The following is a 72,089-nucleotide window of genomic DNA, read 5'->3' on the forward strand; positions in this document are numbered from 1 at the left end:
CAGGCGTTTATGGAGGTTAGCAAGCAGAGCATGGAGTCTCAGGCTGCCACTATCAAACGCCTTGAGACCACCGTAGGGCAACTGTCGGGCGCGCTGGACCAGCTACAGCAGCAGCAGAGCCAAATTCATCAAGTGCTAGCTCTGGCGAAGATGCCAAAGCAGACTAGACTGCCAGCTCTGGCTCGACAGCCAGAGCAGAAGAGATAGCCAGCTCTGGCTTGGCAGCCAGAGCAGAGGAGAAGGATGACAGAGCAGAGGAGAGCGCCGGAGTTGATAAGGCCAGAGCAGAAACTTCACAAATCAAGTACGCCATATCAACCACCGAAGCCCAGCCCGCCTCTGCCACCATCAATTGTTAATCCAACCCAACCATTGCCATAGAAAGAAGATCCAGGGAGTTTCATTATTAGTATTGGTTTGGGTCGAGCTGGAGAATTCACGGGCATGTTAGACTTGGGGGCGGCAGTCAATTTGATGCCATATGCTATTTTTCAGAAATTGTGCAGGAAGGAAGAGGAGCTTAAAAGCATGAAAATAAGACTTCAACTAGCTGATGGGGCATATTGTAGCACTCGTGGTATTTTAAAAGATGTTGAAGTCATGGTGAGAGGAATCACGGTGCTAGCCGATTTCGTGGTGCTCGAGGCAGGGCATGGCATTATAGGAAAGAATGGGCAACTTGTTCTACTTGGTCGGCCTTTTATGGCTACTACCCAGACGCGCATTGATGTGGGTTCTGGAACTTTGAGCATGGCCGGGTCTGGTAGATCGGTAACATTCTCCGTTTTTAATAAAAAGCCTATTATTTCTAACTCTTCAATGCATATATGTTCTCTTGTGGAGATTGCTGACCAGGAGGAAGAAGTAGAAATTGTCAGAGCTAACTGTCTTTCGCCATCTATGCCTATTCCGCCAGCGCTGATTACTCCATCTATGCAGATTCCGCCAGCGCTGACTATTCCAGCTCTGCCGCTGGAGGACAGAGCAGAAATTCTTCGAACAGCTCTGAACAGCGCCCCAGCTCAGAACAGCATGCGCCAGAATTCTGCTAAGGAGAAGCTGATGTGCACCAGCCCGGAAGAGGACAAATTTATACAAAATTTTCTTGATAATTTGCAGAATGAGGAGGCCATTGAAGATCAATTTTTGGCCAAGCTTCCACTCGACGTTAATGCCGTTCATGAGGTACCAACTACCGTGAAAGAGGATGCAACCATTGAGAAAGAACGGGCTGATGTGCTGCCGTGCAAAGATAATGTCGTGCTAAGAGTGCAGAGTGCACCACCTTTGGAAGAGAAGAAAGAGGAGAGATCTCGACATAACTCTTGGTTCGAGAGAATGATGAATGTGATGAGCTCTGCTTGCTCACTAAGAGGACCCGCAGCTGAACTGGAGGATGATGTGCTTTCATGAGGACTAAGTCAGCTGACGTTTCATAGCTATTTTGGTTAAGGGATCCTCTACGTCGGGCTGGCGACTTTAACTCTAGTGCTTGGTGGGAGGCAACCCACCGTTGGTTTGTTTTTAGTTTTTGTTTTTCTTGTTTTCCGTTGTTTGTGTCTTTCCTAAGTTTTGGTTGCTTGCGCGGATACTTTGATGTGGTGTTCATGTTTTGACTTCAGCGCTGCAGTTCTAACTATGTCGACAGTGCAGCCGCACCAGCGCATCTCTGCACTTTTCCGCGCTGCACTTCTCCGCGCTGCACCTTTCCACCGCTGCACTTTTCCGCGCTGCACTTCTCCGCGCTGTACTTTTCCGTGCTACACTTTTCCGCGCTGCTCTGCCAGCGTTGCCACTCTTCACTCTGCCACAAACCGCGAATTCCCCTCTTCACCACCTCGCACGATGCTTCAGTTTCTCCATGCCGATAATCAGGGACATTTTCTCAACTCTTCTTATTTCTTTTGTGTCCTGAGGACATGGCATGCTTTAAGTGTGGGGGGTGTTTTATTGTGATTATGCTTTCAATTGGGCGAGATTAGTCTTTGTATGCTTAGTTTTTGGTCTCGAATCTTGCTTATTTTTATGAATTTGTGGAAGAGTAGATGGTTTTCAATGCGAATTTCGGGTTTGTGAATGAATGGTGGTTATTCTTGTTTTACTCTTGATATATGTTTCTTGATTGTGCAAAGGATTTGAGTTTTGTTGCAACATGATTGTAAGTAAGTAAAACGTGATTTGTCTGGTAGATGCTAGAAGGAGTGTTGTCATTGTGATTACCTACGATCGTATCTTATCTGTGAAAATGTTGGACGAATTGCCAACTTCAAAATTGCCAGCTCTGAAACATCTGGCCTGTTCTGAAATGTGATAGCTCTGAGTCTCTGCTCCTCTAGTCTAACTATGAGCATGGGAAACCACGTGAAAAGACTTTGGATTACATCCAAATGGTTTTTATTTCACGAATTATGGCTCAACTGTCGAAAATCTTAAGCACACAAAGTGTGAAAAATGGTGATATTGATTATAAAGGCGATCACATTAGGGAATTCACTTCTAGCGGAGAATTGGGTCTGATCGAATTACTTGCATTACTCTTTTGTTGCTTCTTAAACTTTGAGTTACTTGCATGATTGAGAGATGTGTGTTGATTGTAAAATTTTGAATTGACTTTGTGAATGTTTGGATTGGAAATTAGCATTGTTGAAATCAATCTCTTCCTAGGATTCATACGGATTTTTCTTGAGGACAAGCAAAAGGCTAAGTGTGGGGGGGTTGATATATGCTTAATTGTTCTAATTTTAGGGGTTTGCATGTGCATATTTTAAGTTAAATCTTCTGGAAATTGGTGTGTTTTATGGTCTATTTTATGCTTTGCAGGAGATTTAGGTTTTCGAGATGAAGAGTGCAAATTTTGGAGAGTTTGGGCTAAGAATCGTGTTTTTGTGCATACTCTGGCATGTAAGAGAAGCAAAGTCCCGCTTGCCAAAGCAGCGAAATGGGAAGCCAGAGAAATCCGCGGAATGCCAAGAGCAGAGGAAGCGCCAGAGGAATCGAAGCGAGCGAGGAAGCGCCAGAGGAATCGAAGCGAGCGCGTAAGCGCCAGAGAAATCACTTCGCTGCTGGAATCATAAGTGCAGTGGAATCAAATGCCAGAGAAATCACCATTTCTCTGGAGTCAGAGAAATCACCATTTCTCTGGAGTCAGCGAAATCAAGAAGCCAGTGTAGCCAAGTAATCACCAGAGGAGTCAAGAGTCAGAGCAGTGGGGATAGAAGTCCATTAAAGCGGAATCAAGAAGCCAGAGAAATCACCGTTCCTCTGGCAATAGCCAGAGAAATCACCATTCCTCTGGCGAAAGCCAGAGCGGAAGCCATTCCGCTGGCGAGAGCCAGAGCGGAAGCCATTCCGCTGGCGTGAGACGCGATTTCCGCTAGGGTGGAGATTACTTCCAGAGCGCGCATCACAGCTGGAGAGTTGCCTTATCTTGCACGATTCTATTGCCTTTAGAATTCTACTTTGCATGGCAACTTCCATGGTGATCCCTAGGGATTTGAAGTCTATAAATAGAGTCATACTTTTCATTGTAAATATATCAATTCCTTGCCCTAATCTTTAGTTCCGCCAAGTTAGCTAAAGCTTAGGTTTATTGCTTTCATAGTTCTAGTTTCGATTTCTGTTCTAGTTAGTTTAGTTTATAGTTCTTTTAATTCATGTTTTAGATTAGTTCCCGTTTAGAGTTGTAATTACGTGACAGATTACTTCTCGAGACGATTTACGGTATTTCTTTAATCAAGTTTATTTATTTGCTTCTACTTATGCTTTCTTTAAATTCTGCAAATTTACTTATGCGATTTTATGATGCTTTCTTTAAATTATGCAATTTAGTTTCTGCCTAGTTAGATTAGAATAGAAGATTTTAATTAAAGTTATTTAAATTCAATTTGCCTAGTTAATTCCTTTACTTTAAGTTCATTTAATTCTTGCCTAGGGTTTAATAGTTTCATGCCTAGATAATTTTAAGATTAAGTTTTTAGTTAAGTTTAAATTACAAGCATTAGTTAATAACTCCTTTTTGCCTAGTTAAGTTTAAATTCATGTTAATTTACTTTCCATGTTTTAGTTAAAAAATCTTAAGTTTACAGCTTTCTTGTGACATAATTAAAAGCCCTTAAAGATCTTCCTTGAGAGATGACACTGGGTCAACTTATCACTGCTAGGATGTTCTTGTTCTATTGCAAGTCAAACTAGAGGTGTTCTAGGTTGAGTCAATCACTTAATTAATCAATTACTCTCGCTAGAGCAGCAACGATCGTAGATTAGTAAATTATCTATCTCCGTTAGGTCTCAAGAAAATCTACTAACTCCCAATAGCTCCTAAGAATAGCTCTCTATGATCCACCTATCTCCGCTAGGTCTCAAGGTTAAAATCATATCATACATTCCTGAATCCGTTAAACAGTTATCTCCGCTAGGTCTCAAACCTAATAGCTAAACATGCAAACTATTGGCCAAATAATTCACAAGAAATTAAGCGCCAGGAATTATGAATCATAAACTGAAAGGCACAAAGGTATTAACAAATAAATCACATAAATTCAATCAACTATTTACAAACCCTAGAATCAGCTAAAGGAAATAGCTAGACATAGCAAAATAAAACATAAACATAAACATAAATAAAAAGAAAGCAATTGTAAAAAAACTAAATTGTATAAAAACCGAATAAAAACTGAAGTAGCGGCTTGAATCTTCAATCTTGATCCAAGCCTTGAAAACTAGAAAGCAATGAAATTCTAACGCTAAAAAAAACTGAAATATGAATGCTAAGGTTCGGGGTATGTTCTCAATAGGTCAAAAGAGGACCTATTTATAAGCTTCAGATTTCCTTCGGATCACCATGGAAGTTGCCATGCAAAGTAGAATTCTAAAGGTAATAGAATCGTGTAAAATAAGGCAACTTTCCAGCTGGATGCGTACTCCGGAAAATACTCCTACTCTCGCTGAATTCACAACTCTCGCCAGAGAAATGGATGTCACCAAGGTAACGGGTCACGCCAGAGGAATGACGATTTCTCTGCTATCGCCAGAGGAATGGTATCGCCAGCGGAATGGGTTGCCAGCGGAATGGTGATCTCTCTGCTGTAGCCAGAGGATTCATGATTTCTCTGGCTTCTCGATTCCACTGTAATGGCTTCTCGCTTGGCTGCTCCGACTATTGACTCCTCTGGTGATGATTTCTCTGGTCAAGCATTCGGCTCCTCTGGCATTCGCGGATTTCGCTACACTGGACTTTGATTTCGCTGACTTCAGAGAAATGGTGATTTCACTGACTCCTCTGCTCTGATATGTTGATTTCTCTGGCGAGTGGTTTTTCTGCTCTGGCTTTCGACTTCGCTGATCTGGGCTTTGATTTCTCTGGTTTTCCAGAGGAATGATGATTTCTCTGCTCTGGAGACCAAAACACCTAGAAAACGCCAAAATCATCCAAAAATGCATTCTTCCATCTCGAAAGCCTAAATCTCCTGCAAAGCATAAAATACACCATAAACGCACCAAATTCCAGAAGATTATCTTAAAACACGCACATACAAACCCTTAAAAATAGAGTAAATTAAGCATAAATCAGGCGATTTGGATGCAAAGAAACAACTGCATTTTTGACAATAGGAGCTTTTGTTATAAAAGAGTTTTGCAGGTTGTGAAAGTCTCCTTTCTTGAGATGGATATGAATTTCAAGCGTCTTGGCAGCATGAACAATGTCTGGTCGGATTACATGGTGCTACGTAAGATTGGTGTTAAAGGCAGACCGGCTCCGCCTCCGGAGATGATCTCTGTCAGCTGGTGGCCCCCAGTGGCACCTTGGATTAAAGTAAATATAGACGGCTCGGCCCGGGGTGCGCCTGGGACTATTAGCTCTGGTGGTGTTTTCCGCGATCATTGGGGTTGGGTGAGAGGCTGTTTTCACTTCAAGCATGGCGTGGGTTTTGCGTTTGAAGCAGAATTGATGGCGGTCATATCCGCCATTCGCATTGCACATGTAAGAAATTGGAATCATCTCTGGGTGGAGTCCGATTCTTCTTATGTTGTGGCTCTGCTTAAAACGCGATCAACTAATGTACCCTGGCGGTTTTTTGCTTTATGGCAGCAAATCTTGGGTTTGCTGGATTCGATGTGCTTCAAGGTAACTCATATTTTCTGCGAGGGCAATCAAGTAGCTGATATTATGGCTAATCAGGATCGGGAGGTGGGGTGGTGGCCTCACGAAATTAATGAGATTCATAATGCTGCTAGGTTGGACATGTCAACAACCCACTCGCACGTTAGAATGGGTCGATGACAGATATGGAGGTTGGAGAGATGGGAAGGAGTACCCATCTTTGGGTGTTTTAGGCTCTGCGGATGAAGTTCATTGCGGTTTTTCTTTGAGAATTTCTATCGAACAGTTGGCGGATGCAGCGTGTAAGGGCAAGGTGGTTCTAGGCGTCTTCAGTTTGGGTAGCAATTTTAAAACTTTGCTTGGGAACAACGAGGAGTGGAGTGTTGGTGGTAGTGACTACAGATTTGTTGGGTGGTGGCAGCCGGAGCTTTGGCGTCAGGGGGTTTTCCGTGAGGGGGTGTTGCAGCGGGAGTTTGGTCGAACACCTGGAGGGCGGAGATATGAGGCTAGCTTGCTCTGGGCGTGGCGTGGTCGTTTCTGGTTGGGCAGGTCGCACAACCGGAAATTTCACGGTGTCGTAGCTTCCGGCGACGGCTTCACTCCGGCCGGAAATACTCGCTCTTCGGTTCTAGCTTGGATGGTAATCTCGGTGACGGAGTATAACCGGCCGTTGTTTTACCATTTTGGCTCTGAACCTGGTCTTGTGCCTTATTTGGTCGGTGCTTGGTGTGGTCGTTATTTGTTGAGCAGATCGCGCATCTGGTCTTTCCACGACGTTTTAGTTTCCGGCGACGGCATCAATCCGGCCGAAACTATCAGTTCTTTTTCTTCGATTTTTGTTTGGGTGGTAATCTCGGTGACGGAGTATAGCCGGCCGTTGTTTTACCATTTTCTCGGTTTTGTGGTAAGCTCACGGCGACGGCATCTAACCGGCTGTGCTGCTTTCTTTTGTTTGTCTGTTTTGTTCGAGCTAACGGCGACGGAGTCTAGCCGGCCGTATAGCTTTCTGGGTTACTTGGCGACGGCGTATAACCGGCCTTTGGCCCCTGTTTTGTCTTTTTGCGGAGTGAGAGCCGGGTTGGTTTGGGGACGATGGTTAGGCCGGAGTTTCGGAAACTTACCCCTCCGCTCTCTCTCCCTTTCTTTTTGCTTATTAGACAGGTACTCTTTTTCCTTTCTACGGTTTTTCGCTCTGGGTTTTCCGTAAAAAGGTTTTAACGAGGCTCGGCCCTTAGTTTGCTTTTCCTGTGCTTTCAGGGGTTTTAGGTTTTTTCTTTTTCTTTTCTAATAAAATCGCAATTTAATAATATTTTATCCAAATTATAATTTCATAAAAATGCGAAAAATATACTTTATCATTAAAATGAGAAAAAAGAAAAGGAATTACAAATTTAACATATTTCAAATTGTTGGCAGTTTTTTGGGATTAACATTTTTCCCCTAAAAAAGAGTTGGTAGTTTTTTGTTTTTTTGAATTAACATTTTTCGACAGTTTCATGGCATGGGTTGTGTAACTTTTTTTTTTCCAATTCCAATTATGTCCTTCAAATTGAATGAAATTACATTTACTTTGCTCTTTATATATATAAAGATATATTATTTTATAATCAAATTAAATTGAAGAAATAATTTACTTAATCAAACCAATTTATATTTTCAAATTAAATTAATTAGACCATGTATTTAATTAAATAAATTTGGTCAAATTAAATTGACAAAACAATTCAAATTGTATTAGTCTCAATCATTCCGCCAGTTAAATGTAGATTTTTAATTTGGAGAGCAAGAGCTTATTCTTGTATAAGTTTTATTTTGGTGAAATCTTATAAAAATACTCAATGTGAAATGAGGTGATTTATATGAACTCTTCACTCGATTGAGATTATTATAAATTTGATACATGATTAAAGATTTCTAATATATTTTAACATCATATCCTTTATTGTTCTTTATCTAAATTCTTCATTTATGCATTACTAATTTCATAATTTATCTATCTATCTATCTATCTATCTATCTATCTATCATAATAATAATAATAATAATAATAATAATAATAATAATAATAATAATAATAATAATAATAATAATTATTATTATTATTATTATTATTATTATTATTATTATTATTATTATTATTATAGTAATGGACGAACAGAAACAAATAAAGTTTGCAGAAATGAAAAATATATTTTTCTTCCCTGTGTAAATAAAATGTATTGTCACGACCGGTCCTAATTAAGGATAATTAAGCCGGGAAATTGTGGCTAATGGAGGGAGATTAGAAGCGGGGTAGAAAGGGGAATAGTCAAACAAGAAAGGATCGTATAGACTCAAATAACTAACAAGTTCGGATAACTCCGACTTATCCAAAATAACATAAAACTTCTGAGTACGCAGCGGAATAAGGTTCTGATTACATGTATGAAGACATGTAACCCTAGAGTTCATTAATACATAATAAGACAAAAGAGTCCCGCTCGTCACTTCATCACCATCGGCAGCTGCTCAACCTGCACATTTAGAAATATATGCAGGGCTGAGTACAAAATTACTCAGTGGGCACATATGCCTACTATGAAATATAACATGCTTCGTAAAGTTGTAAATTGTCATGCCATCATAAACAGTACAGCAAGGGAGTTTTTCTCTAAAAAGGCCCAAGCTTACTAAATTCATTTGTGATTCTTAAAGTTCGTCTGCAGACTAAGTTCTCTTGTAATCTATCATATCTGGAACTGTGTGCCGGAGAGGTGGCCACCTCTCACGGACACTTGACCGGCCAACCCGCTAGATGACTCACGGTCACTGGTGTACACTAGCCCTGGCAGGATAGCTATCAACTGCTCAAGACCCGAATTCGATTACATGATTAAAGTCACATCAGATAGATATCATACTGAAATTTAAACATTTTATGGCAAGACAATATTTGAAATAACTTCAATTAATTTAGTCATGAAATAACTTGCTTGAACGTAACATTTAAACTCATTTGATATATATGAAAGTAATGCCCACCTGATAGCAAAGCTTTGCTACAGATTAGTGACTCCTTGACGAGCTCTTATTCTTGCGCTCGACCTTTAATCCGAGAAAATAACGTAAGACTTTAAATCGAGGGAAAATTCTCAATTAAATGAGAATGCGTAATTAAACTATGCATGAATCTCGTATGCATGAACTATTATTCTGAGATAATAATCAGGGAATTTCTATTGTTAATCCAGGCTATCGGATTTAAACAAAAGCTAAGTCTCGTCTCATGAAGCCGGATAATTAACAAAAATTAATCCGTTCTCTTCGGGGTGTTCTAATCCGTCAATTAAATAAACCCCGCTCCTCGTAGTCAATAGAAAATAAATACTTCAACTTATTCGCTTTATAATCTCATAATTAATCGGGCTTAATAAATAAGAACAAGTAATGTTATAAAATTAAAAAAAAATAAAATAAAATAAAAAGGCTCAACATAAGGCACATAAGAATCACAATCAAACATCATCAAAACATGCTCTGCTTTTACACTGACTCAACTTCAAAATTTAATCTGTTCTGACTCCGACATCTCCTGGACTCGAGACTCATACCGAAAGAAAGATCTTCGAGTCTAGTTTCATATAAAAAAAATAGAGTCGAAAACTCCAAGTGGTTTGAGAGATATGACGTTTTTACCACGATCTACCATGTTCGGCAGTTTTGAACAATCGAAAACTTGTATTTTTGAAAAATAGTAAACGTTGTCAAACTGGGCTCAACTTTGGTGGATATCTAAATAACACAATAAGATTAATACCATAAAAATTTGGAAAGCTAGATCACCCAGGAAGCTACTGAAATAAATGACTCTTTTCTCTGTTCTCTGAAATTCTCAGTAGTAATGTGCAGTTTAGGTTTTACATTTTAAAGAAGTACCATACGAAGTTGGAATGGCTTGAAATTTTACCAGGGTACTCAAGACTCATGTAGGGACTTGCTATAAAATTTTCAAAGCTGTTAGACATCGACAAACCGTCGATCACAGTAGGTCAGTAGGCCTACGAAATTCATATTTATAAGTCCTTAAAAATAATTTATATAAATCAAGAATAATAGTTTAATCCCAAAAATATTCATTAAAAGTCCATCCTAATTTAAATAAAGAACGGACCTCATTTAAAATAAATAGTCCCAAACTTGTTACGCACATATACTAAATCTTTCACGAAACATCCTTTAAAATAAACTTTGATACATAGAAAATAATTCAACAACTTGAGCTCTTAAGGGGTTGTTTTACAACAGACACCAAATCTACCTCGGATCTCCAAATGAGGCTCCAAAAGACATTCTGGAAACTAGACATTTCAAGGATCATTCTCCAATTTGAATCGAATGAAAAACAATTCAAACGAGCAAGATATGCCCTCTCAAAGATGGGTATTTAACAAGCAAAAATCTGTAAATTTCATATTTCCAGATTACAACCAAGTCAGTGGGCTTTCTTTAAAAATTCATATCTCCCTTTACAAAACTCCACTGGGAACCCCAAAGGTCAATCTGGAAACTAGGGAGAGATCATAACACTCTCCAGTTGGATTTACTCTAAGAACCTTCATGGTTTAGAAGATATGACTATCTAAAGTTCAGTGCACAAAAAGAGTTCAAGTTTGGCAGATTCAGAACATAAATCGGAAAAACCACTTTAAGCTTCACCAAAAATTCTAAAACTGAACAAGTAAGTTCCCAACATGTCAGTGAATATTCAGTAGAAAGATAGGCTTGAGAATCAAATATTTAAGTCGGCCTTTTCCACCTCAAAGTCGTAGGTTTGTAAAATCTACTGGATGGTACATGGAATAAGAACTAGATTTCAAGAATTTATACCGGTTGTTTCCCTTACTCAAAAATAGTGAGGCCGATGTCAAAAGAAAGATACGGGAGTCTAGAGTGACATATTCAAGTTTCAAAGGTTTTCACCGAGTGAAACTTTACTTATGATCTCCTAAAGATTGTTTACCAAATATGTATTCCAGATGGGCAGTGATGTTTACAAATTCATAAATAAATCATGCGAGCTCTAAATATTCTGAAATTTTACCAAAATATAGAAAATGTATGAAATATGATACACAATTAATTTGGGAATTTGTGGGAACCGTTTGGATGGCTGGAATCGCCTTGCAAAACACTGCCGGAGCAGTGTGCTTATGGCAGATTCGCTGCCTTACCTCATGCACGGTTTTTCACCCAATAAACTCTAGCTTCGAGTGTTGGGGTACTACTGGACTGGAGCAGCTTGAAATCTTGGCAAAGTAGTTAAGCCAAGTCTTCCTTCTCTTTGTGATTGCTGGTGCGAAATGGAAGGAATGGATGAAGTGTTGGAGTTGATGGGGAGCAAAGGTAGTGGAGATGGTGGGGAGCATAGGGTAGTGGAGTTGATGGAGTGGGGAACAAAATTAATGGAAAGAAAAAGAGAAGAAAAAGAAAGGAAAAAAAATGTAGAGGAGAATTATTGATGTATTTTCTCTGTCTCGGTGATTCTGTAACTGTAAGATGGATCATGTGCTCGTATATGCTTGATACTGTTTATTTAAATAAATCTCGTATTTCGACATGTGATTTCTCACTAAAACCGATAAATTATAAAATGAATCTAAATTAAATCCGTAGATTTAATTCGTTCGTTGTTCTGATATCTAAATTAAATCCGCAGATTTAATTAACTTCCTGAGTCGGAAATAATTCACGATCTGAGTAAAAATAAAATCAAATTTCATCTCGCTTAAATAAATAACGTGACTTTGCTAAGTCAGTTATAACTCTGAAATAATATCATTAACTGCTTTAACAATATAAATTCAGGATCATAAGCTGAATTCATATTAGGATAAAAACCGTTTTCATTCACTGATGAACAAAAATAAACACTCATTACTGGATTTAAAATATATAAAAGAGCGGGTCACTACATACTACCCCTCTTAACAAAAATTTCGTCCCGAAATTTGCATATTTCTTCTAAAACAGTTCGGGGTATTTCTCCTTCATTTTGTCTTCAAGCTCCCACGTGGCTTCCTCTTGTCCGTGGTGTCTCCATAAGACTTTCACTGATGTGATTGCCTTATTCCTGAGTTGTTGTACTTTTCGATCTAGAATGACCTCTGGTCTCTCTTCATAGCTCAAGTCTGGGCAAATGATGATCTCTTCTTGGTGGATTATGTGCTTTGGATCGGAAACGTATTTTCTGAGTTGTGATACGTGGAAAACATTGTGAACGTTTCCAAAGCTTGGCGGTAACGCCAACCTATAGGCTACTGGGCCTATTCTCTCCAAAATCTCATAAGGTCCTACGAATCGGGGCCTAAGTTTTCCCTTGACACCAACCTAGTTATCCCCTTGGTAGGAGATACCTTTAGGAAGACCTTGTCTCCTATTTCAAAACATAACTCAGTTCGACGTGCATCAGCGTAAGATTTCTGTCTATCTTGTGCCTCTTTTATTCGCCCTCTGATCTGGCGGACTATCTCAACCATCTCATTGACCATGTCTGGTCCTAAAACTTTTCTCTCACCCACTTCATCCCAATAAAGCGGTGATCTACATTTTCTTCCATATAATGCCTCATATGGTGCCATATCGATAGTTGCCTGGTAACTGTTATTATAGGCAAATTCAATCAACGGCAGCACTGCTTCCCAACTTCCACCTCTGTCTAACACCACTGTTCTCAACATATCTTCAAGGGTCTGAATTGTCCTTTCAGACTGCCCATCTGTCTGCGGATGGAAGGCGGTGCTGAAATTTAGCCTCGTGCCTAACTCCTTCTGTAAGCTCATCCAAAATCTAGATGTGAACTTCGAGTCTCGATCTGATGTGATTGACACGGGTACACCGTGTAAGCGTACAATCTCTCGAACATACAACTGAGCTAGCTTGTCTGACCCGTGTGTGATCGGTATTGGTATAAAATGAGCACATTTTGTGAGTCGATCCACTATTACCCAAATAGCAGTGTTTCCTCTCTTTGTTTTGGGCAAACTGGTCACAAAATCCATTGCGATGTGCTCCCACTTCCATTCTGGAATTTCCAACGATTGTAGTTTTCCATATGGCCTTTGGTGTAAGGCCTTCACCTGTTGGCATGCCAGGCATTTCTCCACAAATGACGCTATGTCTCTCTTCATGCCTTCCCACTAAAAGTGTTTCTTTAGGTCCTGATACATCTTAGTACTCCCTGGGTGGGCAGTATAAGGGTATCGTGAGCCTCACTCATGATTTTATCCTTAAGCTCATCATCGTGGGGGATGCATATCCTTCTCTCAAAGAGGATAGCATTATCTGATGCTTCTTGATAATTCTTGACGCCTCCTTTCCTTACTGTTTCCCGTAGTTTTTCCATCTTCTCGTCTTTTCTTTGTGCTTCTACGATCGTCTTCCTCAAGTTAGGTACCGTTGCCACAACGCTTGCTATCGTCCCTGGTGGTTTAACCACTTCTATGCTCATTTTGCTAAATTTCCTTATGAGCACCGTCTCTCGAGTGATGAGAGCTCCCAATTTAGATTGAGTCTTACGACTCAATGCATCAGCCACTACGTTGGCCTTGCCTGGGTGGTAGTTAATACCACAGTCATAATCTTTCACTAGTTCGAGCCATCTCCTTTGTCTCATATTAAGGTCCTTTTGCTCGAAAAAATATTTCAGACTTTTGTGGTCTGTGAATATTTCACACCTAACTCCATATAGGTGGTGTCTCCAAATCTTCAGCGCATGCACCACTGCAGCTAACTCCAGATCATGAGTCGGGTAATTCAGTTCATGTGGCCTAAGCTATCGTGACGCATATGCTATCACTCTTCCTTCTTGCATCAGCACGCAACCAAGTCCATTTTTGGACTCGTCTGTGTAGATCACGTATTCCTTATCAGCTGTTGGGACGGCTAACACTGGTGCCGTAGTCAACTTTTCCTTGAGTTCTTGGAAGCTCTTCTCGCACTCCTCTGTCCAAGAAAATTTTATTCCCTTCCTGAGTAGTTGCGTCATTGGCCTTGCAATTTTGGAAAATTCTTCCATAAACCTCCGATAGTAACCTGCCAATCCTAAGAAACTTCTTATCTCAATAGGGTTAGTAGGCGATCTCCATTCACGCACCGCTTGCACTTTTTCAGGGTCCACTTTAATCCCTTCTGATGATACAATATGTCCTAAAAACGTGACTTCGCTGAGCCAAAACTCACACTTGCTGAATTTGGCATAAAGGCGCTCCGTCCTCAACGTTTCTAGGACAATTCTCAGATGTTCCTCATGGTCTTTCTCGTTCTTCGAGTAGATCAGGATGTCATCTATAAACACCAAGACAAATTTGTCTAAGTACGGATGAAACACTCGATTCATGAGGTCCATGAACACAGCTGGCGCATTGGTTAGTCCGAATGGCACAACTACAAATTCGTAGTGGCCATACCTAGTTCGAAATGCCGTCTTAGGTACGTCTTCTGGTCGAATCTTCAGCTGGTGATAACCAGATCGCAAATCAATCTTCGAGAACACGCTTGCTCCCTTGAGCTGGTCGAAGAGGTCATCTATCCTTGGTAAAGGATATTTGTTCTTCAGTGTCACTTTGTTCAGTTCCCTATAGTCTATACACATTCGCAATGTGCCATCCTTTTTCTTCACAAAAAGTACGGGTGCACCCCAAGGTGATACACTTGGCCTAATGAATCCAAGTTCTAAAAGTTCTTGCAGTTGTATCTTGAGTTCTTCCAACTCTTTAGGAGCCATTCGGTATGGTGCCTTCGAAATGGGAGCTGCCCCGGGCTCCAAATCAATGGTAAACTCAATTGGTCTGTCCGGTGGTGGCCCTGGCAGAATCTCTGGAAATACATCTGAAAAGTCCCGTACAATTGCTACATCTTCTATACTCTTTTCAGTACCCAGTTCTCCGTGCAAGTATACGAGGTAAGCTGAGTATCCCTTCTTCATCATTTTCGTTGCTTGCAGGGCGGAGATGATCATCTTTCTTCTTCCCATACTAATTCCGTGGAAATGTGACGGCTCCCTTCCTGGGGGTCGAAACGATATCCGTCTTTCGTTACAAAGGACGGTGGCATAGTTCTCGGCTAGCCAGTCCATTCCTAGGATTATGTCCACATCTCCCATCGGTATAACATAGGAGTTGTTCACTACAATCTTGTGTGACCCTATGTTCAGTTCTAGGTTCAAGCACACATGATCTACTGTCGTCATCCCTCCTATAGGTGATGATATACTCAACTCCTGGTCAGCTCTTTCCATTTTAAGTTTTAATGTATCAACACATGTACTTGAAATGAAAGTATGCGATGCGCCCGTATCAAATAGAAGTACAACAGGAGTATTGAGTAGCATGCCCATACCTGCCAGGTTTCCCTGGTTGTTCTCGGGCTGCTTCTGCCTCATAGCATAGGCTCTAGCATGACGAGGTTTTTCATGTTGTTTCTGTTGTCGCTGCTGTTGTTGGCGGGCCTGTTGCTGATACGGTTGTTGAGGTTGTGGTTGGTACAGTAGCTGTTGGTGCTGTTGTGGCTGCTGATACTGTGGTTGTTGTCTTGGGTATGGTTGGGGCAAAGCTTGGATTGCTCGCAGATGCGGAGCCTGGATAGGTGGGTTCGGCCTTGAACTCGTTCCGTTTTGCTTATTCGGGCACCGGTTTGCATAGTGCCCCTTCTGGTTACAGATATAGCAACTATCATTGCCGGCCTTACAGATTCCCACATGATTTTTTGTTACATTTGGGGCAATGTGGGGCCCTCTGTTGGTTATTTTCCATCTGTTTCGGTGCACTCTGGCCTCCATAGCCCTGTGACTGGAAGACCCGTCCCTGCCATGGCCTATTCTCGCCTTGGTTCGGGTTACTGTTGTCCCATCTCCTTTTTCCTTTGAAATTCGGATTATAACTTTGATCATGTGGAGGTGCTGGCGCAGGTACAGTTGCAGGTCTTTCTCCAGGCATGGCTGCCTCAATGTCTAACGCTCGGCTGAGCGACTCAGTGTAAGACAATCCTCCGTGGCTTGCCAAAGCCATCCTAATCTCGTGCCTCAGACCGGCACAAAACTTTTCAGCCATCTTCTCATCTGTGTCAACTTGTTCCGGCGCATATCTAGACATATCGCAGAACATCCTATCGTATTGAGTTACCGACATCTTCCCTTGTTTCAGATTGTAAAATTCAGCCTCCTTTTTCTTGCGGTAGCTCTTGGGTATATACTTGTCATATATACCGGCTTTGAATTGTTCCCAAGTCAGGTTTTCTAACTGCTCTGCTGTCATCGTTTTCATCCGTGCTTCCCACCAGAAATCAGCTGACCCAGTCAGCTGAAAGGACATACAAGTCAAGCGCTCTTGGTTGGTGCAACGCAGGAAGTTGAAAATGCGCTCAATAGCGCGAACCCAAGTTTCAGCTTCTGCCGGGTTTCCTGTCCCGTTGAAGGTAGGTGGGTTCTGTCGCAAGAATAATTCTTCAATCCGTCGTTCTGGCTGAACAGGTGATTGAACTATTTCTGGTTCTGGCCCTGTTTCTGGGCCTCTTCCTTCATTTCGGGGAATCCCGCCCCCTCCTCTTGGTCGTCCTCGTTTTGACGGCATTCTATTAGGTCCAAACACAAGTTGTTAATGCAACATCACAAGGCATACTATTGTTCTATCCAACTTCTCTCGGACGCCTTTGCTTTGTTGGCATTCCGATGAGTCGACATATAGTCACCAATGTAATACACAGATGCATATCATCGATTCTGTAAATTATTTTCTTGATTCTCAAATCTCGCTCATACTCTTCCTCATGAAAGTATATAAATAACATAGCGGAAGTAACTTGCCGCAAAAGACTGATAGGGTCGCTACATAGACATGGGAAATTAGTATCAATGAGGACTATTTCATCAACAATTGAATATAGATCTGGTGATCTATCCAAGCATTATACGATGAACTAGCTATCTAGCAAGGTCATCATGAAAGAGCTCAGTTCCGAAATGCTCTATGAACCAGCATTTTCGTACTAATACTAGTCAAAATAACTAAGCCAACATAGGGGCATACAAAAGCATCGAAATGATCATCGTTTTTGAAATACACAAATAAGGTCCTACTAAATGCACAAGAGATTGTCTGTATGCATTACGTGCTTGACCCTTGGGTTGAAGCATATGTGTTTGACTGATTTAATCAGATAAGTATCTGTTTGTCCTTGGGTCACAGAAAATCTACCAACAACTAGTAGATCGCAATGATTCAAATAACAAATGGCAATTAGGCAAAGTGTTTCAATAATTTGCCAAACAATTGAAAATGAGTAACCATAGGGTAGAAATGAATTGACTGAAAGGTCGAAACGAAATGACCTAATAGTCTGAACCCGTTTGGCTTTTCAGATGAAGGTTTAAAATATATAGGTTTAAAGACCCATATATGACGACTACTGAGATTTTGGCCATGTGGACTGGCCAGGTCCGACACAACTACTTCTCAGTCATTCAGAAATACTTTTCCGAACTTGGCAATTCTTGTTCCTTGGCTGCAAAAGGTATATTTGGTCTAAAATCACCACTTTCTTCTTAATATCTTGAACATGTCCTTGAGAATATTCTAGAGCTTCTCAAACTTGGAGTCTGCCTCCTAGTTTAATGCAATCCTTAAACATTTTCTATAGGCGAAATAAGGTAGGCTCGACCTTACTCAATAATGTTCCTCTATATGATCTTAATGTAGTACTTCTAGTACTTAGTGTTCCTTCACATAGCGCTTGAAATGCAACCATATAATTTGAAGCACTCTTCCGTGTTATTGCAAAAGACCTTCTGAATCATCACGCATTCAATAAGGAAATAGCTTTTGCTCATCTGAGCACCTTTATAGGGTATGTGTCCCCATGTGTAATTCTAAGTCATGGAATGACCTTAGTCAATGCTTGCATTCTGGCTACTAAAGTGAATGTTTGGTCTAAAATGTTCTAACTGGGGAATGTCTCTGATCGACTAAGGTATGCATACTTAACCTGCTTAGTCTCTCATCATAATCTCAATCTCTTAACTTTAACATCGAACCATTGTCGATATTTCTAGCTCTTGTTAAACTCCAAACCATCTTCAGGAACTCCTCCCGTCTTACGCACTTGTATAGATTTTTCTAGTCAATCATAATGGTTGGTAACTTCTAGTTACCCATGGCACCTATCCTCCTTTCGATTTGTAGCAGGTGATCGTAATCAATAGGGATTCTAAATCATGCTCACGTGTAATATAATAGGTAATTGTAATCATAAAGGTTCTAAATATCTGAAACTGTAAGCTGGCAGTTCTAATCGCGATGCTATAACATCATACACAAAGTGTTATAACTGCATATGAGTCCGACTCTGAAGTTCAAACATAAATCATGAAGGTTCTCTTCATGCCATAACTGGTGATAATCGAGAGTTAGTAATGAGTCTTAGCTCATTATGCGATAGCTAGCTGATTACATAAGTCACACTCGTCGCTACGAGCAATGACTCACGTGATCTATCATCAAATAAGGCAATAGTCGATTCGGTGTTCTGTCACTCGTGAACAACCTGAATGAAGAACTATGCCTGCTTCAGTGATTCGTGCGTGGCACTCCGCTTGCACTGCTTTCATGGGATTCTCTTTTTCTTTCTTAGCTCTTCACCATGGCTATAGTGAAATATAACTGAGTTTCTAGCTTCTATCGTTCTTCTCGTAACAGTGATCATGCATTCTTAACGCATCTAAGTTCATTGAGATATCTAATCAATCAATAAAGCATAAAACTTGAATGTAAGCATCAGTACATTCATATAAAACGTGAACTTCTCAATGTTTTAAAATCATTACCACCTTCTTTCTTGCTGAGCATGACGATGTGATGAAGTGATGAGCTTTGGCTGACTGACTCATATATACTAGTGATCATACTAGAAAAATGGGCTAACTCTAGGGTTCAGAGCAAATGATTTGCTCTGATACCACTCTGTCACGACCGGTCCTAATTAAGGATAATTAAGCCGGGAAATTGTGGCTAATGGAGGGAGATTAGAAGCGGGGTAGAAAGGGGAATAGTCAAACAAGAAAGGATCGTATTTCATCATTGTTAACAACATAGATATCTATAATATAACAGAGTTTTTGTCGTATAGACTCAAATAACTAACAAGTTCGGATAACTCCGACTTATCCAAAATAACATAAAACTTCTGAGTACGCAGCGGAATAAGGTTCTGATTACATGTATGAAGACATGTAACCCTAGAGTTCATTAATACATAATAAGACAAAAGAGTCCCGCTCGTCACTTCATCACCATCGGCAGCTGCTCAACCTGCACATTTAGAAATATATGCAGGGCTGAGTACAAAAGTACTCAGTGGGCACATATGCCTACTATGAAATATAACATGCTTCGTAAAGTTGTAAATTGTCATGCCATCATAAACAGTACAGCAAGGGAGTTTTTCTCTAAAAAGGCCCAAGCTTACTAAATTCATTTGTGATTCTTAAAGTTCGTCTGCAGACTAAGTTCTCTTGTAATCTATCATATCTGGAACTGTGTGCCGGAGAGGTGGCCACCTCTCACGGACACTTGACCGGCCAACCCGCTAGATGACTCACGGTCACTGGTGTACACTAGCCCTGGCAGGATAGCTATCAACTGCTCAAGACCCGAATTCGATTACATGATTAAAGTCACATCAGATAGATATCATACTGAAATTTAAACATTTTATGGCAAGACAATATTTGAAATAACTTCAATTAATTTAGTCATGAAATAACTTGCTTGAACGTAACATTTAAACTCATTTGATATATATGAAAGTAATGCCCACCTGATAGCAAAGCTTTGCTACAGATTAGTGACTCCTTGACGAGCTCTTATTCTTGCGCTCGACCTTTAATCCGAGAAAATAACGTAAGACTTTAAATCGAGGGAAAATTCTCAATTAAATGAGAATGCGTAATTAAACTATGCATGAATCTCGTATGCATGAACTATTATTCTGAGATAATAATCAGGGAATTTCTATTGTTAATCCAGGCTATCGGATTTAAACAAAAGCTAAGTCTCGTCTCATGAAGCCGGATAATTAACAAAAATTAATCCGTTCTCTTCGGGGTGTTCTAATCCGTCAATTAAATAAACCCCGCTCCTCGTAGTCAATAGAAAATAAATACTTCAACTTATTCGCTTTATAATCTCATAATTAATCGGGCTTAATAAATAAGAACAAGTAATGTTATAAAATTAAAAAAAATAAAATAAAATAAAAAGGCTCAACATAAGGCACATAAGAATCACAATCAAACATCATCAAAACATGCTCTGCTTTTACACTGACTCAACTTCAAAATTTAATCTGTTCTGACTCCGACATCTCCTGGACTCGAGACTCATACCGAAAGAAAGATCTTCGAGTCTAGTTTCATATAAAAAAAATAGAGTCGAAAACTCCAAGTGGTTTGAGAGATATGACGTTTTTACCACGATCTACCATGTTCGGCAGTTTTGAACAATCGAAAACTTGTATTTTTGAAAAATAGTAAACGTTGTCAAACTGGGCTCAACTTTGGTGGATATCTAAATAACACAATAAGGTTAATACCATAAAAATTTGGAAAGCTAGATCACCCAGGAAGCTACTGAAATAAATGACTCTTTTCTCTGTTCTCTGAAATTCTCAGTAGTAATGTGCAGTTTAGGTTTTACATTTTAAAGAAGTACCATACGAAGTTGGAATGGCTTGAAATTTTACCAGGGTACTCAAGACTCATGTAGGGACTTGCTATAAAATTTTCAAAGCTGTTAGACATCGACAAACCGTCGATCACAGTAGGTCAGTAGGCCTACGAAATTCATATTTATAAGTCCTTAAAAATAATTTATATAAATCAAGAATAATAGTTTAATCCCAAAAATATTCATTAAAAGTCCATCCTAATTTAAATAAAGAACGGACCTCATTTAAAATAAATAGTCCCAAACTTGTTACGCACATATACTAAATCTTTCACGAAACATCCTTTAAAATAAACTTTGATACATAGAAAATAATTCAACAACTTGAGCTCTTAAGGGGTTGTTTTACAACAGACACCAAATCTACCTCGGATCTCCAAATGAGGCTCCAAAAGACATTCTGGAAACTAGACATTTCAAGGATCATTCTCCAATTTGAATCGAATGAAAAACAATTCAAACGAGCAAGATATGCCCTCTCGAAGATGGGTATTTAACAAGCAAAAATCTGTAAATTTCATATTTCCAGATTACAACCAAGTCAGTGGGCTTTCTTTAAAAATTCATATCTCCCTTTACAAAACTCCACTGGGAACCCCAAAGGTCAATCTGGAAACTAGGGAGAGATCATAACACTCTCCAGTTGGATTTACTCTAAGAACCTTCATGGTTTAGAAGATATGACTATCTAAAGTTCAGTGCACAAAAAGAGTTCAAGTTTGGCAGATTCAGAACATAAATCGGAAAAACCACTTTAAGCTTCACCAAAAATTCTAAAACTGAACAAGTAAGTTCCCAACATGTCAGTGAATATTCAGTAGAAAGATAGGCTTGAGAATCAAATATTTAAGTCGGCCTTTTCCACCTCAAAGTCGTAGGTTTGTAAAATCTACTGGATGGTACATGGAATAAGAACTAGATTTCAAGAATTTATACCGGTTGTTTCCCTTACTCAAAAATAGTGAGGCCGATGTCAAAAGAAAGATACGGGAGTCTAGAGTGACATATTCAAGTTTCAAAGGTTTTCACCGAGTGAAACTTTACTTATGATCTCCTAAAGATTGTTTACCAAAAATGTATTCCAGATGGGCAGTGATGTTTACAAATTCATAAATAAATCATGCGAGCTCTAAATATTCTGAAATTTTACCAAAATATAGAAAATGTATGAAATATGATACACAATTAATTTGGGAATTTTTGGGAACCGTTTGGATGGCTGGAATCGCCTTGCAAAACACTGCCGGAGCAGTGTGCTTATGGCAGATTCGCTGCCTTACCTCATGCACGGTTTTTCACCCAATAAACTCTAGCTTCGAGTGTTGGGGTACTACTGGACTGGAGCAGCTTGAAATCTTGGCAAAGTAGTTAAGCCAAGTCTTCCTTCTCTTTGTGATTGCTGGTGCGAAATGGAAGGAATGGATGAAGTGTTGGAGTTGATGGGGAGCAAAGGTAGTGGAGATGGTGGGGAGCATAGGGTAGTGGAGTTGATGGAGTGGGGAACAAAATTAATGGAAAGAAAAAGAGAAGAAAAAGAAAGGAAAAAAAATGTAGAGGAGAATTATTGATGTATTTTCTCTGTCTCGGTGATTCTGTAACTGTAAGATGGATCGTGTGCTCGTATATGCTTGATACTGTTTATTTAAATAAATCTCGTATTTCGACATGTGATTTCTCACTAAAACCGATAAATTATAAAATGAATCTAAATTAAATCCGTAGATTTAATTCGTTCGTTGTTCTGATATCTAAATTAAATCCGCAGATTTAATTAACTTCCTGAGTCGGAAATAATTCACGATCTGAGTAAAAATAAAATCAAATTTCATCTCGCTTAAATAAATAACGTGACTTTGCTAAGTCAGTTATAACTCTGAAATAATATCATTAACTGCTTTAACAATATAAATTCAGGATCATAAGCTGAATTCATATTAGGATAAAAACCGTTTTCATTCACTGATGAACAAAAATAAACACTCATTACTGGATTTAAAATATATAAAAGAGCGGGTCACTACATGTATGGATTTATTTTATAAAAAATAAAAACAAAATTTTAATTATTTTGATTGACATAAAATAAGATTTTGTTTTAAAGTAATCAGTTATAGAATTTGTGCCTTATTATGCAAACATGTAAATCAATGACCGGACTTGTTTATAATTTACATATACGTGCATGTCTCAATTCAAACTTAATTTAAAATTAATTTTATTGAAAATTAAGAATCTAAAAGGCTAAAATAAGAACGCTTCTTAAAATATAAATTAGGAACCATTTTCAGCCCTTAGATCATCAAGATCTACAGTTGATTCATCACCTTGTTGGATAAATTCATGGTCCTGAGTTCGAATCCCAAAGGTAGCAAAAAATTATTTTTCGCAATTCATGCCTTTATACAGTTTATTCATGCGTGTTATACATAAAATTCATGCATTTTTGCTGGTTCGTAATTCTTAAAATAAGGGTGGTTTATTGAATAACCGCCCCCTATATATATTTATATATATATATATATATATATATATATATATATATATATATATTCATACAATATAATATATTGCAACATATACATATAATATGTACGCTATTGAGAAATATAAAATTAATAACAAATATACATCTAATCACTAACATTCAATTAAAATAACTTATCGTATATAGATTATAATTTTTTTCTTATCAGACATGTAAATCTAATTTTTATCTAGAAAAAATAAATAATAAAATTTATTAATTTAGATTATATGTAATGTTAATACTATTATATATATAGATTTATTATTAATTATATTTATTATGATTAATGAATCTTTATATAGAATGTAATAGTTAATTAATTAATAAATGATAAAGATTATATATGGTAAATTTTGAAATGGTGAGATTTTAGATATGCCACGTAGGTTAAGGCTTAATCCTATTATATAATAGATTTAAAATATTATATAGATTTATTTAATTATGTATATGAATTATTTATTTATTTATTTATTTATTTATTTATTTATACGAACATATTTTTTGTTATATTTTTCTTTTTATATTATTCGTATTTTTCTTGATTTTTTAATTAGTTTTGAGCTGTTTAAATATGAACTTTTAATAATAATGACTATTTATTTTTGTTATATTGATGGTTTAGTGTTATTTGCTCAAATGAAATTGACTTAAATTATTTGCTTTACAATCTATAAATTTAACTATCATTATTATTATTATTATTATTATTATTATTATTATTATTATTATTATTATTATTTAACTTATTCAATTTAATATTATGATCATTGAGTTGATAATATTGTTATTATACACTATTTTAAATCAAATAATAATATTTAAATTAACATAATATTTTTGTTACCAATTAAACCAACTCATAAACAATGACATTTTAACATTTCTACTTAATTAAAATTTTAAAAAATAAATAAATACTTCGTGTGAGGTATACTAGTTATAGATTATAGATGACTGGCCAAATTATAAATCCCAATTAGGGATGGCAATCGGGTACGACGGGCATGGATAGTGGCTATTAATATCCATACTCGTGAACTAAATGGAATTTTAATCACGAAACTATCCGTGGATATCAAATACTATCCAAACCCGTCACCACCGGCTACTCGTCAGGTATCCGCCAACTCGCTATCCGTTGAATACCCACCACCGGATACCCGTAAAACATAATTTAAATATAAATTAATAACAAATTTAACACATACAAAAAAATTCACCGCAAATCACATAGTTCAAATCCACATCTTGCATCGATGTTCAAATTCACAAACCATAGTTCAAATCCACATTCATATTTTAAGAGTATTTTGTGGGTATTTTACGATTATTTAGCGGATATTTTACGGATATTTTCGCGGATATTTCATGGGTATTTTTCACAGGTAAATGGGTTTCGCGAGTATGAATAGTAGGTATCCAAACCCATATCCACGAACTAAATGAATAGTGGATTGTAACCACAAAACTATCCATAAATATCAAATGCTTCTCAAACCCGCACCTATTAGGGTTGGGTAGTTGTGGATATCCGTTACCCGCTGGTAAATTGTCATCCCTAATCCCAATACCCTATCTTCCAACTCAAAAAAATGAAAAAGATAAAATGGTATTGACATTGAAATGAAATTTCAAAAAATTACTGAAATTAGACAAGAACCCAGAGAATAGATCAAAACCATTGAAACTAAGAATAGTATATGATAATATCTACAACAAATCAGCTTGAGAATGCATGTGGTGAAAACAGGACTCTGAATTACGAGGGAATCATTTCTTTGGAGGTTTTCTGGAAGAAGTTTTCTTCTTGGCAGCTGTTTTCTTCTTTGAATTTCGGAACCCCATTCCGCTCTCCTGTTACCACAACGGATGTAATCAAATTAGCTTGAGATATAAGGTCAGGTATGATTGATTAAGTGTTGTCAATATGATTAACAAAATGGCAAATGCATTATAAACAGGATGCTCCAACAAGTTATGCAATACTAATTGCAGTATTAGGCAAAGCATATAATCCCATGTCAAGTAACTCTTCCGAAGCGGCATCAACCAAGTTAGCCTCAAACTCAATGGATTTTGGCCAAACAGGAGAAGGGTAATGCATCATCCACAAGCATGTCGAAAAAGGATATACCTTTTTATATTGTCTATAAGCAATTCGACCCGTCAATTCCTCCCCATTTTTTGTCACATAGACCTGAAAAACATTTAGCAACACAGCAAGATAAGTGAAGTAAGGAGATGATAGATTTAGATCCCAAAGAAACAAAAGAGCTCTTGAGAGTGACATTATAATACTCCACAGCTTGGGAATTAGTGAAGAAACGAATAATGCTGACAAGTGTAGTTTTGAGAAATTAACAAAACTTATCAGTGGTTTTAACGTGGCCAGAAATCCATTAACGTTAGTGTGTAAATGTGGTTAGTATATGTCTTCTCCAGAATAAGTAGGAAGGATTCCCAGCTAAACCAAAGCATTCTTCACAAATATCATTTATTTATAACTAAAATATCTAATAAAGGATGGCCCAAGAGTTCATAAGTTACCACTGAACTAGAAAGAAATGGATAAAAAATTAATTAGAAAATGTGATCCATGCACTCCTTCTGACAAAACAAAGTTTCACTTACTCTTTGCCCATTTTGGCCAGTGTACCATGTACCACTGCATGCACCAACAGCTTGCTCTTTTCTGCTCCCAGCGTTTTTTGCAGCACATGTTTTAGGAGTAACCCACTTCCCTGAATGCTCTGAAATCCCATCAACCTGCAAACTCTTGGTGTTCTTTTTGCTTATTTTGGAATTTTTCTCAACAGTTTGTTTGCGGCTGGTTTGCCTAGAATCCTGTTCGCCACCAAACTGGCCCCTGAAGATAAATGGACTAATTTAAATGAGAACTCATTCAAAGAAAAGTTACAAGTTAAATGGTAGTTAATAATCATAGTTACATACATGTAATCAATTACTGATACATTTTGTTGCTTCAGGTCTTGGTTGTTGCCTACTTCCAAGGGGAAGAAATGGGGTAACCGCTCTCGAACTAATTTCTGAATTCTTGAATCATTGTGGAAAAAGTAGCAATGAGCGGGAGGAAGAGAAGTCTTATCTCTGTTCGCCCCAATGCCAGTGTGCTTACAGTCAATTTTGGCCATACTTTTATTATTCAAACCAGTGAAATATTCATTGCAGAACTCATCAAAAGCAGGCGTCGGAATGCAGGAGCTCCTCTCCGGGCATAAATCTTTCCACAAGTCTTTGGTTTGGTGCTTGCCAACTGATGTTTTAGTCCCTTTACGATGATCCTTTTCTTTCTCCTCTGGAGACAAAACCACACTTGGGGTTTCTTTGCGCGTGTCTTCAATTGTGGAAGGATCATCAGAATCAGAATCAATTAACTGGAACCTTCTTAGAGGACTTACAGTTAATTTTGGGAATATCATACTGCTGCCTCTTGTTTCAACATTGATGGAAGCTGAAGAACTTGGGAATTCTTTACCCTTAGGTGAAATCCATTGCATACCAGGCTCAGAAGTTACAACCTTCTTCCTGTGCAGTGATGGTTTTGAACTGCTACATACAGAATTAGAGGGAAGACTTCCTGCTGTTTTAAGAAAGAATCAATATCCTCATACACATGGGATGCAAAAGTATTCAAGATTCTTAGAAGCAGATGCGACTAACCACATAAGACATTATGAACAAGAAGCATCTAATTTTCTGCAAAGAGGTCGTTTTAAATTTTTAATAAGTGGTTTTAAAATTACATGGAACAAATCATGATTCATGATAAAGACGGCAATTCTCAAAGATTATAGGATACAACATGCGGACATGGTACATCATATATGGTACTTCAATGTATAATAAGATCATATGATATAAAATTATTCAATAGGTTTGCAACAGATTAAGTAAAGACATCAGTGTTAGCACAGTGATGAAGATAATTTTGTTATGATTTTTGGCAATGTATATTTTACACTATGTTTTCAAAGAATATTAAAAAAAATCATTACTAGATGTATATAAGGCAAACATTGTTTCTGAGTGGTCAAGAAAAGTTGAATTTTTCAGATAATATTGGTTGTTACTCATGCTTTCTAGATACAATAGCACCACAGTTCTCCAAAAATAAGCCAGGATTCTTTTATTTGTAATCTATGGATACATGCACAGGCAGACATATAGGGCTGGGAAGTTTGTGATGTTCATCACAACACATAGTTTTGAAGTCTAGACTTCAAAACTGAGACAAGAAGAGTGTCAAGCACAGAAAATGAACACCTGGCACAGAAAGAATCAAGTTCGACCTACTAAAGAGTACGATGACCTTCTTCAATACAGATACATATGAGTGAAATAATTTCTCAACTTGCAGAATCTTAAACTGTTTGTTATAAATGATTTTGAGGTATGCCATTGCAAATCTCAAGACACACTTTATTGCAGTCCTCCAAGCATCAATAGCATTTCTAGTGTTACCACTTGCACAACCATGGAAGTCTTCATATAGTGATGGAATGACAAGTATATAAATGATAAATCATATTTTTATGTTGTAATATCAATGTTTTACAACTCTAACACAACTTTTGAAAGCAACTCTGTTTTCTGTAATGGGTAACAACCTCAATCTGCATATGTTGACCTAGAATTAGATATAATATAGTGCATCGTGAAGACCGATTTTCTACAAGATATATTCCACTTCATGACATATTCTACTTCAGCACAATCAAATAAATGCAACCTTTTCCACTATACATGTCCAGAAACTCATGTGATACATCAAGCAAAAATTCAATGGAAACGATGTACTCATAAAGAAGCTATTGCAAAGGATTAATCAATATCTTCAAAATTCAATACAGCCCAATCAAATCATCTTCTTTTGGTTTAATTGTAAGGATACTCAGTAGGGCTTACATTCCAGCCGATGATCCTGGGATAAAACCTAGCGCTTAGAGATTAAAAAATGCATCATGCTGATGCAGCATTTTACTTCTATTTAATAAGACAAAAGTACTATGTACTCATGTATACATCACCATATCTAAGAAGCATATCTAGAGTAAAATTTAAACAGTGAGCGAATTTGTGCTGAACACGCAGTTCAATAACTCAACCGATAAAATGAAAATCACACTCTATTAGAGCCACCAACAAAAACGGAAAACTGCACCAGAAAGGGGATCTTTAATACCTCTGAGACTATCTTCATCGGAAGAAAAATCCTCAATGTCATCATCCACACACTGATCCTTGTAGTCTACCTTGGGCTCCTGGGACGGGGGCCGGGGCCGGGCTGTGGTTACACGGCGGAGCCTTTTCAAGGCCCGAGGTGGCTCGGAAACCCTAACAGGGCATTCAAAATCGTCGTCATCCTCTTCTTCAATTGGCCGGAGATTGGGAGCGGATGAAGGCCGCTTAGCTGGTTGAGGAATCGGGTCGGGCGGAGGGGTGATTTGGGGCTGCGACAGGTCAAAATCGAGCCCTAGAGAGAACGAAGGAGGCTCGAAATCATAATATGCCATGGCGAGAATACTGGTGGTTCATTTCCCTACTTTATTATAAAAAAGGTGGGATTGGGACTGCGAATAGTGATGGATTTTCGATTTTTGGATGTTGGCGCCAACATATTTTAGAAATTGAACGTGGCGCTATATCGCGACGAAACTGAAGCACGAGTAGAAGCTGTTTAAATTTCTTTATAACTTTGAATTTAGGAGTCTAATTTGCAAAAGCATCCGCATTAATTGAGTGAAGTACTCTCTCCGTCCCATTGTAAGTGAGACCTTTTTTTGTTGTACGGAAATTAAGAAAGGTGTATTTTGTGTGTAGGTGAAAAAAGTGTTTAGAGGGAAAAGCTTTTAACCAAAAAGGAAAGAGTCTCACTTACAGTGGGACGGAGGGAGTACTCCCTCCTCCCATTATTCATGGGACAATGCTTTTGAACACGGAGATTAAGAAGTAAAGGTGTGTAATACATTTGATTAAGTTTGTATTTAAATATTCTTTATTTAAGTTATTTAAATTCTGTAATTTAAATAAATTACTGTAATTTATTTTAAAGTCTAAAATTTAAATTCTGTAATTCAAACCTTTATTTAACTAAACCTTCATTTATAATTTAAATTCTTAAACTTTCAAAACCTGTGCAATTCAAGTTTCCAAAATCTGTGCAAATTAAAAGGTTCATAACTGTCGCCAGATTCCAAAAGCTGCCTTTTCATTCAATATTTGGGAATTTCAAATTTCCCACACTTCACAAGTTTTTTCCTCTCTATAAATAGAGACCAATTCAGTTTTCAACCTAACAAATTACACAGCTCCTACAACAACACAAAACCAAAACAAACCACAAAAACTACACTATGCCTAGGAAAACAGATCTCTCCACATTTGAGAGGGCAGCAATAATACAATTTCTCCTTGAAGACAACAAGGAGGGGAAGCCTGCTAGGGGGAAGATTTCAGCAGCTATCACAAAATGGAGCAACTCACGAAGCACAATCAATCTGATTTGGGCAGCTGCAAAAACTCAAATACAACAGGGTGAGGTAATTTGTTCCATGAGTTGAAAATACAAAGACCAAGACAAAAAAGAGTGCAATTAGATTTATAGTTAATTGCTAGCTTAGACTTGTCCAAAAGATCTACCATTCGAAGGCTTGCATGTGGGATCCAATGTAGCAAAAGTACTGTGGGAAGATGGATTACTGCTCCTAACAAGTTGTTTAGGCTACGGTTTTCATTAGAGGCCCTAGAGTGTGATAGGATTATGAGGAGTGTGACATTTAAAAATATGCACAACACAGTCCACATTGATGAGAAATGGTTCTACATAACCAAGTCCAACCAAAGGTTTTACTTAACCCCTGTAGAGACTGAGCCTCATAGAACCTGTAAAAATAAAAAATTCATCACCAATGTGATGTTTATATGTGCAGTGTGTAGGCCTATCTTTGGCCCTCATGGAGAATGCCTATTTGATGGAAAAATAGGCATTTTTCCATTTACTGAAATGGTACCAGCAAAGAGAAAGAGTAAGAACACGGAGGCAGGCATAATGAAGTGGAAACTCATTCAAAGTATCACCAAAGAAGTGGTGAAGGATTGCCTTATTAACAAGGTATGGATAGTACATGATTTGTGCAAGGAATGTTCCAATAACATGCTTGGGGTCCAAATCATTTCAGTTTATAAGTAGTATCCATGTAATTTCAGATTATATTATCCATGTAATTTCATTTCATTGCCTATTTTAATGTAATTTCATATTATACCTGCTATAAAGGCAAAGTGGCCAAGTTTTGCTAGCAAAGTCATCTACATAAAGCAGGATAATGCGTGGCCACACATTATAGACAATGACCCTGATTTCAAGGCAGTTGCCTCTAGTGATGGCTTTGACATACACTTGGTGCATCAACCACCAAACTCACCCGACACCAACATAAATGATTTGGGGTGGTTCAGGGCGATACAATCGCTACAAACTAAATTAGTTTGCAACAATGTCAGTGACTTACTTATGGCTGTTCAAAATTCATTTGAACAGTTAAGTGCACAAACCTTGAACAAGGTTTTTCTTAGTCTACAAAGCTGCATGATTGAAATACTCAAGGTAAAAGGTCAAAACTGTTACAAAATTCCCAATTTGAAGAAGGATGTCTTGATTAGGCAGGATATGCTTCCTTTAAACCTTGAAGTTGATTCAAGGCTTGTTAGGGAATGCATAGCCTACCTAATTGAGCAGGGGAACATTAATGAGAGTGAAGGTTTCTTAAGGCAGGTTTCTATAGGCATGATTGGAGGCACAACTGATGGGCTGACTTGTAGCATGCAGCAGCTACAAATTCAAGGGGGCAGTAGTGCATATTGAAGATTTCAGGAATGCCTAGCTTTTTATTGTTTTTGTAAAGTGAATGCTCATGTTTTTGTAATGCACATGTTAAGATTCCCATAGGCATGTTTTTGTAATGTATGCATAGGTTTCTAATGAAATTCAGATTTGAAGCTTATTAATTTGAGGTTTTAAAGCACAGTTTTTTGTAATCTATACACAGGTTACACATAACACACTGCTACAAACAGATACCAACAGATAGGCCATCCAACAGGGCCAAACAAAAAATGCACTACACACGACACAAAGACCATAGAAAACCAAACCATAATCAACAAGTGGAACATGCAAGATCAAATTAGTAAATCATCTCATACAATTTAAGATTGTAATCATCGATGCACTATTTTCGGACAGAACACATAGAATGAGCATAATCATATCATTTCAGCCACAATTTATCACTTCATGCAGTACAATTGCAACATAATCCCACATATCACAGTCTGTGCATAAAGAAAAATCCAAATTAGGGAAGATCTCACCAAAAAGAACCCAGGAAGCAGGATCCGCATCATAGATTCAACAGCATCGCTCATGTTTCGATACACCCAATTTTTCTCACAAAAAAAAGAACGAATCAGAGTAAGCATCGGAGTTTGGCGATTTACCTTCTAGGGCCAAATCACCTTGAAAATGTTCTTTGCACTTATCTTCAATCACCTTGCATTCGATCCATGCCTCCAATTTGTCCCATCCATTCAAAATCGAGCGAATCTCCATAAGGTTTCGACATATCTCGGTGATTTACCTTCGATTTGCCCTAAGATCTGCATCATCAGGAAGGAGGGCAAAGAGGCAATGGTGGATTGATAGATGGTGAGAGACGAGTGCAGATTCGAGAGGGAGAGAGGAGAATCTTCGAGAGATTAAGAGTTGGAGTTAGGGTTAGAGAGAGAGAGAGAGAGAGAGAGAGAGAGAGAGAGAGAAAAAAAAGGTAGGAATTAGGGTTCAGAGATGCGGCGGAATTGAAGAGAGAGCAAAAATGGAATAAATTTTGGAAATGCTTTGAGGTCCGAAAAATTGACTTTTAAGGGCTGGTTTTTTAAGTGTAATTAGCGAATATTTTAATCCTTAAATGACCCCTGATTTTTTCTAAAATGGAAAATGTGTCATGTAGGTTGGGACAACCCAAAAAGGAATACGTGTCATGAATAATGGGACGGATGGAGTATTATACTTGACTCATTCATATTTTGTGATTATTTTTTAGTTAAATATTGCATTGACTTGACACATTTTGTTGACTCATATGAATTAACTTTGATTTTTATTTTTTTAATTTAAATGACACAAATTTAAATAACACAATTTTTAAAATTAAAATTACATTAATTTAAATTTGTAAAATCTCGTTCTTTTCCTACTAAGTTTAGAATTTATTTTGAACTTAGATTATTAGATGATTCACGCCGATAAAGAAAATAATTTATTTTAATTCTAACAAAATGATTTACAAAACTTTTGTAAATTTGAGTTATTTAAATTCATATGCATTGCATATTTGCATATATTTTTTTTTTAAATTGAATTTATTTTAATTCTAACAAAAATGATTTACAAAACTTTTGTAAATTTGAGTTATTTAAATTCATATGCATTGCATATTTGCATATAATTTTTTTTTAAAATTGAGCATTGAAACATTTACACGAGTTATTTATTTAGCTGAACTCTAATGAATTATTACAATTTCGATAATTCAATTATGAGAGATTTTATTGGTAAAAAAAAAATCTGTCCGACCGGAAAAAAAAGTGTCCGGCCGGTGAAACCTTGTGTCCGGTCGGACACTTGTTTTTCCCGGTCGGACACATTTTTTTTTTGTTCCAATGTGTGTTTTGAGTGCTAATATCGATTGTGTTAATTTTTAGTATTTATTTTTCATTGATTAATTAGCCTACGATTTACTTCTAAAACCTTCGATTTTAATTCAAAAATAAATAAATATTATTTTTTGTTTCAGTCTTTCACTTTTTCCAACACTTATTTGACCAATTTCAATCTTTAATTCATGGCATTGATGTTTTTCTTACATTTTAACAACTTTTGTAAGACTTTGTCATAGATGTGTAAGACCTTTTGTGGAAAACAATGCACAACCATCACATTCAAAGGGCATTTTCGGTGGTTCACACAATTAGGGCATGGATTGCTTTGTATAGTAAGAGAGGGCATTTTTAAAAAAAACATAAGAGATGGGGCATTTTAAATTTCGACTCTTGAAATTATGTTTGTTGCCTTCATTAATTAATAATATTATGTTGATAATTTCAAAAAATAGTTGACATAATTGCAAAAAGAAGTTACATATTCATTTAAAGAAATAAAAAAAATGCTATATTTAGTATTATTTGCTCAAAATGAGAGTGACTTAAATAATTTATTTTATAATCTATAAATTTAATTATTATTATTATGCAATGCTCATTGAGTTGATAATATAGTTATTATACATTATTTTAAATCAAATACTTATATTTAAATTAACACTCCATCCGACTACAATATCGTTTCCACTTTGTGGATGATACAAGTTATAAAAAGTGGATAATATAGTTCATAATAGTGGGTATTGTTGGGTATTGTTGTTAATGGAGTTTAAGTCCTACTATTGTTGTGAGTGGAGTTTATGAACCCTAGTGCTATAAATGAAAATCTATATATATATATATATAAAAGCAAAATAAATCCTATCCTATGTGGCATCATATCATCACTCCATTCTAATTTTCCTCAATTCTCATTCATTCTTATTTTTTTCTAAATTTTTAATCAATTTCTATATCTAAAGATCATTAAATATCTAAAAATCATTAAATAATATGAGAACCATTAAATAATATGGAAAGAATTAATTGCTTAACACATCTCTTCCAACGTCAATTTATTTGCTTCATAGTATCTGCACAAATCTCTATCTCACCGGATATAATTTATGTTTTATCAATTTGTTATTTTATCACGAATTTAAATACTATTATATATATATAGACAAAAAATAAATCATATCTACGTGACATCATATAATCACTCCATTATAATTTTCCTCAATTCTCATTCATTCTTATCTTTTTTCTAAATTTTTAATCAATTTCTATATCTAAAGATCATTAAATATCTAAAAATTATTAAATAATATGGAAAGAATTAATTTGTTTAACACATCTCTTCCAACGTCAATTTGTTTGCTTCATAGTATCTGCACAAATCTCTATCTCACCTGATATAATTTATGTTTTATCAATTTGTTATTTTATCATGAATTTAAATATATTTTATGATAAGAAATACTCATTCAAGGAATATTCCACAAGCAATTAATCACAACAAATAGTTCAAATTCATTAAATCATTAATAATAAAAAATTTGAAATTATAAATGAAATTAACGTTCGTTTATCAATTTATAAAATGATGTTTTATAATAACAACTAAAATTTCGTCCGGATCATATTAATTTTTAATACATATAACTACAAACGGATATAAGTTTAATTTGACTCAAATATAAATAAATTCTATTAGAAAAATAAACCTTTGACAAATCAACTATTCTTATATTCATCTATAGAAAGGTGTAAGATTAATTTTATTTCTTTCACCTTCTTCATGATCCTTCTTTGTTTTTTTTTATTTAGATTATATGTTCGTGGAACAATCCTCAGATACAAAAGATATGAATATAGTATAACTGTTATTTCCGACTTGCTTTTTTCTTTTGATAGGGCTAAACAACCTTTTGAAGATTTGTGGTTGTTTTAGGAGGTAACTTTTGACAGATACTCCCAGTGCCACCTAAGGAAAGTCAGCATGACATGGTGCATGCCTCCGTAAGTTAATCTCAACTTTGGAATATGTGTCAAGTTCTCAAGTTAACTAAGAACGTGAAATTACATGTATTTTATTCTATCTTAATACATAATTTAATAAATTATATTAGCATGCATAATTTATTCATATTATAAACTAATCTCAATCAACTGAATATTATTTTAGTATTAAGTAGTGATCAAATCTTTTTTTTTTACCTATGAATTTTGAAGTTAAAAATGTGCAATATTCAAGAAAATAGCAAGATGAATTCGACAAAGATTTAAATATTTGTAGAATTAATAATATATATTTTGATTTTGAAAACACATATCACATACTCCCTCCGTCCCAAACGAAATGTCATGTTTTCCTTTTTGGGTTGTCCCAAACGAAATATCTTGTTTCCTTTTTTGGCAATACACTCTCTCTCTATACTTAATATTTAAATAATTTCCATCAACCCACTTTATCTACTTTATACACATTTCTTAATCTCCGTGCCGAAAAGAAATAATCGTTTGGGACGGAGGGAGTATAATTATTTTTTAATAAAAAATCAGGCAAATGCTTATGGTTCTAATGCAGAAGAAATCAAAAAAATTATAGAATAAATACTGAAAGTAGATGACGTTATTGTCGGTGAAAGTCTTGGTGATGATTGTTTTTTCTCGAATATTCCGGTGTTCTGAGATCTGGTCTTCGCTTAGTCACTGCTAATTTGAAGTCTGCTGTGGGCGTTGTACGTAGAGAGATCTATCGTGTAAGTTTCGCATTTCTCTGAAACTCACTCTCTCTCTACATTCAAAATACTTGCTGACATTTTTGCACACGGAGATGTTTTGTGTGTGCATACGAAATGCAACAAATCTTATTACAACTATAGTAGAGAACACATACCCTGACGTAGTTATTAAGTCATGTCTCTAATGTCTACCATAGAAAGATGGGTTTATCTAATTTCATACAACATTTGCAAAGAAGATGGACAAGTTGACCTTGATGAAGAAGTACTCTGGGTTGAATATCTTAATACGATCAAGTGTTCATGATTGCTTATTCATGGAATTGAATTGAAAGAGAGATGCATAATCATGCTTCTTAGAAATATTGATTCATCTGATGAGCTTTGCAATGACACTAGGCTCATTGTAACTCAGCTTAGGGAATATGTAATTGAAGGCAAACTCATTTTAAGAAAAAATACGGGCAAGAAATTTCCTATTGTCCAGAATAATTATGAGTCAACCGAAATTTACTAAATGTCGTATTCGGTTCCAAAGAAGGCAATTCTAATAGGTCTAAAGATTTTAGTATGTGATGAAAATGGTCATACACATGACACAACAAGTAACGCAGTGTATGATGAAATTTTCGAAAGATTATATATGAGGTAATTATAAATTTAATATTTTATTCAGACTTTGTAAATTGAAGTCATCACTGATATTATTTAATTCATTTTTTTTTGTTTTTTTTTTGTTTTTCAATGACTAGTTGCAGCTACATTAGAGACATATTCACACTTTAATTTTTTTAATTAATTATATATGTATATTTTATACTTCAAATCATGTATTTCATTGTTGTCAATCCAAACCCTAAATGGGAGCTTAGATTATTATGTAATAATTTATGGAACATATTTTATATATATAGTTATTTTGTGCCCCCATAGCAAGAAAATTCTGGACCCGTCCGGGCCGTCCCTAGCTACATACATCTACTTTAGGTAAAATTTAAAGAAATATTGCAATGTCTGTATTAAAATTTTGTGGGTGAGTACTCTGTTTAATAATACATTTCATAAGACATTTAATTTAGGCCAATTTCAAATAAAAGTTACATATTTTATATTTTAAAGTTATTTAATTTAATAATTTATTTTAGTGAAATAAAATTCATAAATAAAAAATTATATTAAATAATTACACAATAAATTCATATAATAATGAATTCCCGTCGAATTTTGACGGGCCACTAACTAGTGTCAAAAGTAGAAGCGATATCGTGGACAGATTAAAATGTAATTTTTTTTGCTACGAATTAATCTAATTCATAAATAATGACACGTTGATAAAATTTTAAAAATAAACAAATATATGGTGGCCAAAGTTATACTGCAGATAATTTACTTTGGTATTTTCTCATCGTCTTCTCCAATTCACAAACTCTCTCTCTCTCTCTCTCTCGCAAGAAAGAACCACACCACAGAGACTGAGCATAACTCATCAGCTTATTCAGATCATCATCTAAGGTTTTGTTTTAACCTTAGCTTCTCATTTACACCAAGCACGACATTTTATTCATTCATATATATATGTGTTTACAAAGAAACAAGAAAACTGAATAAATATATGAGCCCTACCTTGTTTATATATTCAAGCATGATTTTTATGGACTGAATTTACATTAAGAATACAAGCAATGAGATATGTTAGTGTTGCTTCTTTTGGATCACAATGTTGTGCAGTGTGTTGGAACAACACGCACAAAAAATGCAGAGTAATCAGCAACAGAAAACTTGATGTGACGCACTATGTTTAGGAAACACACCAGTGCACACAGAGAAATATTGCAGCGGAAATAAATAAAAATGGAGGAAAGACACAAGGAGATACAAAAATTCTTCAAGTTATAATTTATAACTTGAAGACGCCTTATGGCAAAAAGACTAAATCGAGAATGAACAACTCACGTTCAATATCTTTACATGACTCTAGGTATTGAACACATGACACTCTCACTAAAAAACAAAACTCGGTTCAAGAGTAATACTCCGAAACTTTACAAAATAAAACAACGAGTGTTGACTCTGATGTTATCCCCACATACGGAATCACACTCGTACACAATTGCCCTACGTGGCTTGATTTCTCTCTGTAAGCTCTGGTTCTGACTAGGAGCTCTTCCTTGGCATTTATAGGCATCATCAACTTGCTCTCCAAGGCTTGAAAGTCGTGGATAGGTATAGGAGAGACTGGTGGTATAGGTTGTTGAGGTTAGTCCACAAAGACCACTTCTTCCTTAGCTTTAGAAACTGCTTAACCACCTCTTCTCTTGTTAGAACCGGGTACACGATCGAGATATTACAAAATAAATATTTTGAGATATTACAACTCAAAATAATTGAAAATATTACAAAGAAAAATAATTTGAGAAATTACAACTCAAATAATTTTATACAAGTGAAATATACTGTATAAATAAATTATACGTATAGACTAAGTCGAGTCGAGATAAATCTCTTCCCGCAAGAAGATTATCGCCCCGGTAGTGCTCTTCGGTTTAGGCGTATCTTCCCCAAAGGTAAAACGACTTCGTCTCGTCGGATGTAGCACCACAATCCGGCGAGCTCCGGCGAACTGAATAAGGATCGAAAACTGAGCTAGAACCTCTAGGATGAGGTGGAATGCAGAATGCAGAATATGTTGTGAGTTGTGAGTCGTGAGTTGTGAGTGAATTCGTTAATTCTGAAGCTCACAACACACCCATATTTATAGGTGTTAAACCTAGTGTGAACGGAAGGTGTGAACGTAAGGTGTGAACTGCCGGTGTGAACAGACGGCAGTCAACTCCGGCGGCTGCGGTAGGTGGCCGCAATCGTTGAACGTAGAAGTTGAAACTGATTTTCCCTCTTCAACTTCCAAACTTTGACATGCAATATCTCACTCACCGGAAATCGGTTTTGAGACTTCAAGTATATCACGTTGATCTACTCGAGGTGTAGATTAACATCCAATAATTATTTTAATTAAATAATAAATATTTAATTAAATAATAATTTTCAGATATGGCATAAAACCATATTTCCAACAATCCCCCACATGAGTGAGAAATCAGTATGCGAATGTATGCAGACATTTAGCTCAGTCCTCTTAAGAAACAACATTGCATTTGGAAAGGTAGCTTGTGGCTTTGAACCTGCCATAGTCAATATTATCGAGTATACCGGCGGCCTAGTGGATTGTGTTCCTTGAACTAGTCCTCCTCGGTGTATACTGAGGCAACAATATTGACACAATATTGCTTCAATCCTTATTCGTTCTCACGTTTGTGTCCATTACAGGCCTTGGAACACCTCTTTGGATTCATAAGTGTTTCAATCGAAGTGGCCCCACTTCACACTTACATAGGTGACTCTTAACTCAAGTATCCTGCTATACTTGTCCTCTTCGAGGAGTTCTAGAGTCATTAAAAGTCAAAGACTTAACCTCACCACGTGCAGGTTTCCGAACACTCACTGTTCTACAAGGAATAGGCAATTCGAGTGTTCAACACACGGATTTTCATAGCTTAGTTGTCCCATTGAACCAAGTTCTTGGGATCCTCCAGTCATCATGGTTGGGTTGCCACTATGATTATCCTTAATTTGTGGACTTCAAACCCATTCCCCCTAACAGTTTATACATCTGATCTCGATGGATTCTTTTTGTCAAAGGATCCGCTATGTTATCAATTGATCTTATATAATCAATTGTGATAACTCCACTAGTGATCAGATGTCTCACGGTATTATGACGTCGACGAATATGTCTCGACTTACCGTTATACAAATGGTTTTGTGCTCATCCGATAGCAGCTTGACTATCACAATGAATTATTATGGACGACACAGGTTTCGACCAACATGGAATATCCTCGAGGAAATTTCTAAGCCACTCGGCTTCTTCACCAGCTTTATCCAAAGCTATGAATTCTGATTCCATGGTCGATCTAGCAATACATGTTTGCTTCTTGGATTTCCAAGACACAGCACCACCCCCCACAGTGAATACATAACCGCTCGTTGAAAACGAGTCTTTGGCATCAGATATCCAATTTGCATCACAGTACCCTTCAAATACAGAGGGCTCCCTAGTATAATGAATCGCATAGTTTTGAGTATATTTCAAATATCTCAAAACCCTTTCAAGAGCTTTCCAATGTTCATTACTAGGGTTAGCTGTAAAGCTGCTCAACTTGTTGACCGAGCATGCTATATCGGGACGAGTGCAATTTGTTAGATACATCAGGCTCCCAATAATCTTCGCATATTCTAACGCGTCAACAGGTTCTCCCTTGTGTACACTCAAATGCACATTAGGTTCCAATGGTGTCTTAGCTATTGGCTTGTCAAAAGCGTTGAATTTCTTTAACACTTTCTCAACGTAGTGAGATTGTGATATAGTAATACCATCAGGTCTTCTTAGAATTTTAATTCCAAGGATAACATCAGCTAAGCCCATATCTTTCATGCTAAAATTTTTACTTAGCATGCCTTTGGTTTCTTGAATCACTCGGGAATTACTTCCCATGATGAGCATGTCATCTACATAAAGACAAACAATAACATGTCCGTTATTAGAAATCTTAATGTAGATACATTTATCGCACTCATTGATTCTGAATCCTTTTGACAACATCACACTGTCAAATTTTAAATGCCATTGAAGCGGTGCTTGCTTCAACCCATATAACGACCTTTGAAGTTTGCATACTTTGTGCTCTTGCCCAGGTACTACAAACCCTACAGGTTGCTTCATATATATTTCATCTTCCAACTCGCCATACAAGAACGCAGTTTTCACATCCATTTGGTGAATCTCGAGATTGTGCAAGGCAGCAATAGCGAGAAGCATCCGAATAGATGTTAGTCTAGTCACAGGTGAATAGGTATCGAAGAAATCGTACCCTTCTTTCTGCCTGAAACCTTGAACGACAAGTCGGGCTTTGTACTTATCTATAGTACCATCAGATTTGTACTTCTTCTTTAGGATCCATTTGCATCCTAACGCTTTAGCACCAGGTGGTAGATCTACTAGCACCCAAGTATGATTCTGCATAATGGAATGAATCTCAATATCGATGGCTTCTTTCCAGAGAGCTGCATCTGAGCCAGATAAAGCTTCTTTGATCGTCACCGGTTCGTCATCTAGCATCAAGACAACATAATCTGGTCCATAGACATTCGCTTTTCTAACTCGTTCCCCACGTCTTGGTTCTACATCCATAGGTTTAGACCTTGGTCTTTTCCTATTAGGTGGTACAAGATTAGAACCCGTGGCATCATCTACTTTAGTAGAATTACTAGCTACTTCCATAGGTTTAGAACCTGTAGCATCACCATCAACTCCATCATTAGAGTTCGATGTAACTTTATCCTTGTTAGGATAGATATTTTCAAAGAATATAGCATTCCTTGATTCTATCGTTGTCCCAATATGTATATCAGGTATCTTCGATCTGTGCACTATAAAACGATAGGCACTGCTATTAAGTGCATAACCAATGAACATACAATCCACCGTTTTAGGTCCTATTGTAACTTGCTTTGGTAAAGGCACTTCTACCTTGGCTAAACACCCCCACACTTTGAGGTATTTATACGAAGGTTTTCTTCCTTTCCATAGCTCATAGGGAGTTACATCTTTCCCTTTGAGTGGAATCTTGTTCAAGATATAGTTGGCCGTTAAGACAGCTTCCCCCCACATGTTCTGGGGTAATCCTGAACTAATCAACAAGGCATTCATCATCTCCTTAAGAGTTCGATTCTTGCGTTCAGCAACGCCGTTAGATTGTGGTGAATAAGGTGCAGTCGTTTGATGTATTATACCACTTTCGTTGCATAATTCAGCAAACGGAGCTACATATTCTCCACCTCTATCACTTCGAACCATCTTAATTCGACATCCAAGTTGATTCTCGGCTTTATTTTTGAAGTTTCTAAAAGCTTCAATAGCCTCATCTTTACTTTTCAATAAGTAAAGGTAACAATACTTTGTGCAATCGTCTATAAAGGTGATAAAGTACTTCTTGCCACCTCTAGTTTGCACGAACTTTAAATCACAAACATCGGTGTGAATAAGTTCCAATGGTTGAGTGCTCCTTTCTACCGATTTAAACGGTAACTTAGCCATTTTGGCTTCAACACAAACTTCACATTTTACTTGTGAGTTGTATTCATCAACTTTTAGTAAATTCATTTTTACTAATCTCTTTATAGCATTTAGATTAACATGTCCAAGTCTACAATGCCATAAATCAGAACACTCAATCAAGTAAGCAGAAGAGGTTGATGCATCTTTATTGATCTTAGCCTTGGCAGGCTTACAAGCTCTTACTCCAAGTTTGAAGAGTCCTTCGGAGGCATAGCCTTTCCCTAGGAACTTTCCCCACTTGCGTATTACAACATAGTCAGATTTGAAAAACAATTCAAAATCCTTATTCGTAAGCCTAAAGCCCGAAATTAAATTCTTTCGGACAGTTGGAACGTGTAATACGTCTTTCAATGTGATCTCCACGCCCGACGTGAGTTGAAGAATCACATCTCTCATGCCAAGGACTTGGGATGTCCGCTCGCTAGCCTCCATTATCGTTTTGTTTTCCACTTCCTTGTAGTTGTGGAACAACTCACGATTTATGCATATATGGACGGTAGCGCCGGTGTCCACGAACCAAGCGTTAGGATTGTCCACATGATTCACCTCGGATATCATGGCAGCAAAGTCATCATGGTTCCAATCGTCGAAGTCCTTCTCGACGTTGTTCACGTTGCTCTTTGCCTTCTTCCGCTTTGGCTTGCGGCAATCCTTAGCCATGTGACCTTGTTTGTCACAATTGAAACACACACCATCAAACTTTGATGGTTGATGTCCGCCTTGCTTCCCTTTACCCTTATTATTAGGGTTAGGACGACCACGTTTGTTGGAGGGACCGCCTTTCTCGGTGAGATTGGCCTTTGCCCCCATTGGAGCTTTTCCCTTTTGATCACGACTTCTCACGTGATCCTCCATTTGAAGCTTGGATAACAATATCGGCACGGACATCTCCGAGCGCTCATGCTTCAAAAGGTTTTGAAATTTCCTCCAACTAGGAGGTAATTTCTCTATGATGATTGCAACGAGCAATGCATCCGCCAAGGGCATCCCTTCGGCTTGAACCTCATGTGAAAGATTTTGGAACTCTTCCACTTGGTCCATCAATGGTCGGGAGTCGACCATTTTATATTCCAACCATTTGGCAACGACATACTTGGTAGTATTCGCCTTGTCCACTTGATACTTTAGATCAAGGGCCTCCCACAATTGTTTCGCGGTTTCATGAACCTTGAAAACACGGTAGAGCCGTTCGTCCAGATACATGAGAACGGTGTTACGGCATAAGTAGTCGCCGTGGCACCAGTTCAAATATCCGGCACGAATTTCTTAGCTCGTCTCCCCTTCACTCGGGGTTGGAGGTTTATCCTCCATCAAGAATCCGGCAAACCCCACGGTTGTGAGGTAGAATAGCATCTTTTCTTGCCAATATTTGAAATTCTTACCTGAGAACGTTGATGGTTTCTCGGCAAGACCAAAAGTTCTAGATATTTGCAATGGGGCCATGGTTGACGTTGAAGCCCCCATTGATGCAAACGAGGAAAACATTGACGACGTGGTTGAACCGATGGTTGCAGAGGTGGTGGAGCCGTCCATATTGACGTCGGTGTGAGCCATTTCTCGAACGTGTATCAACGGCAGAGAGATAATCTTCTTGCGATTGTTAGAACCGGGTACACGATCGAGATATTACAAAATAAATATTTTGAGATATTACAACTCAAAATAATTGAAAATATTACAAAGAAAAATAATTTGAGAAATTACAACTCAAATAATTTTATACAAGTGAAATATACTGTATAAATAAATTATACGTATAGACTAAGTCGAGTCGAGATAAATCTCTTCCCGCAAGAAGATTATCGCCCCGGTAGTGCTCTTCGGTTTAGGCGTATCTTCCCCAAAGGTAAAACGACTTCGTCTCGTCGGATGTAGCACCACAATCCGGCGAGCTCCGGCGAACTGAATAAGGATCGAAAACTGAGCTAGAACCTCTAGGATGAGGTGGAATGCAGAATGCAGAATATGTTGTGAGTTGTGAGTCGTGAGTTGTGAGTGAATTCGTTAATTCTGAAGCTCACAACACACCCATATTTATAGGTGTTAAACCTAGTGTGAACGGAAGGTGTGAACGTAAGGTGTGAACTGCCGGTGTGAACGGACGGCAGTCAACTCCGGCGGCTGCGGTAGGTGGCCGCAATCGTTGAACGTAGAAGTTGAAACTAATTTTCCCTCTTCAACTTCCAAACTTTGACATGCAATATCTCACTCACCGGAAATCGGTTTTGAGACTTCAAGTATATCACGTTGATCTACTCGAGGTGTAGATTAACATCCAATAATTATTTTAATTAAATAATAAATATTTAATTAAATAATAATTTTCAGATATGGCATAAAACCATATTTCCAACATCTCTCTCACCTTTATCTTTTTCTTTAGCTCCTTCTCTTCCGGATAATGGCACCTACACAAAATGTGGTGAAAGGCAAAACAACTCCATCTAAAACAATGCATAAACGTGAGTTTATTATGGAGTAAAAATCAACTCCAACAAGATAGATATTGATAAACAAGCATGCTTCGAACTTGAGTCTCGAGCTTTGTCGTGTGTGGGCTGTGTTGCTGTAAATGTCGAGTCTGGCAGGGGAGTAATGGCGGCGGCAGCGGCGGCCCTTTGCTGCTGCTCGCCGGAGTTCAGAAAATGGGAGGGTCAGGCGGCTTAGTTGCTGCCGATCAGACCCAAGGGAGAGAGAACAGATGAGTGGCTGGAGGATGGAAATCTAGGGCTCGGGAAATTAGGGGCGGCATTATCGCTTGTTGCGAGCGGCGGCGGCCGAATTTGAGTGAAGGGGAGGAGATGAGGCGGCGAGGCGGGGGCCTTGAGAGGGAGAGAGATCTGCTTTTGTGTGTGTTGAGTCTTGTGCGTTGTGTGAGAGTCGAGCTTTGTGTTGTGCGATGAGGGAGACGAGATAAGGGTGATTAGTGACCGGCGACAGTTGCCGCGACGGAGTTCAGAGAGACGCCGGCGAAGGTGGTGGCGGAGTCGGTGAGCCGAGAGGGAAAGAGAGAAGTGTTGGGGAAGAAAGGGGCGGCTGTTACCAGCCGAAGAGAGAGAGATCAGAGGGAGATGGGGGGACTGCCGGCAGCTGTTGTCGCCGGAGAAGCCGCGCCACTTGCTGTGTGGGCGTGTGGGCGTGAGTGGGTGTCTTTATGTGTCTACGTGTGATTTAAGAGAGAAGAAGGAATTTGGGTTGGGCTTAGGGCTTGTGTTTGGGCTGCATTTTTTTATTTGGGCCCTTAACTTATTAAAACTGGGCTGTTATTAACTTGGGTTGTGATTTATTTAAGTTTGGGCCTGCCCTCCCCTTGTATTATGGGCTGCAAAATTTTTAAAGAAAAGACTGCCTTGATTTAATTACTTTGGGTAGTGGATATTTTAATTAATTAGACTATATACTAATTTGATTAATTATTTTAAAGGTGATGCATAATAATGTTAATATTATTATTAGGTGCATATTAAGTATAATTACTTATTATATAAGTTAAGCATGAAATGAATTTTGCATTTGCATTTTGCAATAAAAACATTTATGATTTAAATTGATTTTTCATTAAATCCAATTACTAAAGAAAATCGAGTAAGGATATTGTTATTGTCCTTAACTCAAGAATTTATTTTCAATCTTTATTATTAAATTTTGAAAACCCTACTAAGTGAATCGTAGAATGTTAAGCACTTCCATGATGACTTAAGATTAGATTTAGGAGACAATATTAAGAATAGATTTCTTATAGGCTTTGAGGATCAGGAGGGTTAGCGCTACTATTCCGATTCAGAGTTATGTGTAAAACAATAGGCTCTCCTTAATCAGGTGGGCTTACTTTCCAAATGTATGATGTATGATTGAGTTATTAAGCTCTAAATGTTTAATGAAATGCAAACTGTTTATCCAATAAAATGTTTATGTGCACTCTGCTCTGTTTAACGTTCGTCACAATTAATCGTTCGAGGTTCTCTTATGGCCTAACACGTTATTTGATAATTGTCTACACTCATTAGCTGACTCGGTGGGTTTATCTCCATCGAGCACTAACTAAGAGACGTTATAAGGGTGCTTGCTGGATGTTTTCCAAAGCATGTAATGTAAGGCCTGCCTGGATAGTGTCCCGAGGTCAAATAAAACTTGTCTGGGTTACACCCTCAGTTCAAGTAAATGGGAGAAATGGATCCGTCGATAGCTAAAAGGTTCAGAATCATAGCGAGTAACAGAAAGAGAGTGTGACATGTGAGCGCACAAATGAAAGAAATTATTTTAACATGCTTAGAAGTATTTCAATTTAAAACCTTCTAAGTTATGTCAACTATGATTGGATAAACTATTTTTATGAAAATATGAGCTATTTCAGAAAATGCATGCCCACTGAGTACATTAGTACTTAGCTCAAATATTTTCAAATGTTTTTCAAGTTTACTGGCTGGTGCTGACGGGGCAGAGCTGAGGCTAGGTTTCAACTCCTTATTTAGACTTCCGATGTTGCACTAGATGATGACTTATCTTTTGTTTTCCCAACTTAAGACTTTCATGTTAGATTTTAAATGATATCTCTGATCGAGCTTAGATTCTTATTTCCTAATTTTATGCTAATGAATGTTGGTTATCAGAAGCACGAAACAAAACTTGTGATCCAAAGGGGCCTAGCCCCGACTCGTTATCTTATTATTCGGGGTTTAACAAGGTTTGCCCTTTTTTTTCTATGATTCGGTTGCACCTCGATTGTATTTATTCATTCGAGAATTGGGGTGTGACAAAATTACATAAATTTAAAATAAGAAAATTACACATTTTGTTGACTCATATGGATTGCAGTCACGCATTGTGCATGTATTTCTCGTTGCTCTGGTATCACTCTCAATGTATTCATGAAAATAATTTTATTGTCCATTGCCTTGCGCTTGAGCCGATTTTTCTTCTCGTAACTCTTGTCGATTTTGGTGAGATTTGTGTGCATCCCGCCCATGAATTCCAAGAACTCAGAAGAAGGCATCGAGGCTTCTGATCCTTTGCTTTGTATCGCTGCCTTCGCCTTCGTCGCCACTACCTTCGTCGTCTTGTTATCTATTGACCGTGAAGAAGAAACTTCTTCACGAGAGGCCGAAGTTGTGAAATCGCCGCTCTCCAGCGTTTTTGTCCTCTTGGAAGAATGAACGTCGCCTTCGAGTTATAATGGCTTGAACTTTCGGTCATGCCGGAGAATTCTTCACGCGTTCCACTACTTGAATGGAACGCCCTTATTTCTGTATGTGTACAAGGTTTGCGCCTTCCTGGATCATGTCATTGTTATGACCACTTGTCCACTTAGCATTGGCTTCAATCAATGTTGCCTCCCAAAGCTTCACCTCGACAGTGACACGAGCCCGATGAGATTTCACTTGTCGGATGGTGAACGACTTGGCCACCATGGCTATTACTACATCTGATTTATGCTTAATTGTTCTAAATTTTGGGGTTTGCATGTGTATATTTTAAGTTAAATCTTCTGGAAATTGATGCGTTTTATGGTGTATTTTATGCTTTGCAGAAGATTTAGGTTTTCGAGATGAAGAGTGCAAATTGTGGAGAGTTTGGGCTAAGAATAGTGTTTTTGTGCATACTCTGGCATGTCAGAGAAGCGAAGCCCAGCATGCCAGAGCAGCGAAATAGGAAGCCAGAGAAATGCTCCAGAGCCAGAGCAGCGGAACCAAGCTCTCCAGAGCAGCGAAATCACAAGTCAGAGGGGAGAAGAGCCAGTGCAGCGAAGTCAGAGCCGAGAAATCAAAAGCCAGGCCAGCGAAGTCAATCTCCAGAGCTGTTGAAATCAGAAACGCCAGAGGAATCGAAAGCACCAGCGGAATCGCCAGTCAGAGAAACCGAGAGCCAGAGCGGAAGCCGTTCCGCTGGCGAGAGCCGCGAATTCGGCCAGAGTGGAGATTATTTCCAGAGCGCGCGTCACAGCTGGACTTACCTTCCTTTGCACGATTCTATTCCTTTTAGAGTCCGGCTTTGCATGGCAACTTTCATGGTGATCCAGAAGGATTTGAAGTCTATAAATAGGGCCATGCTTTTCATTGTAAAAAATAATTCCTTGCCCTAATCTTTAGTTCCGCTAAGTTAGCTAAAGCTTAGGTTTATTGCTTTCATAGTTCTAGTTTCGATTTCTGTTCTAGTTAGTTTAGTTTATAGTTCTTTAAATTCATGTTTTAGAGTAGTTCCCGTTTAGAGTTGTAATTACGTGACAGATTACTTCTCGAGACGATTTACGGTATTTCTTTAATCAAGTTTATTTATTTGCTTTTATTTATGCTTTCTTTAAATTCTGCAAATTTACTTATGCGTTTTTATGATGCTTTCTTTAAATTATGCAATTTAGTTTCTGCCTAGTTAGATTAGATTAGAAGTTTTAATTAAGTTATTTAAATTCAATTTGCCTAGTTAATTCCTTTACTTTAAGTTCATTTAATTCTTGCCTAGGGTTTAATAGTTTCACGCCTAGATAATTTTAAGATTAAGTTTTTAGTTAAGTTTAATTCACAAGCGTTAGTTAATAATTCCTTTTCGCCTAGTTAAGTTTAATTTCGCGTTAATTTACTTTTCATGTTTTAGTTTAATAATCTTAAGTTTACAGTTTTCGTGTGACACAATTAAAATCCCTTAAAGATCTTCCTTGAGAGATGACACTGGGTCAACTTACCATCACTAGGATGTCCTTGTTCTATTGCAAGTCAACTTAGAGGTGTTTCAAGTTGAGTCAACATCCAACACTCTCTCCCAATAGGCATCGCCTTTTTATCGACACCACTAATGACATCATTAGTGATCTCGATCTAAATACAGGTGATGAGATCGGTTTCTTCGAACGTATAAGTATGGCGTCCCCTCTTTTTGCCTCCACTCGCCGCCACCTTCTCCTTATATACCTTTGCATTCCTCATCGGCCGTGGTTGTGTCTCCTCCGAGCCATGCCCTTCTTGCGGATCCTCACCTAATTTCACAGTCGAAAGGTTCCGTTGGTAATATAGATCGAAAAGATCACTGATCCAATTTGGAGAAAAGTAATTAGGACTGTTGGGATCCATTGAAGTCCAATTGGAGAGAGATTGAGAGAAAGTTAAGGGAAAATGAAGAAGATAAAATTGATTTTCATGTGAAAAATGTGTAGGAGTCAAATGGGTATTTATAGAAGAAAAAATAAAAATGAAGAATAAAAAAAGCTAAAAATGTTTATCATTGGCAGCCAATTTCAATTTTTTTTTAATTAAACGTGTGTAAGCCACGCGCCACATAATAAGGCCGTTGAGCTTGACTCGTTGGAACTAGTCATGCCTCGAGTTAATGGGCACTGCATCGACTGACTCGTGGTTTCGGCTAACTCGAGCTAACCCATCGAGTCAACCGATGCGGATGCCCTTCTTCCCATTCCTGTTGTTGCGTTCGACCGCTTCCTAGCCTTGGGGCCGCGTTGAGGAGTGCCGGAAGGTCAAGTTTCGTTGAACATTCGGGTTATCTCCCCCCAATATGTGAGTGTCTTTTGGTCGGCACACTTGATGGAGTTGTGAGTAGCCTCGTGCCCTCTATTGCTGCCGTATTTTCTCTCTCATCCGAATCGTCGCGACATTTTCTCTTCTCCGTGACAAAGCTGTCGTTTGAGCTTTGTGCAAATACAATATCCTGTGCCCACAACTAGACTAGCTAGTGGTAAGTCCAGAGTCGAATCCACAGGGAACTGAGCAGTAACTCCTCCTGCAAGGGTGTCACTAAAAGAGTTTTGTATTCTGCAGTGTTCTGACCACAACGTGCTTATGGGCAGAACGGGGTTTCCAACTAAAACTGAAATAACAAGGTAGATAAATCAAATAACAAAATAATTCTGACTTGGGTTTGAATCACTAAGCATGAACTGGACACTCGATCATTGGTGCAAAGATTAATCACTATACTCGCATACCAGTGGTTATAGGCATAAGAATTGTTGCGCCCCTATTGTCACTCATCACGCACGCAAAAATCCCTTGCCCAATCTATCCTTTCAGTGTATGATTCCTTAGAAGGGTCAGCTAATGGAAATCAACTACTCCGGGCAACATCCACGCTCTCTGCGATGGCCTATCGCTAGTTGTGTGACTCATCCAAAAACACCTAACGGATGGACTTGAATTTATACGAGGTCGTCCTAGGGCGGTAAGGTGACTCAAGTCGTCTCTCAAGGAAGGCTTAGCAGGGCTTCGATCGTGCTACTCACAATAAACAGAAATAAACCTAAACACTCTAATCGGGTAGATTGGGTCTGACACTCTCTCTTTAATTCTAGGCGTAATTAAATAAAGCTTGTAAATTATCTAATGCAGAATCAACAGGAAGCATATAAATGTATCTAGGCGAAATAATGGAAGCAGATTAAGAACGCAGGAAAGCCAAAAACCTAGGGTTTTAACTAGCAATCTAGAAAGCAATAGTAAATCAACAACCATAAACACTAATTATCTAGGCGATGAAAACATCAAAAGCATAAATCAAATATCATTATCTAAGTGCTCGATTATCTAGGCAATGCAATAACAAGAAAGCTTGTAAAGATTAACTAATCAAAATGAAGAACTTACAATCGATTCAATGAAAACAACGATCTAGCGGAATCCACAAGTATCTAGAATGTTTCTATCTAACTAAACTAAGGGAAAAAAGCATAAAATCGCAGGTGGAGGCTGCTGGGGTCGGAAGTTCTCTTCAAAACCCTAAAAATCGGATTTTATAGGGTGAAAACGTAACTGCCGGAATTACACAGGGACGGCGGCGCCGTGGACGGCGGCCGCCGTGGGACGGCGCCGCCGTGAGGGGCCTTCGCTGATTTTCTCCAAAAGACGGACGGCGCGCGCCGTGAGGCGGCGGCACCGTGGACGGCGGCCGCCGTCGCTGCCCTTGCTGATCTTCTCTCCAAGCAATGCACGGCCCGCGCCGTGGGGCCGCGGCTGCCGTCTCGATGGCGGCCGCCGCCTAGCGGCAGCGGCCGTGAGCCTGACTCCAAAAATTGCTCGAAATGATGCCAAACCGCTCATCAACTCCCGAATCCTGCACACGACAGTAGTACACCCAAAAAGTCATCGAGCACGTGCAAAATAAATCACAAAGGTACGAAACGAGCTCGAATGCGCAGCAGGAAAACTCACAAAATCATCACAAAATAGGGCTAAACAACCCCCCCACACTTAATTCCTTGCTTGTCCTCAAGCAACAATCACAACATCGACAGAAAATCCTCCAGCGATTCTTCTCACCAGGCAAACACAACCAATCCAAGTCTTTCAAAATATCGAAGTCCCCAATCGGGTGTTCAAAGTTAAGGTTTAAAATGCAACAACAAGATGATACAACTCAATCCGATCAGACCCAGTTCTCCGCTAGGGGTGAATTTCCTAATGCAATTTCCTTTATAATCATATCTCATCCTTTTTCACATTCTTACATTTTTTTCACATTTCACTTTCTCTTTTTTTTTTGGGTCAAGTTATTTTCGCTCTCAATAGACGGGCCATAATTCACGAGATTGAACTTTTGGAGGTGATCCAAAATATTCTCGTGTGGTTTCCCATGCTCATAATGAAGCCATTAGAGGAGCAGAGACCCAGATCTATCAAAAACTCAACAACCAACCAAACAATTCAACACAGAGAAAGATATTAGGAATTTGCACTGAAAACACTCCCCCTAGCTTCTACCGGACAAATCACGTCAAAAATTGCTCATCAGGGTGTTGCACCAAAACCTTAAAATAATTACACTTCATTGGGAACAAATCAATCAAGAAAAACGAGGATAACAAACAACCAAGACACAATCCAGAATCGCCAATGAACCACTATCAACATGCGATGCACTTAAAAACAAGCAAGAAAACAAGGCAAGGGGACCATTCGCCCCAACACAAGAAAGCCCAAGGACACAACAAGAAGACACCCACAGGATTTACAAATACCAACAAACGCCCCCCCACACTTAAAATCTGGCCCTGTCCTCAGTGCAAACAAAAAGAGGGGTGAAAGAGGAAACTTCCCAAAATACCGATCCAGTGGTGAGTCTGTAGTGTCCCACAATGTCTGCCTCTCTCTCGTCCAAAGAACAAGCAGTCTCCAACACAACAACCTGCACCAAACAACAAAAGCAACAAAACAAGACACAAACAAAACGAAAGAAAAACGAAATAAGAAGAAGCAAGAAAACATGGGTTGCCTCCCATGCAGCGCTAGTTTTTAAGTCGCCAGCCCGACTAAGAGAAACCCTTAACCAAAATCCGATTGAAGCTCCAGCTGCCTTAGCGCCCTTGTAAACACATCTTCTTGAATTGCAGCTGCGGGTCCTCCAAATGAGCGTTCCATGCTCATATCAGGAGATGGTCCTCTTTCCACCCATCCAAGGAGATCGAGTGACACCACCTCATCGAACTTCTCTTCCAGTAGCAAGGCAGTCAGAAAGCCTTGCTCTATATCACCTTCCTCGTGCAGCTTATCCAGAGATTCCTGCTCAATGTCAGCCTCATCCTGCAGCTTATTCAATAGTTCCTGCACAATACAGTTCTCCTCCAAAGCATCAATAGTTTCAACATAAGAGCAGCTTTGAATTAAGGAAGTGGAGGGAGTAGGTTTTTCATCAAAAGTTGAGAATGTTACCGCTCTACCTGCCCCTGACATACTCACAGTTCCCGTACTCACATCAATGCGAGTCTGGGTGGTGGCCATAAAGGGTCGGCCAAGCAGCACGAGATGCCCATTCTCGCCTCTAATCCCTTTTCCCACATCAAGGACAACAAAATCAACCAAGACACTAATCCCCCTCACAACAACCTCAACATCCTCAACAAGGCCCCGTGGACTACTAATAGAGCCGTCAGCTAGCTCTATCTTCAAATTCGTGCCTTTCAGCCTTTTATTACCCAATTTTTCAAAAATATCAAACGGCATCAAATTGACTGCCGCGCCCAAATCAAGCATTCCAAACACCTTTTCAACCCCACCTAAGCTAATATCCAAAATAAAGCTACCTGGATCTCCTTGCTTGGGTGGTGGTCGGTCAAGTGCATCAGTGACAGGTGGCAGTGGCTCACTGGGGCATTGGGTGGCCTTGATTGCCTCCACGGTTTTGCTTTTCCATTTCGCCGTGGTTATTGGGGTAGTTTCCTTGATTACCGCCACGGCATGAGCTTGACGCGGCTGTTTGTCCTGGTTTAGGAACTTCCCAGTTGGCTGTTCTTGCTGCAGCTGATTTAGGGCTCCTGTAAGTTGCCCAACTGTAGTCTCGAGGCGCTTGATGGTAGCACTCTGAGACTCCATGTTCTGTTTGGTCATCTCCATAAAGGACTGCATGGTGTCCTCGAGAGACGGCTTCTGCGGTTGAGCTTGCTTCTGACACTGTTGGGGGGCATTCTGGTATTGCTGCTGCTGCTGAAAATTCCCTTGTTGCATAGGAAACTGTTGATACTGCTGAGGCTGCTGCTGTTGATAAGCTTGAGTGTAGTTCTGCTGCTGAGCTCTCCAACCCGAATTGGAGCTTTGTTGCCCTTGATTAAAGCTGGGCCTCTGTTCAAATTGAGGCCTCCCAGGATAGCCCTGAGCAGCATAGACTTCTGCTTGTCCTTCAGGTGGGAATTCGCCCATTCGATGGCATGCGTTAATTCCATGGCCAAATTCGCCACATATTCCACATCCTTCTGCTGGTGGCGCGTGAACTGGTGGGGCTTCTGCCTGGTTCATCTTGAGGTGCTGAACTTGCCTCATCAATTCTGCTACTTGCTTCTGAAGCTCATTGTTGGGAGCTACTGCATTGGCTTCAACCCTCCTTCCTCTAACTGATTTCTGTTGAGAACTCGCTGCAAGTGTGTTGAAAATCTCCTTGAGCTCATCAGCTGTCTTCCGGGCAATGTTGCCCCCTGCTGTACTGTCCACCATAAACTGTGCCGTCTGAATCAATCCGTCATAGAAAAACTGCATCAACATGACGGGTGCTAACTGGTGTTGTGGGCACTGGCGGAGGAGCTCTTGGAATCTCTCCCAAGCCTCGTGGAAAGGCTCGTCAGCTCCTTGCATGAAGTTCATTATTTGGCTCCTAATCTCTTGAGTCTTGTGATTAGGGTAGTACTTCAGCATGAACTTCTCACTCGCCTCTCCCCATGTGGTGATGGAGTTCGGCGGCAGGGACAGTAACCACGTTCTCGCCCGGTCCTTGAGTGCGTAGGGTAAGCACTTGAGTCTCAACTGATCCTCGGTGAGTTCCAGCAGTGGGAAGGTCTGCACTTGGGTGCAGAAATCACGGATGAACTGCAAGGCGTCCTCACTGGGCATCCCATAAAAGAGCGGCAACAGGTTTAAATCATTGGGCTTCAGATTATAATTCCGGACCGCCGTGGGAAGCACTATCGCAGAAGTGCTAGTGGTCCCAATAACTGGCCTGGAAAAATCTCCCATGTTATGGACATTCTGCTCCGCCATTGCTTCTTGGTCAAGATTGGGCCGAGCTTCTTCTTCTTCTTCTTCTTCAGAGTGCTCTGAAAGCGTCTCCTCAACGGCTTCCAGGATGGGATTGGTAGCAATTCTCTCTTCACGGTCTCCCTCTCGAGACTGTGATTCCACAAGGGTTCTCGAACTGGACTCAGACTCCTCCTCCAGGCTTAAAGGGACCTCACGAGGTCGGTGAATATTGTCGTAGTAAGGTGCAAGCTTCCTCTTCAAGCTTCTGCGTCCTTGCATACACAACACGAACAAACAAATCAAACGCACCGGAGGGAGAAAATAACCGAGTCAAAAGAATTAAACAAAAGAAAACACGGAAAACAATGCAACACAATCAAATGCCTAAAGCCTTCCCCGGCAACGGCGCCAAAATTTGACTCATCCAAAAACACCTAACGGATGGACTCGAATTTATACGAGGTCGTCCTAGGGCGGTAAGGTGACTCAAGTCGTCTCTCAAGGAAGGCTTAGCAGGGTTTCGATCGTGCTACTCACAATAAACAGAAATAAACCTAAACACTCTAATCGGGTAGATTGGGTCTGACACTCTCTCTTTAATTCTAGGCGTAATTAAATAAAGCTTGTAAATTATCTAATGCAGAATCAACAGGAAGCATATAAATGTATCTAGGCGAAATAATGGAAGCAGATTAAGAACGCAGGAAAGCCAAAAACCTAGGGTTTTAACTAGCAATCTAGAAAGCAATAGTAAATCAACAACCATAAACACTAATTATCTAGGCGATGAAAACATCGAAAGCATAAATCAAATATCATTATCTAAGTGCTCGATTATCTAGGCAATGCAATAACAAGAAAGCTTGTAAAGATTAACTAATCAAAATGAAGAACTTACAATCGATTCAATGAAAACAACGATCTAGCGGAATCCACAAGTATCTAGAATGTTTCTATCTAACTAAACTAAGGGAAAAAAAGCATAAAATCGCAGGTGGAGGCTGCTGGGGTCGGAAGTTCTCTTCAAAACCCTAAAAATCGGATTTTATAGGGTGAAAACGTAACTGCCGGAATTACACAGGGACGGCGGCGCCGTGGACGGCGGCCGCCGTGGGACGGCGCCGCCGTGAGGGGCCTTCGCTGATTTTCTCCAAAAGACGGACGGCGCGCGCCGTGAGGCGGCGGCACCGTGGACGGCGGCCGCCGTCGCTGCCCCCGCTGATCTTCTCTCCAAGCAATGCACGGCCCGCGCCGTGGGGCCGCGGCTGCCGTCTCGACGGCGGCCGCCGCCTAGCGGCGGCGACCGTGAGCCTGACTCCAAAAATTGCTCGAAATGATGCCAAACCGCTCATCAACTCCCGAATCCTGCACACGACAGTAGTACACCCAAAAAGTCATCGAGCACGTGCAAAATAAATCACAAAGGTACGAAACGAGCTCGAATGCGCAGCAGGAAAACTCACAAAATCATAACAAAATAGGGCTAAACATTGTGCTTTGCCCAGAATGCTTTAGAAATTAGATAGACCCACTTGACTCTTACGCCGATATTTCACAGCAGTCACGGCTCCAACACTCGTTGTACTATTTTGGAGGTCGATGGCGTTTCGCCTTATGCCCAAATTATTACTTGTGGCCAGAACTTTCTAGTTAACTAGTGATCAATTAATTAACCAAGTTGTTACAACCTTATTGAATCAAACCTAGTGTATCGGGAATATGCTCATACAGTTGTTATGCCCAAATTAGACCTCTCGAGTGAAGTGTTCATGCTTAGATCATCTTGCCCAAATCAGAATATAGAACTTAGGCAAACATAAAGTAAATAACACAAGCAAATGATATAAAGGAAAACATAACTGAAATTGAAATTGCTTAAAGGGAAATATAAGTACCTACGGCCAAAAGTGCCGTGCAAAACATGTAACGAAAAGTACTAGATTATGCCCATAGCCCGGGCAAGCTTGCACTTCACACTAACTGCACAACAGATCGGTTCTTCAACACCCTTGGCTTTAGAAGCTCTTCGGGTATTTATAGGAGCGATTAGGGCAACGTAAGGCCCAGCCCATGATGTTGCGGCTGGATCCATGCAAGCATGGAGATGCTTATCCCTTTTCAGACCTAATCTTCATGAAGATTTGTTTCCTTTTGGATAAGGCGGTGGTTTGGCCTCATCGGTCTCTTTTGGATAGCTGCCGCCCTTGGCCCATATCAAACTCCCACTTGCAGTCCTCCCTCGCCCGCCTGTTGTGCCTCCGACTTCTTCCCTTGCCTTCCTCCCCTTGCCTGCCAGCTCTCGTGCGGTACTTATGGGCATAAGGGATGGTTTTGCCTCCAACTCCCCTTTGCTTTCGGCGCATACCTCTTTCACGAAAGGTGACAGCAATTTCGACCCCTGGAGCACCTTTTGCCCACAAGCTGGTCCTGCCACGGAACTACGCCCTCCCAGGCGACCAAACAACACAAACAAAAGGAAAAAGACTCGATCTAGACCTAAAACAGACACAAAAACAGAGCACAAACCTGGGCTCATCACTCCGACGCGCCACTGCGATACTTTCTCTTCTCCAATGCCCACTGCTACGCCCTCTGATCACGGGACAAATCCGTGTAAACAGTGGGAGAAAATTGGTGCACGATAGAAGCACGTTAGATTTCAACGTGGTGTTCGCGAGGATTAACAACAACAACAACAACAACAACAACAACAACAACAATAATAATAATAATAATAATAATAATAATAATAATAATAATAATAATAATAATAATAATAATAATAATAATAATAATAATATATCTAGAAGTGGAAAGATGTAAATGAATACATTTAGGTATAAAGTGTTGTATATCTTGGAATGAAGAGTTAAAATAAACGAAAAAACTAAAAATACTGATTGAAAGCATTTTTTTGGTTATATAGATTATACTCCCTCCGTCCCTGAAATGGCTTCCTCTTTGGAGACGGCACGGGTTTTAAGAAAAAATTGTAAAGTGTATTGATAGTGAAAAAAAAAAGTGTTATAATTAGTATTGAAAGTGGTAAAAAGTGAAAAGTAAGAATAAATAAAGTATTATTAGCGATGGGGTAGTTGTTCAAAAATGGAAAGAAAAAAAGAGGAAGTTATTTGGGGGACGTTCTAAAAAGGAAAAATATGAAATTATTTCAGGGACGGAGGGAGTAAAAGTTATTAAGGCCATACAGGCTATAAAAGTTACTTTCTCTGTTCGCGATATCGTTTCCACATTTGCCATTTCGGTCCGTCTGCGGACTGCGATATCGTTTTCACTTTCATTTATAGAAGTAGGGTTCACAAATTTTCACTCACAATAATAATGGAACCTAAACTCTACACACTATAATATCCACTACCATCTATTACTATTCACCACTTTTCTTAAAATTCGCGCCGTCCATAATGTAAAAGCGATATCGCGGACGGAATGAGTATTTAGGTCGTATATTTTATTATTCTAAAAAAAGGTTGTATATATATTTTGTTTCACGATCTGTTGGTCGTATTGAACAAAAATATATACGTGTAAAGTTCCTAATAATAATTAGAAACAAAAAATTAGATCAAATCTTTATATATATAAAAAGCAAAGTAAATGTAATTTAATTCAATTGCAAGGATATAATTAGAAATTGAGTAAAAAAATTATAAAACAACTTAACAAACTGGCGACTACTACTTCCTACAAAACCGTGCCTTTTTCATTTTTAAGGTACAACTCATTGTTTTCATTTAATTGAAAATTGTGTTTTAAATGTAGTCAACTATTCTTCTTATCTATATATATATATATATATATATATATATATATATATATATATATATATATGAGAGATCAAATGAAACATTAACTTATGTGTTAACTAGGAACCAATATGAGCCCTTCATTTTAAAAAATCTATGGACAAGATTAATTGATAACCCCTCCCTATATATATATATATATATATATATATATAGGGGAGGGCTATAATAAAAATACTTTTAAATGTATAAAATATGGATGAATCTTGTCCATTAGATCTTGATTGATCTAATGGCTTAAAATTAGCCAAATAATATTTTTAATAACAAACGAAAATCATGTTGAGGATAAACTAGTAATTTCTACATTATTAAAATCGGTTAAGAAGATTTGATTAAGTAATCAAATCTTTATTTACATATATTCTCTATTAATTTGGGTAATACATGTCTTCCCCATCTCACGCATGATCAATTTAATTCGTAACACAACTAAATAAATTTGATGCAAATTTAATCACATTTTGATTCGTAACACAACTAATAAAATTAGTGTAAATCATTTTGTTTTGATTTGTGACACAACTAATAAAATTCGTCCATTTGAGCACTAATTATTTCACATTTTTTTTTCTTAATAATTCGTAACATACTACTTTAAATTCGTAACTACACTACGTAGATGTCCATTTACAATATTACTTGCAATCTCACCTAAATTAGAATAGCAGAAAACCTTATAATTCGTAATATAATACTTTAAATTTGTAACTACACTATACTGATATTCGTTTACAATATTACTTACCATTTCACCTAAAACCATAGCAGAAGGCCTTATAATTAGTAATATAAATTCATAAGGATTTGCATACAAATTCCCAGATAAAATATTTTTTAAATAAAGTAAATCACAGTAACTTTGAACACGATATTCGTAATAACGTGTATTACAATTCGTAATCGTTGTTTAGGTATTCGTAATTCACATATATTCTGATTCGTAATCGTTGTTTAGATAATCGTAATGATTTACATACGATTCCACACAAAAAACAGTAGCGGTTGAAGTTTTGGTTCTGTGATGTTTTTAATCGTCTTATTTTTTTTTGTAGATTAAATATGTTATTGATTTGAATCGAAAACTTAATTACCGCGATTATAATCATTACAAATCTTTATTTCCATAATAAATATGCACCATTATCGGAAACCCATATCTGAAAAAGGAAGGTCTTTTTTCGAATACCAGATTTGCCCCCTCCAGGTTCATTTGTTACGAACCGTCTGTAAACCCAACACAAATTTAGTCAACTTCAAACTTTAAATTTGAACCGTATAAAATTAGAGATCTGTGGTCATGATTGGTTCTTATTTTATACTCTAATGAGTGTTTTCACTGTAGCCCTCCCCTATATATATATATATATATATATATATATATATATATATATATATATATATATAATAACAAAATTAATTATTATATATCTCTAAATAAACTCAAAAACAAATTAATTTTTTATTTTCTTATTTCTCTTTATTTATTTATTTATGATACTTTGATTATTATATTATGCATTTAAAATTAATTTAATGTATAAAATATATGAATAAAACAAAATAACATTACTATAAAAAGACATCAAATTACAAATTATAGTCTATTTGGGCATATCACATGTTGTGCATATTTTTTTATCATATTAAATCAATAAGTATAAAATATTCATATATATTACTCGAGTCTAAAATTATGTGTAAATTATTTACATAAAAAAATTCTAAAAATATGTCATCAGATATTATTATTTTCTTAATTTTGATTTTAATTTTTGATATTTATTTCATCATCAAATAAATGAAAATTAAATTCAAGATTCAATAATCCAAATTTTATTGAATCAAAAGTTACAAGAGATAAAGAAAATCTTACATGTTTTAATTAATTTGTTCAAAATTAGTGTTGTTTTCTAAATATGACAACTTTTTTTTAATTAATGTATGTATTTTTTATTTTTATTTTTTTTATCTTTGATAGGTATTAAATTAAGTTTAAATGTCTTTACGTGTTTATTAATATGTCAAAATTATGTGTTGAAATACGATCTGTCAAGGTCCAATATGCTTAATAGCAACCATTTCCATTCCTTAAATTATGAAGATTTTTGGTGAAATTATAGCTTTGATGACTGAATTTTTAGTTTAAAGTTTGAATCTCATAGATTGACTTGAATCTCATAGATTTTTTTTTTAATTCATCATTTTTCACACTAAATTAATAATGTTACATTGAAAATTCATACAAAACTTATTTTATGCGATAAATCTGGTTTAATTTGTACAATTATAGAACTCCCTATATAAGTAATACGTTTATATATAAACACATGCTATATTTTTGTATAAATTACATGCGTTATATTAAAATATTAAATCACTTTGCAAAAATTAATTTTAGTATCAAATTTTTAGTTTTATTAGTTTATACTAATATTATAAAACATATATATGCATATTTTACATGAGTCTAAATTCACATTTACCGCGCATAGCGCGGGAGGTATACTAGTAATAGTAATAGAGGTGGTCTTGGGTACACCCGGGTGTACTGTACAACTGAGTTACATCTTCACTTAAACTTTGATCCGTACCCTAATTTGAACCCATATTCAGATCCAAATCATATAAATAACACTATTTTAAGTACGGGTCAACCCGATTGTACGGTACACCCGGGTGTATCCAAGATTTTGTGATAGTAATAAGCAGATTCCACTATCTTACCATAATTTACAATCGAATTAACTTTACAAAAAAAATAAAATCAAACATCTAACTTTTCACAAATAAACATCAGGAAAAAAAAGTAATATCCAACTAACTACCTAGAACTTTTAGAAGCCTAAAAAAACTTCCTACCTAGAGGCCTAAATGTGAGGGTACAAGTTTTTTGAAGAAAAAGATGAAATGATTTTGGGAATTGAGTGGTTTAGTTAAGATGATCATGATTCCGGTATACTCTGCAGAGAAGGCCTCCAGGAGCGGTGATGGTCCTCGCCGGCGTTGATGAGTAATTGGGCCAAAACTTGCTGCACCGACAGCCCTTCCACGTCGGCTTTTTTCAACAGTTTCTCCAACTCTGTCTTTGATATTTTGATCTTCACCTCCGAAGTAGAACACGAAAAGCTCTCCCTCTCCCTCTCCGTCGTGGAACCCCACTCTTCGCCGCCCCATTCCACGCTTGCAATTGATCCTTTCCTTATGCAATTTCCCATGCTCTAAATTCTAATCTTCGTGTTATTAGATTTTGATTTTTGAGGGTGGAAGATTTCTGGTGAATGGGTGTCGCTGATATTATATATGCAAGGACCTTGTTCGAGTGTGGGACCCGCTCCACCTATTTCGGCTTGGATCCACGCCACCTCATTTGTTGAGCTGGAAGGTCGATTGGCTTCCTTGCCCTTGCTTTATTACTCCCTCCGTCCATGAAAAAGAGTCCCATTTGGGACTCGGCACGGGTTTTAAAAAAGTTGTTAAAGTAGGTGTAAGTGGAGAGAGAAATAAATTTATAGGGGTAGTGTTAATATGACTTTTAAAGTCCCTAATTCTCAATTAACTTTTGATGACAATTCATAATTTAAATTTAATAAAATTATTGAACACTTAATTTTTGAAATTAATTCAATATACACTTCTAACATAATTTTAATTAAAAATTCAATTCAGAATTCCATTTTCATTACTGATTCAGCTTGATGATCGAATTCAATGTAATTTAAGATGGTAAATTAACTTGAATTCAACAACAAATTCAAACAAATCAAACAAATTCGATTCTGAAAATTCCAGCAACAATTTCGAACAAATTCACTTGAATCCAGCAACAAATTCAGCAAAAATTCAGAAAATTCAGCAACAATTTCGAGCAACAAATTCAGAAATTACAGCAACAATTTCGAACAAATTCACTTGAATCCAGCAACAAATTCAGAAAATTCAGCAACAATTTCGAGCAACAAATTCAGAAATTACAGCAACAATTTCGAACAAATTCAACAAATCAATTCCAGCAACAAATTTAAGAAATTACAGACCAAATCGAGGCGGCGCCTTAGGGTTTCGATCTCAGAGGGAGCGAGGCAACGGGATCAGTGAGGCAGTGCTTTCAGACGATGGGCTCGGCGACGGCTGTTCGGCCGGGAACGGAGAAGTGACTGGCCTCTGCAGCGGTGGCCTTCCGGTCGTGGCGCTTAGGGAAGCGGTGAGAGAGAGAGAGATGAAGCTAGGGGATTTAGGGTAGATTCTGGATTTTGGGGATTTAGGGCTGAGTGGTGAGAGAGAGAGAGGTGAAGCCAGGGGAGCGGCGCTCAGGCGCGGCTTCGCCGGAGAGGGAACCGCGGCGGCCGCAGCCCTCGCTGCTGTCACCTTCGCCGGCAGTAGATGAAGGCGGCGCGGCGTCTGGGTTCAAGGGTGCGTGAGAGTTTGAGAAGAGAGAGAGGGCGTGAGGCGAGAGGTGAGAGAAGGGAGGTGCACCGATGGTGGTGCCCGGAGAGCCGGCGACGCCGGTGAGGAAGGAGGGGGGAGGGGGGCGCTGCATCTCTGTGTGTGTCGTGTGTGTTTTGTGAGTGTGTGCGTGGGTTTTAATTAGGTTTTAATTAAGGAATTAACTCAATTATTTTTAGTTATTGAGGTAGATGTATTAATGGCAAAGTAAAGTAAATATTGAAGTCTATGGAGGGTATAATGGTACAAAAAGTGAAACAGGACTCTTTTTTGTGGACAAAAAAAAGAGGGGAAACAAGATTCTTTTTCGTGGACGGAGGGAGTATTATTTATTATTTAATTATTATTATTAAATGGATGTACAAATTTTAGTATCGTTAACAAACCGCCAGCGTTGAACTTGAACGAATCATTTGACCCGGATGAACCAGCAGCCAAATTGTTACGGAAAGATTGTTTCAAACTTTATGATGTCACAATTTCTCTAGTTTATCCTTTCATTTTTCTTTATTCGCATTTCTCTAAAATAGAAATAATTTTTTCTTTCACAGTAATTACTCATGCATTTGTATCCTAAGTATTTTTTATACAATTCAACTTTTTCCTGAAATCGAATAATAGGAATTCAGATTGATACATAAGTTTCTCACCTCACAAATACAAAAATACCGCGTGATTTTAAGTTTCTTTTTAAATTTTGTTCAAATCGGTTTAGTTTACAAAATATCCATGCCCCATAAATTATATATTGATAATAAACCAAAATTATATAAAATTCGTAAAACAAATCTCATGTGATGTTATAATAAGATACAATGTACTCGGATGGCCATAATGAAGATTGAAAATCAAATTTTGGCCTCTAATATTCAAACCACAAAATCTGGCCACTAATTAGGCGGTATGCATAATATACTCTTTTTACTCGGTCGCTAGGGTTATTGTGCGACCGCTGGGTGATTGCGCGACCGCTGGAAGCTTATGGGTGAGTTGCGCGCTCGCGGGGAAAAGTCAGCGCCCGCTGCACGTATGACACTTATGGCACTAATAGTGCCATAAGTGCCAAGAGGATCATTTTATTACTTGGTTTTATTTTGGATTTTCGTTGACACTTATGGCACTATTAGTGTCATAAGTGCCAAAAGAACCATTTTAAACACTTGTAGGGTTTAGATGTTCCATTTATGATTTCTTGATTCTATTGTTGTTGTTTCTGTATTTTTGTTGCACGTATGACACTTATGGCACTAATAAGTGCCATAAGTGCCAAAAAGACCATTTTACTTGGTTTTATTTTGGATTTCCGTTGGCACTTATGGCACTAATTAGTGCCAACGGAAATCCATTAGTGCTAACGAAAATCTAAAATAAAACCAAGTAAAATCTTGACACTTATAGCACTATTAGTGCCATAAGTGCCTAACCCGACCCGGCACGCGACCTGCGTGCGCTTGATCCTACCCGATCCGCCCTTAAAAACGTCCAAAATCAATAAAAATGGTCAAATTTTATATTTTTTTAATGTGTGCTCATAAATTGTGTTTTATACCTCATTTTAACTATTTCAAAATTTTACTCTTATAATAATATGCTTAAGCTTAACAATGAATGTGGCTGCCACAGTTAGCGTCTTAGCGAGCTTACTAATCTAGAATCTCAGCTCATTCTAGCCGACTCCGTGTGAAAAGCTGAGAAGCATGGAATCTAAAATCTATCTGGCACTTGTATGTGTTAGGTTTGGACCTGGCTCCTACCGTCTCTTCACTTTTCCATATTCTCATGATCATTAATCAATTAGAGATGTGTTTTATTTTGGATAAGACATGATTAATAAAATAATTTAAATTAATTAAAATACTTCATTCCTCCTAATTTTTATTATTCATTTAAGAGTGACACATGTTTTAATAACGTGATTAGTGTGTTGTGAGTCAGTGAGTGTAATATGTGAGTGTTAAAATAATTAAAGTGCAGCAAGGATCCCATCTATTTTTACCAAAAATATAAATGAATATCAAAATATGGGACGAACAAAAAAGAAAAGATAGATACTAAAAGTTGGGACGAAAATAATATTTAATATACATAATTAGTTCCATGATGAATACCTTGACGTGTGTTCAAACAATTCAATTGAGTGATTATTTATCACCTCAACTTTTCCTATTCATCCTCAAATTCATAATGCAAAATTTCAAAAATACTCTCACTAAACTTATTATTGGTTTTATTTGTCATCAATTTTTTAATTTTTTGCGAGATTATAAAAAAGAACTCTAATTTTTCACAATGTAGTTTTCTCTATACATTCTAGTAAGGCTGGTAAACCGGTACCGGTTTTTCAGTTAAAACCGTAACTGAATCGAAAAAATCGATTATCGGTTAATCGAAAACCGATTTTTCCTGATTTGGTTCGGTTATCGGTTAGTACTCTCACAACAAATCGGTTAATCGGTTTAACCGGTCGATTAACCGGTTAAACCGATTAACCGATTTTTTTAAAATTAATTAATTTATTAATTTATTCACATTAGTTATTTTAGGGACTTAGGGTTCCTCTGTTCCATTGATTTGGCCATTCCACCCGCCTCCAGGCCCTCCACCCCTCCCTTTCTATCTTCCGGCCTCCCATCCCCGCCTCCCACCGGCACCGGCGCCTCCCTCCCTTTCTCCAGTCCCAGCAGGCAGCAGCAGCAGCTCGTCGCTCAGCAGGCGCCTCCCTCCCTTTCTCCCATCCTCGCCTCCCCCGCCGGTTTTTTCCTCCGGCAGCAGCAGCAGCTCGTCGCTCTACCGGCGTCGCTCACTATGTCAGGCTCGTCTCCTCCGCCGTTTTCCCCTCCGTCAGCAGCAGCTCGTCCATTCAGCAGGTTAACATCTTTTCTTTTCTTCCTTTTTAGGTTTTTAGGCATTGTTTAATTTGAGAAGTTCATGAGTTGCGGGATGAATTGCTAAGTTCTTTTACATCTAGTTTGTGTTTGAATATTTCATTGTTAAAGGTATTACAAATATTCATGGTGTTGATGTTAGGACAACTCGTTTCTCTTTCGAAGAATCTTGAAACGCTCTTTGATATTGCAAATATTCATGTTAGGACAGCTCATTTGAGAAGTTCATGGAGTTGATGGTTTTCTTGCTCGGTGCTTGTTTAGATGGTGACAAAAGTCTGAGTTGGGTTTATTAAAATGTCATTTGTCATCCTATATCTCCACACATGTTGCCCCTAATGTTTGTTTATAATTGAATGGCCTCTAGCCGTTAGATTTGGCATGGAAAAACACGACATGTAGAATGGCCTCTACTTCACTTAATAATTTCTTTTTTTATTATTATGTCATACATTTTCAGGCAGTAATGTTTTGCATTATATTCTGTCAGTTTTGGAATTTTGATAAGTTCATATTATATTTGAACTACTCCGTATTATATTTTATTGAGCCCCTTTTTGAAGGATTGTTACAATTTCTTGTTTGTAAAGTTCCAATCTTTACTATTGAATTGGACTTTTGATTTGCTTTGACAAACTGCAAATAATTTAATGTAAAAAATATCACCACAAGATTACATAATTAAAAGTCCTGGACCTTTGCTTTCTTTTATTGTATATTTTTTCCTGGACATATTTGTAACTTAGAAGTATGTAATTAATGTGTGATTTGGACCTTTGCTTTTTTTTTTTTTATTGTATATTTTTCCCCCATTAAATAATATTGTAGAAAAAGGGATTCCATAAAGTCTGAAGGTATACTTGCTTCGTATGTTGCATTCTTTTGCTTAAACTCTATTGCGTTTGTGATGTTTAATGATAGCTTAGTAAAGCAATTCGAGTAACTGATTTGGAAGATTTTGCAAAGTGATGATGCATGCATAACCTTGAATTGAATAGCTTTGTCCTTGTTGTTGTAGTGTGCTTGTGCAGGCGATAATTTGATCAGTTTGTAGAATGACCTCTACTTCACTTAATAATTCCTTTATTTTATTATTATGTCATGCATTTTCAGGCAGTAATGTTTTGCATTATATTCTGCCAGTCTTGGAATTTTGATCAGTTCATATTATATTTGAACTACTCTGTATTATATTTTATTGAGCCTCTTTTTGAAGGATTGTTACAATTTTTTGTTTGTAAAGTTCCAATCTTTACTACTGAATTGGACTTTTGATTTGCTTTGACAAACTGCAAATAATTTAATGTGAAAAATATCACCACATGATTATATAATTAAAAGTCATGGACCTTTGCTTTTTTTATTGTATATTTTTTCCTGGACATATTTGTAACTTAAAAGTATGTAATTAATGTGTGATTTGGACCTTTGCTTCTTTTTTTTATTGTATATTTTCCCCCCATTAAATAATATTGTAGAAAAAGGGATTCCATAAAGTCTGAAGGTATACTTGCTTCGTATGTTGCATTCTTTTGCTTAATCTCTATTGCGTTTGTGACGTTTAATGATAGCTTAGTAAAGCAATTCGAGTAACTGATTTGGAAGGTTTTGCAAAGTGATGATGCATGCATTACCTTGAATTGAATAGCTTTGTCCTTGTTGTTGTAGTGTGCTTGTGCAGGCGATAATTTGATCAGTATTTATTACTCAACTTTGTATAGTTATATCCCTCCCTGCACATTATAAGTTGACTAACTTCTTGATTAGATGGAGATTATTGAAAATGGATCACAATCTATCACACAACAAGCTAGCAATAGGCTTGGAATTGAAGACGATGATATGTTTGAAGAGGTTGAAATACGTGAACTAGAGGGTGATGATGAAGAACCAAAGGCAAAAAAAACTAGGAAATCTTCTGGGACAAGGTCCACTGTTTGGGCCGATTATATTCAGGTTATGGACAGAGAAGGGGATGAAAAGATTAAGAAAGGGAAATGCAAACGGTGTGGCAAACTAATAAGGGCTGACCCGAATAAAAATGACACCACTGCTTTGAAGAATCATACTACTTCGTACTTGAAGAAGCATCAAGCAGCATCTAATCAATCGATTCTCAACTTACAACCCACTACTGATGGAACAGGATCGTTGACAAGTTCAAAATTCGATCAAAATGTCGTTAGAATGACATTGTGTCAGATGATCATCATGGATGAACTTTCATTTAGATTTGTCGAGCGTGAGGGGTTTAAGATGTTTATAGAGGCTGCATGTCCTATGTTCAAGATCCCGGGCAGACAAACAGTAAGAGCTGATTGTATGAGATTGTTTTTGGAGCGGAAGGTTATTTTGAAAACTTTTTTTCAAGCTAAAGACATGGGACGAGTGTCGATCACAACTGATTATTGGACAGGGATCAACAACACAAATTTTATTTGTGTCACAGCACATTGCATTGGCAAGGACTGGAAATTGCATAAAAAGATAATCAATTTTCGTAAATGCACTAGTCACACAGGTGATGATCTTGCTACTGCAATCATATCATCCGTGGAGAAGTGGGGCTTGCATAAGATACTCTGTTGCACGATGGACAATGCAACGACAAATGATGCTGCAATTAGGTACATGAAGCCAGATTTTGAGAGGTGGGGGACAAGTGTTTTGGTGGCAAGTATTTGCACATGCGTTGTGTTGCTCACATCCTAAACTTGATTGTGAAGGAGGGATTGGATGAGATTGACATGTCCGTGAGACGAGTAAGAGAAGTCGTCAAATGGATAAAGGCATCACCAACTAGAGCAGACAGGTTTAGAGGTTATGTGGAGGCCTTGAAGATTGACCGATCAAAAAACTGGTTCGATTATCGGTTAGGAAAATTGTTCTTAACCGGTTCCGGTTAACCGGTAAACCGGTTCGGTTATAACCGAACCCACCGGTTTACCAGCCCTACATTCTAGTCACAATCCTTTAATGTACGTCATAAATAATTATTCCAAACACAAAACTAAATGATCCAAATAATCCAATCTTGTTCTATCTATTAATTTTATCTATCGTATTCATTAAATTAAACGTTTGCATTTAGTCACCTATTTTTTTTATCTCAACTTTTATCCATTAAGAAGATGTTTATTTAGAAGGATTAGTCTTGATAGATAAAAAAATAAAATTAATTCTTTATTTATTTTAAAGGATTGAAACTTTAGAATATTTCAAGATTTTTTATTATTTTTATTATTAAAGTTAACTTTGTTTAATTTATATTTTATTAAAAAAGTATAATTGAAAAATTATAATTTTAAAAATAAAAATATTCAATTGTGTATATTATCAATATATCGTACAAAGTAAATGTCTCCTAATCTGAAATTAATGACCGCACTCCTGACCGACTCAAATTATTAGAAAGCTTCCACGTTGGGTGTCGCAGCCCGATTCCCGCCGCTAGTGATAGCGGGGTACGAGTATCGATACGACTATTTTAAAAGAATAAAAGACAAGAAGAACTAGATTGAACGTCATGCGGAAGCTTACATCAAAGCATGCTAAGAAAAATTCATCATAAATTAACCCAAGGGTAAAAACGTCAACATCGTCATAACTTTATAAATATCGGGAATTTCACGAACAAAAATAAAATGGGTATAGCTCATTTTTCATAAGGAAGAATAATATTCAGAGTATCGCAGCAAAAGGCGAACCGATTATATGTATGAAGACACATAATCGTGAGTAAATTGCTCGATCTCAAAATAAAGCAAAGTATTTCAAATTGTCATGACTCTATTAACATAAAGGCAATACAGAAATATAACTACGTCGATTGAAACGTTCCCCCACCAGCACCAGACCAATCTCGCTCCATGCTTAGCCTGCACATTTAGAAATACATGCAGGGCGTGAGTACATAATACTCAGTGGGCAAATGCCGAAAAACAAGGAAAGTGATCTTAGAGCTATAGGTTTGAAACTTGCCACATCTCAGCAATGCACAGGAATAAAGTTAGCGTAAATGAATCTGTGCATGCAGTTTTCATAATCATGACATCATAAAGAAACGACTGCAGTCAAAGATCTTAACATGTATGTACCACATCTACAACTCATCATCATCAAAGGTACTGAGAAGTAGGCCTCCCTCTCAAGTACCGTGACCGACCGACCCGAAGACGGCTCACAGTCACCTCTGTGCACAAAATCCCGCTTGTGGCAGGACCGAATTCGTCTCATCTCATCAGTAGAGGGTAACACACAAGCTCATACGATATATGTATACTCAAAACATTGCTCACCTGAAGTCCTTCGCTAATCCTGGAAAGAATCAGGTGACTTACTTCTTCTTCTCGCTCGGGCCTTCATATATCATCATCATCGTTATCGAAGGTTCATGTGATAAAACAAACCTTAGTCAGAAACTCATCTTCTAAATCCAATCTCATCTCAAATTATAACTTCTCACTCTACATCTATTTACCCAACAAAACTCAATCCCTAGGTATACTCAACTTCTAAGGATTCACACGTCCTACTCTCGACTTAACTCTCAACTCGGACCAAACTCATAGCAATCAAGTACATAAACAAGCATAAACACTTAAGCATATGAAAAACACACATAGACAAGTCAAAAACAAACTTCACTCTGCACTGACTCAACTTCAAAACCTCCCCAGACTCGGTATAGAACTCTCCTGGAGTCGTAACCTATACCAAAAGAAACCTCTTTGAGTCTAGTTTCATTTAAAAAAAAGTAGGATAAACAAACTCCAAGTATTTTAGGAGATATGACTGTTTTACTACAGTATACCATATTTGGCAGTTTTTAGCAATCGAAAAGTTTGATTTTTGAAAAATAGTAAACGTGGTAAAAAAGGTCTAAAATTTGGTGGGTACTTAGATAAGACACTAATGTCTTAACAATAAAACCTTGGGTTCCAAACCGTCAACGAAAGATACTGAAAAAGGTGACTCTATTGGCTACTCACCGAACAATTCGGCAGAACGTAGCAGTTTTGGTTTTACATTTTATAAAAATAGTAAACGAAGTCAAAATGACTTGAAATTTTACCAGTGTGCTTAAAACTCTCAAATATACCTACCATAAAAGTTTCATGGTGTTTAGGTATCAAAAACCCCTCGAAAACAGTAGGTCAGTGCATTATGAAAAATAACTCCGAACTCAATCACATAAGCAAACATGCTCAACTCAACATTCCTTCAAAGAAAACTCATCAAAGCTCATTTTAAACACTTATAGCACTCAAAAACATTCAAGTACAACATAATACTCATCATACTCAATCTCGACTCTTTTCTTACGTCATAAACTCAAATCTCAAGGAAAACGTTTCAACGAATGCATCAATTAAATTCTCTTTTCATTTTCATGCTCAAAATTACTCAATCATTCATAAATGACCTCATACGTCATATAACTCATTATACACACATAGATCCTCTTTAATCATTCAAACTAAACTAAGTCCAAATTTTACTTAGCCAACAAAAGACTTAATCAAACATAAATAGACACTAATTTCATGCTCAATCACATATATTCTAAACCAAAATCACTTAAATAACACATAGGTAAAAAGTCCTAATTTTTATTAAACTAAACTCTTTGAAATTTTATAAACACACATGAAACCTTAATCTAATCAGAGATCTATCAATTTTTACCATTTAAACTCACATATAAACCATCAATTTATAATTTAGGGCATAGATACACATATCCCTAATTTTATTAAACTAACTCACATCAAATTCATCAATTGACATCATATATTCCATCTACTCCATCAATCATCATCATAAACATCACATAGACTCATTTTCATCATCAATTCATCTTTTAACACATCAACTCACCAATTCCCAATTTTTAGGTAAACTAAACTCATCCAACTTTCACATCTCAAGGCATATACTTTCACAACACACATCAATCATCAACAAACACCACATAGATCTCATTTTTCACCCCAAATCAAGGAAAGAAAAAGAAAATTTTTTGAAGGGTTGAGACCCAAAATTTTTGAAAATTTGAGAGAAAACGAAGGGGTGATTTTCTTGCTTCAATCTTTCAAGAATACTCACATACAACATCATTCAAGCTAGATCTATGGATTACACGATCACTTACCCAAACTTTACACCAAATATTAAACTTTCTCTCTCTAGCTTTGAGGCCAATCTTTAAGGATCTCCTTGGATTCAAGTAGATGGGAGGTGTTTAGGTAAGATTTTGATGGTGATTTATGTGTTTGGCATACTTTTGTGAAGCTTTGAAGGTCTCGTTAATGGTTGACAATTGAGGAAATGTGAGAGATGAGGGAGAGAGAGTGAGTGTCGAATGGGGGTGGAAGGAGAGAGGTGATGACCGAAAATTGTGAGTGAAGGAGAGAGAAATACTTAGCAAGATTTGTGATGATTTTGGAAATCTTATGAAAGATTTGCT

The 72,089-nt window shown here is 37.7% G+C and overlaps 1 protein-coding gene and 2 long non-coding RNA genes across 5 annotated transcripts; all 3 read right to left on the reverse strand.

Moving 5' to 3' along the window:
- Window positions 1-8,438: 8,438 nt before the first annotated feature.
- On the reverse strand, window positions 8,439-11,452 carry LOC131024405 (uncharacterized). The gene is made up of 3 exons (XR_009101814.1): window positions 11,311-11,452; window positions 9,122-9,184; window positions 8,439-8,613 (listed from the first exon to the last, which is right to left on the reverse strand). It is a non-coding gene; the product is annotated as an uncharacterized LOC131024405 (long non-coding RNA).
- Window positions 11,453-19,196: 7,744 nt separating this feature from the next.
- LOC131024404 (uncharacterized) lies at window positions 19,197-22,269 on the reverse strand. Its single transcript, XR_009101813.1, has 3 exons — window positions 22,134-22,269; window positions 19,946-20,008; window positions 19,197-19,437 (listed from the first exon to the last, which is right to left on the reverse strand). It is a non-coding gene; the product is annotated as an uncharacterized LOC131024404 (long non-coding RNA).
- A 2,707-nt stretch (window positions 22,270-24,976) lies between these two features.
- On the reverse strand, window positions 24,977-29,107 carry LOC131024406 (uncharacterized). Of its 3 annotated transcripts, none has more exons than XM_057953911.1 (5): window positions 28,587-29,107; window positions 26,336-26,981; window positions 26,015-26,249; window positions 25,518-25,580; window positions 24,977-25,237 (listed from the first exon to the last, which is right to left on the reverse strand). In XM_057953911.1, exons 1-5 carry the CDS (start codon window positions 28,915-28,917, stop codon window positions 25,154-25,156), a joined length of 1,359 nt encoding a protein of 452 aa, XP_057809894.1. In that variant the 5' UTR covers window positions 28,918-29,107; the 3' UTR covers window positions 24,977-25,153. The 3 variants fall into 3 exon arrangements, with proteins under 3 accessions (XP_057809894.1, XP_057809893.1, XP_057809892.1); XM_057953910.1 differs by having other exon boundaries at window positions 26,336-26,984; XM_057953909.1 differs by having other exon boundaries at window positions 24,977-25,580; window positions 28,587-29,084.
- Between the last annotated feature and the right edge of the window lie 42,982 nt (window positions 29,108-72,089).

The sequence above is a fragment of the Salvia miltiorrhiza genome, chromosome 5 (assembly GCF_028751815.1).
Source record: "Salvia miltiorrhiza cultivar Shanhuang (shh) chromosome 5, IMPLAD_Smil_shh, whole genome shotgun sequence".
Lineage (NCBI taxonomy): Eukaryota > Viridiplantae > Streptophyta > Magnoliopsida > Lamiales > Lamiaceae > Salvia > Salvia miltiorrhiza.

Coding starts and splice junctions, on each gene's coding strand:
- LOC131024406 (XM_057953909.1), bottom strand. CDS start 28,917: ATGGCATATTATGATTTCGAGCCTCCTTCGTTCTCTCTAGGGCTCGAT. Junction 26,982..28,586: donor CGATGAAGATAGTCTCAGAG/GTATTAAAGATC, acceptor TTAAAACAGCAG/GAAGTCTTCCCTCTAATTCT. Junction 25,581..26,014: donor CTGGCCAAAATGGGCAAAGA/GTAAGTGAAACT, acceptor AATGTTTTTCAG/GTCTATGTGACAAAAAATGG.